Source organism: Notolepis coatsorum, assembly GCF_963971535.1.
Source record: "Notolepis coatsorum genome assembly, chromosome: 8".
Lineage (NCBI taxonomy): Eukaryota > Metazoa > Chordata > Actinopteri > Aulopiformes > Paralepididae > Notolepis > Notolepis coatsorum.
In genome coordinates this window covers 43,304,375-43,376,463 of record NC_140172.1, presented here as the reverse complement: position 1 = coordinate 43,376,463, position 72,089 = coordinate 43,304,375, and the positions used below count along the sequence as shown (strand labels likewise).

Genomic DNA, 72,089 nt, shown 5'->3' with positions numbered 1-72,089 from the left:
TAAAAGTGCATACTAATTCCCATTCATAAATGTGATTGATTTGATTAAGTGCTTGCTCTACACACCATCGCTGTGTAGAAATAAAGACCTATTTCTAATTCGTACATTTGTGTTGGATCCGTTTCATCTACGTGACAGTGTTCATCATAATATATTTATGCCGAGTACTGGGTGGCCGAATATTAAGTACAAAGGTAGTGGTAGTAAGTATCATATCTAGTAATACAGTCAGGGAATTGTACCCCTCAGTTACAATTGGTCCTTCGAACCGGATGGTAATTAGTGTAATATTAATATAGTGTTATTAATATTGAAATGGCCTATGATGAACACTCCACGAAACGATCCTCCTAACCAACGCCCGCAGCGCGAACGACGGCTCCCTCAGTACTTAGAGGCTTACGCTGTCAGTCAACAACCTAGTCTTCTACTAACAGTAAACGCGGTAAAACTAGAAAGTAAAAGTATGTCTAACCCCAACGCCCAGACTACCCCGACCATAGAGGCCCCTACGGGTTCTAATGTAACTGACCAAGTTCACGGTGGGGACCAGTGGGAACCAGACATGACTTCACACCCCGCCAGTACTGAAGAAGTAGTCCCCGATGAGTCCCGGGAGGAATACAACGCTACCGAGAGAGAACTCGGCACGGAAGAAGACGGGGAGAGCACCGTGGAGATAGAGCTCCAAGGCTCCGCAAGGAGTACCCCGAGGGAAGGCTCCCCTATACAACCGCCTTCTCCCAGCGAGGCAGAGAGGACCCTACAGCAGGCCTTCCTCATCAGCCTGAACGCCGCTGCTGAACGCGACCGACTGCAGATCCAGCAGCGGAGCGAAGAAGAGCATATACGTCTAGAAATAAGACGCATTCAGAGGGAAGAGAATGTGGCCCGAGACCGAGCAGACAGCCAGCGAGCAGCTGCTGGTGATCTACGGGACGCAGAGCGCGACAGACAGCAAACGCAACTAATAGAACAGCTGATCAGACGGACAACACCCTCTCCCTCCGCCAGAGGCTCCAGGAACTCGTCTAGACACACCTCCAGGGCGGCATCCCCTAGCCGAGTAAACAACCCTGAACTTGACCAACAGACGAGGTCTATACCCCCCACAGACCACCTCCCCCCACCGGTCCAAGCGAGACCTAGCAACCGGGAAGGAGCAGCATATCCTGTGGAGAGGCTAAACCAGAGACTACAAGCACTGGATGACCTAACTGAAGACGAAGAGGAAGAGGAGGAGAACCACGCCCGACGACAGCACAGTACTCTACCGGACCAGGAGGTCCGGTACAGCCCAGGCTATACTCCCGCGGAGCTGCGCTACAGACCCCCGACTCTATACCCGGGTGAGCACGACGCACGACCCGCACCGAGGAACAGCACCTGGACAAGCGGGCCATGGTACACTGCCGGTACCAGCCCATACCAAGGAGCGGGAGGAGACTCGCCTAGGAGGCCTCTCCCCCAACGCTCGCCGATGTATCCACAGTCAGCGTCATACATTGGCACGCCTATGGTACCCGACTTCACCCAAGAGAACCGGGCCCAGTATACAGAACTCCGCATGTGTCTGGAGACCATGTTGGTGGATGTATTGGATGAACGCCACAAATACGCCATCCTACTGAAGCACTTAAAGGTACCCCGCGCACATAATATAGCGCTCGCCTACGCGACTTCCACCACCCCATACACAGCAGCGCTGGTAGCATTGGACCAGAGGTATGGGCGCATATGGGATTACGTGATCCAGGAGATCCGACACATCGACCGCTTACCCCCAGCAATAGACAATCGAGCACTGGACGACCTGTCCATCAGAGTGCAGTCCCTGGTAGGGATGTTGGGAGCGCAGAGAGAGAAGGGGAGGCATGAACTTTACGCCAACTCAAATGTGGAAAGGATCTTGGAGAAGCTGCCGCCCGCTCGACAGGAGCGTTTTAGGCGGCAGAGAGACCACCGAGACCCGAATGGCCCCGAACCGAACCTCCTCGATCTAGTAGACTTCCTGGCGAGAGAAGTCAGCAGCCTACGGCTAGATACATTCGGACGGAGCACCCCTGGCTCCAGAGAAGGAACCAGACGACTAAATGATGGAAGAAGATCGGTGACTGTGATGCACCAATCGGAGTCAGTACCGAGCAGCAGGAGCCACAGTACCCCCTCCAGAACGGAGAAGTGGAAGATAGTGTGCCCCTACTGTGAGAAAGAACACTGGCTAGCGCAATGTGACTCCTTCCCCAAGCTGAACGCGGAGGAAGCAAGTCAATGGATAAAGTCCAACAAGCGCTGTTTTCGCTGTGCGCGCTCACACATGGCAGCCGAATGCCGCTTAAAGAAAAGGTGCACCAAGTGCGATGGAGCCCATCTGGACATACTTCACGACAGTAACAGACGGCGCCCTTCACCCGCACCATCCAGCAGCAAAGCGAGCGTCATGTACATCGATCCCGCCAGCAGCAGTGGAGCCCGAGTACTCCTAAAAGTAGTGCGTGTGACACTAAGCTACCAGAATAAAGTCCTGGACACTTACGCCGTCCTCGATGACGGGTCAGAGAAGACCCTTCTGCTCGCCTCCGCTGCGGCCCAGCTAGGGCTGCGGGGAAGCGAAACCCAAATGACAATTCGGACAATAAGACGAGATTTGAAGACGATAAAGGGCGAGAATGTCTCATTCTCTATCGCAGCAAGCGGCCAGCCTGAGCGACGGTACCAGATTACAGACGCTTTCACCAGCCAAGAAATAGGACTGTCGCGGTACACATACCCCGTCGCCAAGCTGATGGAGAAATATGCACATCTGCGCAAGTTACCGATCCCGCTCATAGACAATGCTATGCCGACCCTGTTGATAGGCTCCGACCATGCAGACCTCATTGTCCCGATAGACCGGGTTCATACTGGACCCCGAGGCTGTCCTGCAGCAGTCGAGACCCGTTTGGGATGGACTCTCCAAGGCCCGCTCGCCAAATCTCTCAACCGAAGTACAGCCACTAGATGTCTCCACTCCCGAGTCACAGAGGGAGAAACCGCACTCCTGCAACACGTAGAGCGGTTATGGACCTTGGAACAAATGCCCTTTAAGAACGGAAAGAAAGACATTCGCTCTAAAGATGACATTTACGCCATTCACCTCCTCGAGACAGGGACCAAGAGAGTCCCGGTCAACGGCGTGTTGAGATACGCCACGCCACTCCTGCGGCGAGAAGGAATGCCTACTTTCCACGCCAAGACAGACGCCACAGAACGGTACCTGCTGAACACGGAGCGGCGCTTAGCCAAGAACCCCGCCCAAGAGAGTGTATACCGCGCTGAGATTGAGAAGCTCATCACAGCGGGACACGTCACAAAGATGGACATTAAAGAGGCTGACCAGACCACTGAATCGTGGTACGTGCCTCACCACAAGGTCCATCACAACGGTAAAGACCGCATAGTATTTAACTGCAGCTACCAGATCGGATCCCAAAATCTGAATAAAGAGTTACTGCCCGGTCCCACACTCGGCCCCTCCCTACTCGGCGTTCTACTCCGCTTCCGCCAGGAAAAGGTGGCCATCAGCGGGGACATTAAAGGAATGTTCCTGCAGGTGAGATTAGTAGAGGAGGACAAGCCCCTGTTACGGTTCCTATGGAGAGAGAAGCCAGGAGATGAGCACCCAGCCATCTACCAATGGGAAGTCCTCCCCTTCGGAACGACGTGCAGCCCCTGCTGTGCTACATTTGCACTACAGAAACATGTAGCAGAGGACCCAGCAGCGGACGAAGAGGTCCGACACAGCGTAAAGAACAGCTTCTACGTAGACAACTGTCTACAAAGCCTTTCAACCCAGGAAGAAGCCGAGGCTCTCCTGATTAAACTCCGCGCCTCATTGATCAAAGGCGGCTTTGATCTCAGGCAGTGGGCCAGCAGCGATCCGCAAGTACTGCGCAGCCTCTCCTCCGAGGACAAGGCAGCCAGCAGCGAGACCTGGATGGCTACAATCCCGGGAGAAGCCCAGGAGATGACCCTGGGATTGGTGTGGCGATTCAAAACAGATTCGCTTCACTACAGACACAAGCCCCTGACTACGGAGCAGGGAAGGCCGGCGGCGGCGCCGACCACCAGACGGAGTGTGTACACAACACTCGCCCGACAATATGACCCGCTAGGATGTATTCTACCGTACACCACCAGGGCAAAAATGATTGTACGAGCATTGTGGGACAAGGACCAGGGCTGGGACGACCCCATTCCCGCACACCTTGCATCCACCTGGAGAGAGTGGGAGATGGAGCTCCACTCACTCCCAGGCGTTAATATGCGCCGAAGCTACTTCCCACCCACGGTGAGGCCAGAGACATGTAAAATGGACTTACACGTCTTCAGTGACGCCTCAGAGGTCGCATACGGATCAGTAGCCTACTTGCGGGCCCAAGAAAAGGAGGGAGAGATCTACACAGCATTTGTCCTCGCCTGCTCGAGAATAGCCCCACGCAAGCAACAATCTATCCCACGTCTAGAGCTCTGCGCAGCCCTAGCCGGAGCGCACCTAGCCACGCTCATCCAACGTGAGCTCACCATACCGGTGTCTAGAACAATCCTGTGGTCAGATTCCACGACAGTACTCGCCTGGATCAAATCGGACTCATGCAAGTACAAAGTCTTCGTGGGAGTCAGAGTCACCGAGATTCAAGACTTAACCGAAGAGTTAACCGGAGAAACAGAGTGGCGCTACGTTGATACAAAACAGAACCCAGCTGACGTCATCACCCGGGGAATGCCCCTAGATGACCTCACCCGTCACAATGCTTACAGTGACGGCCCCGCATTCCTAAGACTCCCGGAAGGACAGTGGCCCATGCCTATCCCGAGGGAAGCAAGTCCAGAGGAGGTGGAAAATAAGAAGTCTGTGTTCTGTGGATTGAGCACCGTAGCCTCCACCGACCCTAACATAGACGATTGCACGTCCATAGAGAGTGCACAACAAAGGACATTCCTACTGCACTACCTACCGTCTCTACAGACCCGCCAGAAGTGGGTAAAGGAGAGAGACAATTTGACAGAAGGAACAGTCGTCATGATTATTGATCAATCACTGCCCAGAGCTATGTGGCCGGCCGGCCGCGTAAGCAAAGTGATCACCGGTGCCGACGGCAAGGTCCGAGCAGCTGAAGTGCTTGTCCAGGGTCGCACTTACACCCGTCCCGTGGCGAGGCTCATAGAACTGCCCCGACTCCCAGACACAATCGATGATGACCATGACCCTATAACCCTATGACTTTGTGAAGTTGACTGACCCCTACAGCAAACCCTTATGTGTAAATAGACAACGCGATTAATCTGTCTCTGCTTAACTGATTAGGTCTGGGACCAATCAGGGGGTGGCTGTTGTGAAGGGCCAGATTAAACCGAATATATATATTTATTTATATATATTTAATTGTATTTGTATATTCTCTAATATTCCCTGATATCCCTTGTATATTCCTTGTACAATATGCATTGAATATCCATTCTAGCCTACTGAACATCCCATAATAGTCTCCATTCTACTATTGGTCGAGACCTTGGTGCCAGGCTGGCATACCCCCCAGACCCAGTTCAAACGTACCGCTCAACATGTACGAACAAGTCCTAGTTCCGCGTAGGAATCTGGCTACCGCACCACTAATGGGACTATTTGTTCATAGTGCGTATATATACTGCGCTACTAAAGTAGGACTTCCTTTTCAGTCCAGTTTCTTACCCTCCAATAGAGTGACAGACGTAAAGCCTCCCCGCGACGCCACGTGTGGGAGTAAGGCCAAGTTCGGCCTACCATCGGTATTGAGACATCGTGTATATTAATATTTGAATAGTCATATTTGGCACTATATCGTCGAGTTGGACGTAGTCTATTAAGCTAATAATAGTCTGTTAATATATAGTGCTTCGTGCGGTGAGAATACTACCGTAGTCAGCACCCCATCGTTTCGGGCAGAAAACTGGCTGCTTATCCAGGATGATCAACCCCATGTGAGATTGCACCCGAGGAGCCCCAGAGCCGACGAGCGAGTGGACCTGTATACCGGATTATTCTACCGACGACAGCCCGCCTTCCCAGGCACGGATTATGCTTTGTATACGTTGATTATTCCATGGATAAAGACCCCCGACACTGCCGTGTGTTGGAACCCCCCCCCTGGAGAGGACGCAAGGTGAGGAGACGCTCTGCAAGACGAGGTCGCTTCACGTCTCTCCTCCGTGGACCGGAGGACGCCGGCCCACAAAGAGTCCATCTGCTTTCATCTGCGGTCCAAGGATCGCCGGCGCATTGAACGGCACTACAGTGGGTTCACCTGGGATACCCTTGGCCGGATGAGGCTGCCGGACTCTACCCCCCCCCCCCTTCCTACTCCTGTCGGCTTACAAGCGACCGGATTAACCCCCCCTAGTGTATCCAGTCTATAATCATTAAAGTATCATTGCTGTTATTCCTTAACTATTCCAGGTCGTATATGTACCACCTGCGCCTTCAGAGATTGGACATTCTCTATTGATATACCGACGAATACTCTTGCCATAAAAGTGCATACTAATTCCCATTCATAAATGTGATTGATTTGATTAAGTGCTTGCTCTACACACCATCGCTGTGTAGAAATAAAGACCTATTTCTAATTCGTACATTTGTGTTGGATCCGTTTCATCTACGTGACAGTGTTCATCATAATATATTTATGCCGAGTACTGGGTGGCCGAATATTAAGTACAAAGGTAGTGGTAGTAAGTATCATATCTAGTAATACAGTCAGGGAATTGTACCCCTCAGTTACAACACACAATTGTTAAGGGGATGCAGACCAGAGAAAGACTTTCATCTTGTTTACATCAGGGTCCCCCATTTTCAATTCATCATAACATATATGACATACATGACATACAGATAGACAGTACTGTTACATAGACATTTATGACATACCAGATCTACAAATATACAGTACTGCTGACGACACAGTGGTGGTGGGCCTGATCTCTGCCAACGACGAGAGGGCCTACCTGGAAGAGGTCAAGGTCCTGGCGGGATGGTGCCAGGAAAACAGCCTCTCCCTGAACGTCAGCAAAACAAAGGAGATGATTGTGAACTTCAGGAGGTCGGGGGTCAAGGACTACAGCCCCCTCAGCATCGACGGGGCACCGGTTGAGAGAGTCAACAGCTTTAAGTACCTCGGAGCCCACATATCCGAGGACTTGACATGGACCACACACATTGACAGTGTTGTGAAGAAGGCACGACAACGCCTCTACTTCTTCAGGCGCCTAAGGAAGTTCCAAGTCAGTCAGAAGATCCTTAAGAACTTCTACTCATGTACAATAGAGAGCATCCTGACTGGCAACATCACCTCCTGGTTTGGGAATAGCACTGCACAAGACCGAAGCAGACTACAAAGAGTGACACGTTCAGCCGAACGCACAATTGGAGGGGGGCTCCCCACCCTCCAGAACATTTACAACAAGCGTTGCAGGGGCAAGGCTAAGAGAATCATTAAGGACTCCAGTCACCCGAACAACTGCCTCTTTGAACTGCTGCGGTCAGGCAAGCGATACCGGAGTCTCAAGGCGAGCACAGAAAGACTCAGAAGAAGCTTCTATCCCCAGGCCATCAGGCTGCTAAACGAACAATGAACACTACACAACAACAACCATCAAACGCACATAGCACACACATCCACACGCACACACTCACTTTAAACAAACACACTGTAGCACCCACTCCACACACTTTATAGCACACACTCACTTTAAACAAATACACTGTAGCACCCACTCCCCACACTTTATATTTATTGATGAAGGATTGCACTACAACTCGTACACCTTACTGTAAATTGTACCTAAATTGTACCTCATCCCATTTCTGCTTTGCACTATATAGTACTGTACATTAGTACACTGCATAGTATTGTATATTATATGGTAACTCAGTTACGTCTATTCTGCATCGAACATTGTACATATGTCTATACTGAACACTGTGACCTCATTTTCTACTTCTAAATTACATGCTATACTATGTTATTTGATACTATCTTGTCTAGCACAGTCTCTGGAGCGTAACAGTAAGAAGCATTTTGTATGAAAGTATTCTGTATGACAACTATTAAAGAAACTTGAAACTTGAAACTTGAACTTGAACTGTTTATTAGTACAAAAAGAGTCTAAAAAGAGAGTATATACATTTGAGGGGGAAGAAACTGTACATTGGAGGAGGTTGGGTAGGGGGGGGGGGGTTGCGTAGGTGGGGTGGGGGGGGGACTGTACATTGGAGGTGGTTGGGTGGGTGGGGGTGTTGGGTTGGGTAGGCGGGTGGGGACGGGGGGAACTGTACATTGGAGGGGGTTTGGTTTAGACATTTACAGGGGCCAGTTTCGAATTGCAGTCTCCCGTAGGTGCTCTTTGAGAGTGGTTTTGAAGGTGGGTAGTGATTCACATTCCTTTACAGCTGTGGGTAGGGCGTTCCACATTGTGGCATAATTGCGAAACGTGTTTAGTCCCTTGTTTAAGCCGAATCTGGGTTTAACATGATTTGTGGAGCTCCCTCTGGTGTTGTGGTTGTGGTATTCACTGGTATTCATGTTTATTGACACTTGTAAAAACAGAAAGACTCAAATCACCGACTACAAAACATACCCATGCCGTTGACCCTTAAATGGTTGTTTTGTTTATGACCTCAGAAATATGAGACTGCTTAGAGCGCAGTAGCCAACATATCTGTCATTTGGAGAGGTTTGTTTTTTGTGGAGTGTATGAGTTTTCGATTGTAGCCACTGTTCCTGTTGAAATCTTCTCCATGGGTGGGGAGACTGCAGATGCTTTCCAGCAGATTTTTGCAATTCTTAATTAAATGTAACTCTTTATCTCTCTATCTCACCAGAGCAGCAACTGGTTTCTAAAGATATCTCACCAGACCAGCGTATAATTAAGCATTACATCACACGCAGGAGTGGTTTGTGACCAATAAACCATGCCTAGGGGTGGTTGTTAGGCCCGAGGCGCAGCCGAGGGTCGTTAGACCCCCCTAGGCATGGTTTATTGGTCACAAATCACGACTGCACGTGGTGTAAAGCTTTTATACAACTGCCAGATTCATCCAACCTTATTTCTATACAATAAACACACATTAATCGAAGATTTATTGAAAAAACCATCCGCCAGAAAAAGTAGTTCCCACAACTCCATGTGGAAGCAGCTTGAAGTGCATCCAACCAAACTAACACATCCAACTGTGTATTATTGGAATGATTGAGAGAAATTGCCTCATGTGGAAGCAGCTTGAAGTGCATCCAACCAACTAACACATCCAACTGTGTATTATTGGAATGATTGATTGAAAATTTTATTACCAGATGCAGAATGGGTACAATACAGTACGGCTCAATACACACAATTGTTAAGGGAATGCATAGGAAAAAAACGTTTTCTTCGCCCTATTTTTTTATTTATTTCTTTTAGCCTAAACTTAACCAGTTGGAAACCAGGGGTACAGTAATAAAATTAGCAATCAACCAATCAATCAATTCAATAGACCATGCTCACTTAAAACAGCGCTGCTTCTCTCTCAGTCTGACTCCCCCGCTGTTGCAGACAGGAGTGTGTGTGTGTGTGTGTGTGTGTGTGCGTGTGTGTGTGTGTGTGTGTGTGTCACAGTGTGTGTGTGCGTGTGTGTGTGTATGTGTGTGTGTGTGTGTGTGTGTGTGTGTGTGTGTGTATGTGTGTGTGTGTGTTTGTGGGTACGCCAGCGTCGGACAGTGAGAGAGAACGCTGCAGTCAGTAGCAAGAAGGAAGTAGAAATTTAAATCAATCAATTAATCTATCAATCAAACCGCGATTTTTCTTTTGTTCTAGATTGCCTCAAGACCCATCAATTACATCATCCAACATTGTTTAAAGGGCTAACACATTCCCCTTGACAGAATCGCTTCATATTTAGTCGTTTAGTCGCCATTAACATATCCATTTGTAAATATTATTGGCCACCTTCTTGTGATCCGGCGGAGTGATGTGATGTGGGTCGGTTGTGGGCGGGTCCTGGGCGCCTGTACGTTAATGCCAAGCAAGCAGTGCAAAAATGCTTCCGCATTCGTCACCGCACGCTAGTGCGGTAAAGCGCCCTTCTTTTCAGACAAATGCTACCGTGCGTGCACCGGCGGCGGCGTGCTCGCTCAGGTGCGTGCGTGCGCCGGCGTGCTCGCGCGAGGTGCCCGCGCATGCGCATGAGATCCCGCCTTGGTTGGAGCTCAATATATATAAGTCACCGCCTCTTATTCACTATCTGGCACTAGCTCAATTGGCAAGGACACATGGCTGTGGATCCTATGGCTTGTTTGCTGGCGAGTTCGAATCCCATCGAAAATATTTTTTAACGTGATTTTTTTTTAACGTGTATTCTTTCGCCGGTTAAGGTTAGGCATTGTTTCGGAGTTGGTTAAGGTTAGAACGGTTAAGTTTAGGCGCTGTTAAGGAGCTGGTTAAGGTTAGAGTTTGTCAAAGAGAATGGCAATATAATTTCTATGGTTAAGGTTAGGCATTGTTTCGGAGTTGGTTAAGGTTAGAACGGTTAAGTTTAGGCGTTGTTAAGGAGCTGGTTAAGGTTAGAGTTTGTCAAAGAGAATGGCAATAGACAGCCTATTTCCGCGCGACCTGGGCGCTGGGCGGCGGAAAATGAAAGGCGCATTACTGCATGCCACTACGGTAAGTTTTTGCACTGCTTGCTTGGCATAAAGCTACACGCGTCCTGGGCCAGCAGCGTGGATTGTTGCCAATAAAGACGTGTAAAATGACTGTTTCAGCCAATCAGAATCGAGAAATTTGCATGCCGTTGTATAATACACTAATACTGAATGCATGCACTCATACAGTATGAGTGTAGCATGCACACGCACGCACGCACGCACACACACACACACACACACACACACACACACACACACACACACACACACACACACACACACACACACACACACACACACACACAGGGCCGCCTGGGAGAAATGCGAGGCCCTGTGCGAGATTTAACGCGAGGCCCCCCCCCCCCCCCCCCCCAAGGTAAAAAAAAAAAAAAAAAAATATATATATATATATATATATATATATATATATTTTTTTTTTTTTTTTTTTTTTTATACAGTCAACATATTCTTAAATAATAGCGCTGCCCGAGGCGGGGCATGATACAGTCAACATATAGCAAAAGAGAGAGCGAGAGAGAGCTCCCGTTCTACAGTCAATATACAGTGTACAGAGAGAGAGAGAGAGAGAGACACATTGGAAAGAAATTGAAATGCTATTTGGCCCTAAACAGAGAGTACACAGTGGCAGAATACCTGAGCACTGTGACTGAAGATCCTTGAGCACAGCCTAGCCATCGAGAAAGGCCGCCATAGGCAGACTGTGTGTGTTAGAAAGAGAGAGAGAGAGAGAGAGAGAGAACATGTGTGTTTGTCATGTGTGTGTGTGTGTTAGAGAGAGACTATAGCATGTATGAGAGATTCAAAAGGACAAAGATCAACACGTAAATCCAACAAGAAGAGGGTCAACAGAGAAACCAAAGCAGCAAGGAGCCAATGGTTGACATCAGCTAAATAGGCTAGCCAGGTACTGTGACACCAGGCCACGTGACACACAGCTTTGGCCAACGGCCCAACGCTACCCAAGCTACACAAACGACCATTCACACACAGCACATGTCGTATCTCCAAATGTTGTGAAGTAGCATATGTTTTGCCTGGAAAAAAACATCGTTATTAACAAAACATTCGGGAGGGGAAGGAAGGAAGAGTGGGGTAATGTCATCATGACATTTTCATTAATCCAAGTTACCTGCACGATGAACGCAGGGCGAAAGGCCGCGGTCTCCACGTTGACGAAAGGCCTCTCGCTGGCGGGACAAAAAGAAGCTATGGCCAGAGCCTTGTCATGGTGCAGGCCCGACTACATCTTCTGTCAAAGGGCCTGCTATTCTCAAGGCTAACTGATAGCATCAAACGAACGTTCCCAGCTGACGCTAAACAGCTAACTGGCTAACAGTTAGCTCACACAGTTAGCTACTAGTAGTATTAGCTAGACAAGCTAGTCGACCAGTTTGGCTCCAGAGATAGAAAGAGAGATAGGGTCAGGTGACTCAGATCCACGGCGGGTATATAATCATAAGTTGACTCACCATAACGCAGTATCAACGTCGTGGAAGGAGACTTTCTTGGCCCCACGGTGTAATTTCGGCGTATTGCTGCCTAACAGATTTATCTGCTCACAAGTTCTCTTCTCCTTCTTTTGAAAAGACATCCACTCGCCTCGCCAGGTTAGCTAACGCTAGTTAGCATTTAGCTAAGCTAGCTACTAGCCGACATGGCTATACCATGAAAGGCTCCGGCCATTTGTCCCGCTAGCGAGAGGCCTTTCGTCAACGTTCCTTGAATCCTTGGTGACCGACCGACTGATAATGACCGACCTCTTTCTTCGTCTTGGCTATTGGGCATAACTAAGCATAGTCAAAAGCTGCACGCGCGAAAATGTCAAACGCAGCCGACTCACGCTGCCACGCCGGCGTCTACACTGTCTACACATGATGTAAGTAAAACCACTCCCTTCGTTGAAACCAATGCTGCTGCAGAACCCCAGAGGCTGAGCTCCAATAGTGAGTATGTCTGCAGCTGCAGGACTGCAGACCCAGGAACAAGTCAGACACATTCTACAAACGTGTCTAATGTGAAATATATAAGCATATAAGCAAAACTAGATTTTAGGTCTGTGATGAAAAAGGGCCTCGCGGGAAGGGGGACCTCGCAAAAAAAAAAAAAAAAAAAAAATAATAATAATAAAAAAAATTAATAAATTTTTTTTTTTTTTTTTTTTTTTTGCGAGGCCCCCCTTCCCGCGAGGCCCTGTGCGACCGCACTGCTCGCACACCCCCTGAGGCGGCCCTGCACACACACACACACACACACACACACACACACACACACACACACATATCTATATCTGGGACTCTGGTTATGTAATTCACCATAATGCATGATGCCACATTACACTTAATCATTTCGGTTACCATCTCATCTCATCTCATCCTGTGTGAGATTAGCATCTTGGGAACTACATATTCTAATGATGATGTCAAAGCGAATCTGAAGAAGCCATGAGCGAAAGACACTGTTCGCAATATATATATTTTTACTTGCATTGATGAAATAAATTGAAGAAACAAGTCAGCCTTCTTGTGTTGAATCACTCATCTGATGTCTCCTGCATCACCTGCACCAAGAAACAAGGGCTGAGAGCGTTGTACACAGGGGATCTACCTGCTGATATATCCCAATATAAATATTGTACATTGCTGCACTATTCTAAAGGATTTGTGATGGAAATTGAACGATAATGGACAATCTTGAATGAAAGCAGCACCATAAATGTTTGATTAATATCAAAAGACACAAAGCTTCAATGCCACAGTTCAATTTGTATCCGAAAAGCCGAATAGAAATGCTTTATATACCATATAAATACCATTATACCATCAAAAACAAGAAATGTATGGTGGTATGACATGTTGATCATATCACTCAGGCCTATCGGAGACCCCATGCAAAAACACAGCCATTATCAAAATGGGACAAACTGCAGAACAAACTTCAATTCTCTCAACATTATGGACATATTTCAGATGGTACTAGTGTCATTTTGCAGTGAGAACTAACTAGCTTATAATAACATAGCATGTTGTGGGAAATGTTGAGCTCCCACTATCACTGAAGAGTTGAAGGATGGGAGGCGGCTGGGTGGCGCAGCGGACATTGCGCTCGTCACCAACGCACGAGATACCGGGTTCGAATCCGGCTGTCGGTGTTGCCTCCGGCTTGGGCCGGCCGTCATACTAACTCAATTGGCAGAGTTAGCAGGTGGGAAATTGATGGGTGGTAATCTGGACGTTGTAAACAGCGACTCCTACAGGTCGGTTGGGGCGCCTGCACAGCAGAGACAGGAAAATGGCGGGGGCAGTGTGAGCCTCCTACACGTTACTCCTCGCCAAATGAGAGTCCACGCTGGCAGGTGAAAAGATGCGACTGGCTGCCTACACATGTATCGGAGGGGACATGCGATGGGCTTCTATCCTCCCTACAACCGGCCAGTGGGGGGCACATGCGAGCAACGTTCAAGACAGGGGAGGGGAGAATTGGCACGGCTAAATTGGGATGGGAGAAAAATAGAAAAAGGAGGAGAAAAAGTGGATACAAAAAAAGAGTTGTTCACCGTTCTCTTTTTTTTCTTCTTTTTTTTATTATTATAATTTTTTTTAATGTAGGCCTTATTTAAACATTGTCTGTTTAATTTAACTGATGTTGACCAGTATGGGGCGGGCCATAATATCACTGATCTTTATAGTATTGAGAAAGGTAGTACTGTGCTGTGCCCTGCCACCAGATCAAATCCAATACAATGGGTCAAATGTTTTATCCAAAACAGAATAACCAAAATGTGTTTTCATATGTTCTGCTGAGCAAATGGTTGCAAATTGTAAACATTAAAATTAGTTTCATAAGCCTTGTGCTATTTACATAACTGTAACTGGACTATGAAAGTCATTATAACTTTTGATACGATGTACGGTTTGTTATTTTCCAACTTGTTTCTGTAAAGATGAGACTTGTGGATCCAAAGAAGCCAATTGATTATCAGCTGTGATTATCCAGGTCATTGTATACAGTGAGGTTACGGTTGGTGTTTTTTTAAATGTTGTCAAAACATTCAAAGGGCTACTATGACTACTACATCATCCCACATGGATGCAATTGGGCTTTTCGGACCCACAAGAGTCTCAGCTTTACAGCCACACCCAATGTATGCAACTCCACATCTGTATAAGGATGACAGTATGCAGAAATAGGTACAGTTATCATTTTAAAAATCACAATGTTTGTAGACGTTAGACTGAGCCTGCTGCAGCCTCCAAAATACATGAACGTGATCCTGCCAATTCTATAGGGATAAGGCTGAAAACACAAGATGCAATTAATAGACATTATGGCCACTTTTGCTGAAAAGGTCCATACAGCGATCTATTCATAAAAACAATTTAGCACCCCAACGATTTTGTCAGTGGTACAGGTATCTGGTTTGCATCCTCTTAGCAGTTGTTTGTATTGAGACGTACTCTATTGTACCCATTCTGCAATCTGTTAATAAAGTTTTCAATCAATCAATCAGTGTAAATACACCGGATTTAGCAAGGATGCTAGTTTCTTTTTTTTTCATTTTTGATTTACAAACATACAAACAACATCATCAGTGAATATCAACATCAGATCAGTTGGTCTTCCAGGTACAAAATACAAAGACAGAATTTACAATACCATTAAACAGACACAATAAAGAAAAAATTATAATATCAAAAAGAAAACTGTGTCAAAATCCCAGTGTCAGAAATATTGAAGTTCAAGTTTCAAGTTTCTTTATTAGTTGTCATACAGAAGTACAGAATACTTTTATACAAAATGCTTCTTTCTGTTACGCTCCAGAGACTGTGCTAGGCAAAAATAGATAAGTATAAAATAAGTATAGCAAGTATAAAATAGAAGTCAAGTACGTAGACAAAAATGTTCAGTATATACATAATTATATACAATGCTCAATGTAGAGTAGAAGTAACTGAGTTACCATACAATATACTATACAGTGCAAAGGATGAGGTACAATTTAGGTACAATTTACAGTAATAGTCTATTTGCCAACACAATGAACCCGGACATTTTGGAACCACCAATATTTTTATTTTCATTTGCATAAGCACCTAAATGGACAAATCTCGGAAACTACTTGATCAATTTCAACAATGTTGGAGTGGGGGGGGCAGGTGGCGCACGGAGATTACGTTCGTCACCAACACCGGGAGACACTGGATTTGCCTGTTCGAATCCAGCTCCCGGCGTTGCTATCAGCTTGGCTGGCCTCTCACACTGATACAATTGGCTGTATCAGGGGGTGGGAAAGCTGAAGGGTGGGTCCTGGGCGTTGTGGACAGCGACCCCTACAGTTCGGTCGGGGCGCCTGCTCAGCAAGGGTTGGAACTAAGGAGAGATAGTGTGGCCTCCCACACGCTACACTCTCCCCGGTGAGAACCTGCGCGGCCAGGTTGGCCTGCCCCAGGCTGCACATGCGTCGGAGGAAAGCATGTGACAGTCTCCGGTCTCCCGGACCAACAGTAGGGGAAAGTACGCAACAACCAGGAAGGGTGGGATGGGAGACAAATCGGGAAAAAGGAGGGGAAGAAAGATATAAAGAAAAAGAAAAAAACAATGTTGGAGTGGTTTTGGGGGTTATTCGGGATGCTGAATCCATTTATGATACTCAAGAGTTTCGGAATTGCAATATTTACTGGAATTTACCAAATTTCAATTTTAAGAGAAATTCTGCTGAATAATATTATGGGGAAACTTACTCCTTGCTTACAAGTCTTGGTTATCATAGACTCAGGTCTACTGTAAGCTTTAAGTCCCACATTAACAAGGTGACAAAAACATAATTCTTCCACCTTAGAAACAAAGCTAAAGTACAACCATTTATAAATCAAAAGGATGCTGAAAAACGGATCCATGCCTTTATTCCAAGCCGACTGAAGAAAATACTTCAGCTTATTCAACTCTCAGCTAGGCTATTACACTGGCTTCCGGTAACATTTAGAATTGATTTGAAGGTCCTCCTCCTTATGTACAAAGCCCTAAATGGAACCAGACCAATCTATATTGGCAATTTTCTTGTCAACTACATGCCCCCAAGAACACTACGATCATCTACTTCTATCATCTTGTATTTTTATTTTCTGTATTGCATTTATTCTGTCTATTTTATGCTCATTTGATGTATTCTAGTGTATTTTCTGCTGTGAAGCACGGCTGCAATTCATGTATGGAATTTGTACAAGTAACGTGTATTATTATTATTGCCATCCTTAGAGTTATTTGCTACCTCTATCTAGCAGGGCTAAAATTATTTGAAATGGTTTTGTTAACCCTCCTGTTATCCTCAAATTGACTTTACACTCTTTATCCTTGGGGACATTTTGACCCCAGCAGTTTAAACCTCCAGAAAATGATCACAATAAAAAGTGTTACCCAAATGTATGTTTCAGGTGCTTCATGTTACTTTGTTGATTACCTAAATAACCATTTAAATAAAACATTACCCCTACCCCCCCCCCCCCCCCCCCCCCCCACCCAATTATACATACATAATATATATTATGTTGTTCAAGTGGGGAGTGGGACCATGATAACTTTCCGTTTTTGGAAAGTAACGTGTCTGCTTGTGGTTGAGACAACAGGAGCATCTGCACTAAGGGTCTCATTCTCATCAGAGGAGGACGCCTCATAATCAGGGTCTCAGACACATTCTCTCCTATGTCACTTTCACCGTCAAATATCTGTGACAAAACTTCACTGGCAGAAAACCTTTTCTTCAAGGTAATTTTCAAATTAGAGTTTAGAAGGCTGCTATGCAAGCTATGTTTGCTCCTCCCCTATGTTGCGTAAAGTTTAGGTAGTCAAAAATAACAATAAAAATACAGTCCGGGATATACATTCTAAAATATACAGCCAAAAATATACAGTAAAATGTACAGTAATAAATGTAGAATTTTTTTAATAAAAATGTTTAAGTGTATATGTAAAAATAAGAAGTAAAAAGTCCAGGAAGATTACCAGAGTTTGTACTGTCACTCTGTGGTGAGGCAGTGAGGCACAGTGATGCGTTGTATACTCTGATGGTTGTTGGAATTAAGGACTTCCTGTGCCGTTCAGTGTTGCATCTAGGGAGTCTTAGTCTAACACTGAACATGCTCCTTCTATCAGCCAAGTCTGTGTATAGCGTGTGGGAGGGGTTGTCCATGATGGCGTGGAGCTTAGCAAGGCTCTTCCTCTCTGACAGAGGAAGAGTCTAGCTCCACTCCCACCATGTTACTGGCCTTCCTGACCAGCTTATTTGTCACATATAAGGTACATATACATTACAGTGAAATGCTTGGTTCTGTATGAGCCCCCTGAGATTGTGCTTCAGACAGTAAAAAAGTAAAAAAAATAAAGACCAAACACTATACAAAATATACAAACTAGTACAAGTACACAATGCAAACAAATGCAAAGATGAGTTAGAGAGGTAGTGCAAATCTTTTACTAATAAATAGATACAATATGGTGTAGTGTTAAAAAGTGTTTAAAGTGAATGTTAAAGGTGAGTGTTATTCCATACACATGGAATATGTATCTCGATACAATAGAGAGCACACATTGTGAAAACAAAGAACAATTTACCGCCTAATAGAGGCCTTGCACAGAGTGTTGCACAGAATGCCCATTTCTCCTTGTTAGGGACCAAGCAGTGAGACAATGAGGAAACAGGAGTTGTAGATGAAAACTGAGTTTTTATTTACCCACAAGGTGCAAAACCATTGCAAACCAAGAATTTGATAACTAGGCCTAGATGGGTTTCTCGTCCACGTCAGCAAGGAGGCCAAAAGGAACGTAATAATTCTGGTCAGAACAATGGGGCAGACTGTATAGAGGCTACTTTGTAGGACATGACCTTGAGAACATTTGAAACTGTTTGTGGAGAGATTTCACACAGAACAACCAGGAATGAGGAAGATACCAGTTTACCATTGTATCTCTTTGTTCCTGGATTGTAGCCAGCTCTTCATAACAACTCATCAACAATAGTCTTCCGGGAGTCTAAAATAGGGGAGGAGATAGCGGGGGAAGCAAATGAATGAATGTGGATGAGAGCCGTGATGTAAGTGATTGCAGCTACGGCTGTGGGGGTGCTGGAGACATGATCGAATAGACTTGTATGCGCAGGGCCGCCTGGGAGAAATGCGAGGCCCTGTGCGAGATTTAAACGCGAGACTGCAATTCAAAACTGGCCCCTACAAATGTCCTAACCCAGTTGTACAATAAAGACCAAGCATGGCTTTGTCAGTATTCCAATGTACAGCCCCACCCAACCCCACCCCACCTACCCAACCTCCTCCAATGTACAGTTTCCATGTCAAATGTATGTCAGTATTCCAATGTACAGTGTGTCCCCCCCCTCCCCTACCAACCCCCCCCCCCCCCCCCCCCCCCCCACCTCCAATGTACAGCCCCACCCCACCTACCCAACCTCCCCCAATGCACAGTTTCTATGTCAAATGTATATACTCTTCTTCTGGATTTTTTTAGTATCACAAACAGTACTTTATTTGAAAATCTGGTATGTCATAAATGTATAGATGTAGCAGTACTGTCTATCTGTATGTCATGTGTGTCATATGATGAATTGAAAATGCGGGACCCTGATGGAAACAAGACGAAAGTCTTTCTCAGGTCTGCATCCTCTTAACAATTGTATGTATTGAGCTGTACTGTACTGTACCCATTCTGCAATCTGTTAATAAACTTTTCAATCAATCAATCAATCAGAGAGAGAAGAGAGCATGTGTGTTAGAGAGAGCATGTATGAGAGAGATAAGCAAAGATGACCCCCTAAAGGATATTCAACTTTTAATGAAAGAACAAAACAGAAGGAAAAGATAACTTCACAAAGGCAACATGAATATACATAGATCCAAAAGGACAAAGATCAACACTTAAATCCAAAGAGAAGAGGGTCTATACCAGAGAAAACAAAGCAGCAAGGAGCCAATGGCCGACAGCTAAAGGCTAGCCAGGTAGGCTACTGACACCAGGCCACACACAGCTTTGGCCAACGGCCCAACGCTACCCAAGCTACACAAACGACCAAGACAATGAATTCACACACAGCACATGTCGTATCTCCAAATGTTGTAAAGTAACATATGTTTTGCCTGGAAAAAAACATCGTTATTAACAAAACATTCGGGAGGGGAAGGAAGGAAGAGTGGGGTAATGTCATGACATTTTCATTAATCTTACCTGCACCAAGGAACGCAGGGCGAAAGGCCGCAACACAGGTCTCCACGTTGACGAAAGGCCTCTCGCTGTCGGGACAAAAATAAGCTATGGCCAGAGCCTTGTCATGGTGCAGGCCCGACTACATCTACGGCTAATGTCAATGGTCGTAGCACAAGCTAACAGCTAACTCAAGGCTAACTGATAGCATCAAACGAACGTTCCCAGCCGAGCGCAGCCGGCAGCTAACGTCGTAGCTAAACAGCTAACTGGCTAACAGTTAGCTCAACCAGGCTATCGCTAACCATTAGCTAACGCAGAAGCAAGCTATGCGGCTACATACAGGTGCTGACACCAGGCCACACACCGTTAGCTACTAGTAGTACTACAACAGCTAGTCGGCCAGTTTAGCTCCAGAGAGAGAGAGAGAGAGAGAGAGAGATGTCCACGGCGGGAATAGAGTTAATAGAATAGGTTAAAAACTCACCAAACGTCCAAGAGGATGGAGACAACCGCGTGGAGTTGACGAAGTTCATCTGCCAAACGACCATCCTCTTCATCTTGGCTGCATGCGTTGTCTCTAGGTTAGCTAACGCTAGTTAGCCTTTAGCTAAGCTAGCTACTAGCCGACATCATCATGGCTATATCCCGACTGCATCATGACAAGGCTCCGGCCATTTGTCCCGCCAGCGAGAGGCCTTTCGTCAACGTTCCTTGGTGACCGACCGACTGATAATGACCGACCTCTTCGTCTTGGCTGGCATAACTAAGCATAATAGTCAAAAGCTGCACGCGCAAAATAGTCAAACGCAGCTGACTCACGCCGGCGTACTACACATGATGTAAGTAACCACTCCCTTCGTTGAAACCAATAGTATGTCTGCTGCAGAGCCCCAGAGCTCCAATAGTGAGTATGTCACTGCAGACCCAGGAACAAGTCAGACACATTCTACAAACATGTCTAATGTGAAATATATAAGCATATAAGCAAAACTAGATTTTAGGTCTGTGATGAAAAAGGGCCTCGCGGGAAGGGGGGCCTCGCAAAAAAAAAAAAAAAAAAATAATAAAAAAAATAATAAATAATAAAAAAAAAATATTTTTTTATTTTATTTTATTTTTGCGAGGCCCCCCTTCCCGCGAGGCTTTGTGCGACCGCACTGCTCGCACACCCCCTGAGGCGGCCCTGTGTATGCGCCTGAATCTCCTGAACACGGCGCAACCCATTCCTAATCGATCAGAACTAAATCGGCAGAGAAAAAGCCCATTTTTAAGCACCTATTCCCCATGCACATGCGCAGATTGCCCACGGATTGTGACGCCACGCACACCCGCCCTGGACTGTTCCATCAGAGGGGGGAGCTTCGGTGGTAGTGTGAGTGGCTACAGACCACTGCACTTAAATATAAACATTAGTCTACCTGGAGACTCAATGAGGTAATTGTAGATGTCGCCATAAGACGCGTCTGGCCATTTAGTGGGATCATTGTTTCATTATCCTGTTCGGCTGAAAGGACACTGGCCACCGAAGCTCGCCCCTCTGATGGAACAGTCCAGGGCGGGTGTGCGTGGTGTCACAATCCGTGGGCAATCTGCGCATGTGCATGGGGAATAGGTGCTTAAAAATGGGCTTTTTATCTGCCGATTTAGTTCTGATCGATTAGGAATGCAACCACTTACATCACGGCTCTCATCCACATTCATTAATTTGCTCCCCCCGCAATCTCCTCCCCGATTTCAATGTAACGCGGAAGTGTAGTGGTCTATTAGGCGCTCTACAAATTAAAGTTATTATTATTATCATTCTGTTTACAATTGAACATTCCATGAAAATTATCTATAAATTCTGCATCTTCTGAAACATTTATAAACAGAAAACTCATAAAAAATGGCACCAAAATTTGGTAAATTCCAGTAAATATTGCAATTTTGAAACTTTTTTCTTCTCTTAAGTATCATAACTGGATTCAGCATCCCGAATAACCCCCAAAACAACTCCAACATTGTTGAAATTGATCAAGTAGTTTCTGAGATTTGGCCATTTAGGCGATTATGCAAATGTATGCTAATTTAGCAAATAAAAAAATTGCCCAGCATTTACAACTTAGCATCCGGCAGTTTCTGAGTGCTGGGGATCGGTACTATCCATATCCATCATAAAACTTTGGTGGTTCCGAAATTTCCGGGTTCACAATGGGGCTCTATGGGGTGGCAAATAGACTATAAGGTGTAATGAGGTATGGGTTGTAGTGCAAATTCTTTACCAATAAATATAAAGTGTGCTTAGGTGTTCTAAAGTGGTTAAAGTGGGTGCTGTAGTGAGTTGTATGTTTAAAGTGCGTATGGATGTGTGTGCTGTGAGCTGTGAGTGCATTTGATGGTTGTTACAAATTGTTATTGTTCGTTGAGCATCCTGATGGCCTGGGGATAGAAGCTTCTTCTGAGTCTCTCTGTGCTTGCCATGAGACTCTGGTATCGCTTGCCTGACCGCAGCAGTTCAAAGAGGCAGTTGTTTGGGTGGCTCGAGTCTTTGATAATTCTCTTAGCCTTGCCCATGCACCGCTTGTTGTAAATGCCCTGGAGAGTGGGAAGCCCCCCTCTCTGACTCAGCTCGGAGGAGCGCGCCCTGGCCACTCTCATCCAGCGCCACCTTTGGCTGGAGCAGGCGGGGGTTCCGGACCAGAGGAGGATTCCACTGCTCACGGTCCCCCTCTCCGATGCTGGACTTTTCGGGTCGGCTATGCAGCAGATGACGGCAGCCTGCAGAGAGATGGAGGAGGAGCGCTCCGTGCTCCAACCCCACTTTCCCCGACCCGCTACCACCGGTGACGTGAGGAGGAGGCAACGCCGGCAGAGGTCTGCGGCCATCGCCACCGTCACCACCGCCGCTGCTGGGCCTTCTAGGAAGAAGGCCAGGAGTGGAGGAAGTGCCGCTACCGCTGCAGCCAGTCGTCCTGCGCCCGGGGGGAACGGTAGGGATCGACGTGACCAGGAGGCTCCTAAGCACCGTCCCTCCGGGCCGGCTTCCCGTGGGGGCAAACGGTGTTCTGCACGCGGCAGGCGACGCTAGTGACTTCCCCTGTTTGCCCCCCCCCCCCTCAAATATGATTTTTGTTATTAAATAAAGGGTCCCGGCTGACTAACAAACGTTGGGAACCACTATACACCATTTTCCTCTGTTCACTATCAACAGCTTGGAAATGGCTGTCCTTCAGGTTGCGGGTGAAAGTTTCTGTTTCAGTTTCAGTTTAAACTTTATTTGAACAGGGAGGGACAGCACACATTAATGAACATGAATGTAAATGTGTGAGACAGTGTTAGCCAAAGCAAATGTTCAACTCTTGTCCCTGGGCCTGGTGTTAAAAAGCCGCAAAAAAAGAAAGCATAACATATATGGCATACAGGTCATTAAGAACAGGTTAAAAACACATCATGCAAAATATTTACATCAGACATGTACAGACAATGTACAAACAAACAATAATTCTACATATTAGGTACAGGCAAGCATATGGGGTTAGAGTTCTGCAGGGCTGTTATGTTCACATGTGTAGTTATTTCTTAACCATGTTTTGAAAGTGTGTTTGGATGATCTGTGTGTTTCTATATTGCGGATGTAACTTGGAATGGAGTTCCAGGTCTTGGCAGCTCTCACATCAGCGGCCCCTGGCTGAGATGTATGTCTGACTGCACTCAGCATGTTTGCAGCATCAAGAAGAAGAGAGCGTTAGAGATAGGACCCGATTGCTGTGAGGCGAGAATGCCAACAGCTGCACCATAGTTCTTATTTTTTTTTTTTTTTTTTGCATGGCATCGTCACTGTGCGCTCAGGAGTACAAGGACCCCACTGTTGTTCAAACCCAGGCATGGGAGTTTGCACCTTGCCTTTAGACTGGCTGTGTGAGGAGGAGTCCTACAATGTAGCATATAGTCATCTTGGTAACCCGTCATCTGTCACTCTGTCAAGGGAAGCCTCAGTAAAGCTCCTTCATATAGGAGCAACCTATAATGTCTAGAGACTTATACTTAAAACACTCTTGTCAAATTGACACAGAGCCCCACATGTTTTTGTTCTGACACCAAACTTTAAGAGGGTTATTTTACATAATTTGACGTGAGGGTGATTTTTCTTTAAACCTAGTATATTACATAGTATTATAATATTAAACCTTGTCTATTAAATAGTATTACATTAAACATAGTCTATTACATATCTATCAATCAATCAGATTTATTTATATAGAACATTTAACATGACACGTGTCAACCAAAGTGCTGTACAGAGGGTAGATACATATAGACAACAATCACAACTCCGTTTTACGGGCGGGCACACAGGCAAGGACACAGGAAAACAGGGCATGAGTCAGTGAATGGGAAAGGCTAGTAGGTAGAAGTGGGTTTTGAGCCTAGATTTGAAGGCATCTATCGAGGGGGCAAGCCTAATGGAGGTGGGGATGCTGTTCCACAGTTCAGGGGCTGCAACAGCAAAGGCACAGCCCCCCCTGAGCTTAAGGTTAGACCTCCGGACTGTCAGTATTACATTAAACCTAGTCTATTACATAGTATTACATTAACCCTAGTCTATTACATAGTGTTATTTGTTTCTGTATTTAAGTTGGAAATAATATCCTGCCATAGAGCAACCTTTACTGCAAAACACATGCTATTGTTTAGTTTCATGCTCTTCTTAACAATTTTATGTAGACTAATCAATTAAACAGAAATAAATACATCCACAGAGCTTTTAGGAAGGTGCAGAATAAAAGTATTGCTTCCTCCCCCCCCCCCAAACAAATATATTTAGGATTTAGAATTTATCATTTAAAAAATGTTGGCGGGTTCGATATTTATGTTATTTATGTATCCCCTCCCTACTTCCCATTTCCCCACATGGAATGCACCTGATTGGATAAACATACTAGTTTATTACTAGTTGAGAGGCCACTGTTTCTCTGCTCCTGTTTAAAAAAAATGGTGGCTTGCTCACTCGTCAATTTTCTCTTTTTCAACCTAAAGCTGAACCTAAAATATGTTCCTGACAACTAGTATAACTAGTTTTTATAAATTAGTTTGACAGTTTGATCTGAACTTAGATCGATGGTACAGCGTACGATAAATACAATAATTATCGCACTCCTATGTAAGCACACTATTGTTTTGCTCTGACATACTGGAGCTCTAGTGCGACATCTAGTGGGACAAATGTTGTCTATTAATGGGAAAGAAAACAAATGATCCAATATTGTACGGAAGATTGTTAGCTTTATTGTAATAACATGTATGTTTTAAATTTACACTACAAGCATTCTTATACTTATTTGTATATGTATGTCAGCAGCACAATGTTGATAACAATGAGCATCACATTTAAATATACACAGAGTATGTTCCAGGTAAACACCCCCTCCATTCAGCTTAGGCATTGTAATACAATAGTCCTTCTGGGACTGTGGTGGCTCTACTGGGAGTGTTATGGTCATATGGTCCTCCCTTGTTTGATCCGTGAGGATTCTTCTGAGTCACAACACTGGATCTCACGGTAGCCGTGTGTGACGGCGTGCGGTTAGACCGGGAGTCGTAGCTGTAGGTGTACGGGGTGTAGACATGGTAGGATGAAGAGGAGCTCGGTTTACGTCGCGTGCAGACGAAGCAGATCAGTGCCCCGCCGAGGAGGAGAAGGACGGAGGAGGCCCATCCTATGTAGATGGAGGAGCCCACCTCTCGTTTCAGGGCCTGCACCACTAGAGGGTCATTATAGACTAAGATGGTGCACGCTGCAGACCAGCTGACTGAGACCAAGCACAGGACGCCAGACACGACGCACAGAACTCCACCCAGAAGAGCCACCTGGAACAAACAGATGGTTTTTCAGTGTGATGCTATATACTTGTAATTCTTCATTTGTTTATCAGGATATCCAATAAGTCACAATATTGGGTAAATAGTCTTCCTGTATGGAGTCCAAAAAGAGCATAGATCTGCATCAAATATATGTAAAAAAATATCTAAATATAGAGGGCGGTAAAACAGAGGATAGCTCTGTGGTCACATCTGATATAGCATCATTAGCGATGCTAGGGCAGATTTTCATATACATGTAGATGTTACATTGGGGACTTGGTATACCGGTAGAACAATCTTCTAGATTAAAACCACAAGGCTCTGTTTCATTGACAATCGAACCATCTTGGTTCTGCTGTTTTTATTTAAAAAAAATTATAATAATTTGAATGGGAGTCTAGGAGAATCATACTGAATGTAATGTTGTCTTCTTCAGCTCTGAGTGGTCACATGATCATTTGTATGCCTTAAATCAGCATTGCCACCATTGTGGGGTGTAGTCCAAAATTATTTATATTTGGTCTTTGCTGAATGCAGTAAAGCAGCAGGAGTTATTTAACATCAGCTAATATCTTTGTGGAATTTGAATCCTTAGTAGATTTATTTTAAAAGTAGCATAAGGCCTCAAAATGTCAGAAAGTTGATATTAACTCTTTAATTGCCAAACCCGAGATAAGTCGGGTTAACTCGCCATGCGTTGGACGTCATGCGTTTGTTGTTTATTCTTCTATTCAATGTTTTTATTCATTATTCATCCAGGGACCTTGGTGTTACCATAGGGAATGAGTCTGAGATCGCCAAAGTGCAATACCGGCCGCATCCAGCTAGACGGTGGTATCGAGCACCCTTTGAAACCTTATATCTTGGCCTGTGCAATGGTCAAATGTCTCCGGGTGCAGTTTTCTGGGTCGGCGAGGCGAGCGGTTCTCCCGATTGCATTGAAGCATGTCACATACCCCCGATCCATATGTTGTGGTGGGTTATGTCGTGGACCAAATGGACATCGGATGGACCAGATGGCGATCAAACAATTGGAATATTATTTTTGGAATACTCCCAATCACAGGTAAGGATTATATGACGTCAATTCTAGCTTGATCGTGCAATGCTTTTATACCGATCGAGCTGATCAACGTTTTTTGGTGTTCAATACGAATGCCGTTACTGGCAATCAAATAATCAGAAACGACCCCCCCCCCCCTTTCATGCATTCATTATGAAACATAATACCTATTGTATACATTTGATTTGGGAATAGTAGCGTGTCCAGGCAAGAAACGGCAACGCTTATAGTAGGATTCACGTATAAGGCTATAGCCTTTCGGGAATTACCCCAGACCACTCTAAAACTATACTTATATTCACCACGTTATAACACGGGAACGTATGGATGAAAAAATGTATTCTTTTTCACATATGGAACGATAGATAGTTGATGTCAAATGGGCCATAGTATTGTATCCATAGCTATAATATAGAATAGTTATAGCTCTACAAACAAGGTGACGCACTCCTATCTTTTAAAGCGTGGCATTGCTACAACGGGACCCGTCTAATGGCTGGCGCTGAATGAGTTAACTAATGTTACTTATAGAAGAAAATATAGTAGCCTATTGGGTTTGATCCTTTTTTCACCACAGACCTTATTGACCATTCACACGGCCACCTATGAGTATGCTCAATAGCGTAAAAAGAAATACAAACAAAATGGCGGGAATGTCAATTACCCATACAAAATGACATCAGACTTTGCCACTCTATTCACTAGCTGCAGTGGTTCTCAACCTTTTTGGTTTGTGACCTTCCAATAGTATCTATATACCAAAATGTTGAACATGATGATGTATTTGTGGTGCTGAACCCAAAACACTGGGAAGGCACATCCTCTTAAGTATCTAACTACATGATGATGTATTTGCTTTTCTTTTTGCGACTCCCTAAAATCACCTTGCGAACCACTTGAGAACCACTGCACTAACACACACAGGAGTGTGCAAGGACAGTATAGATCCTGTATAATTTACCATGTTCACACAGCGGCCATTTTTCTCTTATGGCATGCTCAGGTTGGGATTCCTTTCCACCTTTCCATTCCAATCCCAACCTTGGCATGACAAGAGAAAAATGGCCGCTGTGAGAATTATGATCAATGGCAACCAACACCTTGGTCTTGGAAGAGGAGAGGGGCTGAGGTAGAGAGTTGTCTAGCGGGGTGCTGCTACAGTTGGCAACCCCTCCCAGGATGGTAACGATGGCGATGCCCAGGAAGCCCGTCAGGATGGAGAAGAGGGTGAGGCCGCGTCCCGCCTGGATGTCAATAGTCGAGGTGAGGGGCGACATCTGCCTCTTACACTGCATCTGACCCGTTGCCTGAACAACACAATGCAGCCACAGCCCGTCCCATACCTAGAGGAGAGTACGGACAATCACATAGAACAAAGTTATATGAGTACCGGCTGAGTGTCCTGCTCTTCCCATTGAGATATACCTCATCTCCAGTACCTAGTGTACTCCATCAACGAATAAAAACAAATACACCCAGCACCTGCCAGGCCCCGCCCTAGTGACGTACTATATAGCACTAGGCGTGGTCACCACTTGCTCTTCCTCGAAAAAAAACGTTTCCAAAGAAAGGTTTCCCCAAGGGACCTCAGGGCAAGCTAAGAGCAGGACGCTCAGCCAGTACTCATATAACTAGGTTATATACATAACCTATCGTTATATTAGTCGTACTGGCGAATCGCGTCCTGCTCTTCACCATCGAGATATGGGGACAGAGCAGACGCGAGGACCGACAAATGCACCCCATGAGGACCCGAAAGCCCACATCAGGGGGGAGGGGAGTCCCGTCACCCCATCCTTCCTAATGAAGAGGGGGCGGCAGTCAACTCCACCCGAGTGCGAACAAGAGGGAACTAGAACCTCTTGAACGCACAGCACAGGCGGAACCACATGTGACACAACACATTGTGGCCCACACCCACACACCCCTGCTACCCCACCAAAGGACAGGAATCAGGAGAGGTTCCAGACCTCAGAACCGCCTGGGAGACAGAACCCCCGGTCATGTCCATGAGGTAAAACCTTACGAAGGGACCCGGTGAGGACCACGAAGCCGCAGCACAGATGTCCTCCACCGAAGCCCCACCCAGCAGGGCGGCAGAGGCCGCCACCCCACGGGTGGAGTGCGCCCTGACGCCCCCAGGGGGAGCCAGCCCGGCCAACGTGTAGCAAAGGGCAATGCCCTCGCACAACCAATAAGACAGGCGCTGTTTCGACAGTGCCTTACTAGCACGAGAGCCACCGTAACAGACAAAGAGCTGATCGGTAGCCCTGAGGCTCTGAGTACGGCTGAGGTAAATCCCCAAAGCCCGGACCGGACATGACAGGTGAAGGCCCGCCTCCAACTCACTAGCGTGAGGAGGCGGATGAAACGCCTGAACCATAATATCCCTGGAGCGGAAGGAACTCCGGATATTTTTCGGCACGAAGGCTGGATTAGGCCGCAGAGTGGCACCGCTATCGGAACGAATAGACAGGCACTCTGGCCGCACCGAGAGAGCACAAAGCTCACCCACACGCTTAGCGGAGGTGATGGCCAGCAAGAACGCAGTCTTGAACGACAGCTGTTCCAACGGCGCTTGCTCAAGAGGCTCAAACGGGGCCATGGACAACCGACCGAGGACCAATTGAAGATCCCAGCTCGGAGCCAGAGAGCGTTTCACCGGCTTAAGGCGTCGAACACCAAGCAGGAAACGCTTCACAAGAGGGTGGCTGAACAATACAACACCCTCAAACCCCTCATGATAAGAGGATATAGCCGCAGCATATACCCTCACCGTCGAAGCCGACAGTCTATCAAGGAGAGACTGAAGGAAAATAAGGACAGCATCCAGGGGGCAGGACACCGGGTCCCTGCCCCCTGCCTTACACCACTCTTGGAACATACGCCACCTACCCGCGTAAAGCGCGATAGTGGAGGGAGCACGCGCATTCCGGATGGTGTCAACCACAGAAGGGTCCATCCTCTCCAGACTCACCCTCTCACCAGCCAAACCATCAGAGGCTGGCCCAGCACCGGGGGCTGATACAGCGACCCGTACGCTTGAGAGAGGGCCCTCGCCGACCAAGGAACAGGCCACGGCGGGGCTACCAGTAGCTGGATCAGGACCGGGAACCACACAGCTGTGCCCCGGTCCGGCGCAACCAGGATCACGGTCCTGTGCTCCCACCGTACCCGCTCCAACAACTGACTCACCAGTTGTGTGGGGGGAAAGGCGTACAGAAGCCCGGGCGGCCATGGATACATCGAGAAGGCATCCACCCCCAAGGGAGGATTGTCTTCCCGGCTGACCGAGAACCACAAGGGGCACTTGTGAGATTGTCTGCTCGCAAACAGATCCACTGAAGCTTCCCCGAAGCGATCCCAGATCTGCCTGACTATGGCTGGGCACAGTTCCCACTCGTCGTGACGAGGACCGCCCTGTGACATCATATCCGCGCCCACATTCTCCTTGCCAGGGATGTGGAGCGCCCTCAGACTGCGCAGCTTGCGAGATGCCCATAGCCAGAGTTCGACCTCCGCCCGGTGCAGACGGGTGGAGCGTACTCCACCCTGCCTGTTGATATACGCCGCTGCCGTCATACTGTCCGTTCTGACCAAAACGTGCTTGCCTACCACCAAGTGGGCGAGCCGTCTGAGGACCAGGAGGACCGCCTTCAATTCCAACACATTGATGTGCAGGGTAGACCGGGCAGCATGGATCGTCCAGCTGCCCCCCACTGCGTCGGTCCGACACGTCCCTCCCCAACCCGTGAGGGAAGCGTCGGTGAAGACCGTGACGTGTGAACGCCTGCTGCCCATCGGGACCCCATTGGTGAGGATACCAGGCCTCCTCCAATGGGCGAGATTCCCCCATATCGACAAAGGAACCGTCAACCGTTTCCATTTGTCCCTCACCGGGTCTATTCTCATACTGGAGAACCACCTCTGTATCCTCCTCATGAAGAGGAGGCCAAGAGGGACCACAGCGTGAGCAGATGCCATCATACCGAGCAGGCGCATCACCTGCAGCGCCGTGACCGTCTTTCCAAGACGGAAACCCCCGAGCGCGTGGAGGATAGACACCCTCCGTTGCTCCGAGAGGGTTACAATCATGGTTCTTGACCTCAGAGTCAAGCCCAAGTACTCCACCTGTTGACTGGGAAGAGGCGTACTCTTCTTCCAGTTCACAGCAAAACCCAGCCTGGTGAGGAATTCCACCACCAGCCTGGTATGAGACCTGGCGACCTCCTCCGACCGGCTGAGGAGCAACATGTCGTCGAGATAGAATAGAATTCGTATCCCCTGACGACGTAGAGGCTCCAGCGCAGTGAATGTGAATGTGCGGGGAGCCAGAGAGTAGCCGAACGGAAACCTCTGGTATTCGTACGCTACGCCCTGAAACAGGAACCGTAGGAACTTCCTGTGAAGAGGGAAAATCGGGATGTGAAAATACGCATCCTTCAGGTCTATGGAGGTGAACCAGTCTCCCACCCTGACAGCAAGTAGCAGGTGTTTGACGGTCAACATCCTGAATAGTCTCGCCACAATCATACGATTGAACGCGGACAGATCCAGTATAGGTCTGACCCCTCCCGTTTTTTTGGGCACCAGAAAATAACGGGAGTAGATGCCTGACATCGCGTCCTCTCTCGGGACCATGACTACGGCCTGCTTCGCCAACAGAGATTGGATCTCGTCGGCCAGAGCTGTCACTGCTGCTGACCCTGACAAACCTGAAAACGGAGGGTGGGGTTGTGCGAACTGCAAAACAAGCCCCCGCCTCAACGTTCTCTCTACCCATCCCAACAAATGGCATTCTTGTTGCCATATGTGATAATAATCCCAGAGCGCACCCGCCGTCAACTGACGCTGGGTAGCAAGGAACAGCAGATAGGTGGCCCTCCCGCTGTGCGTAGCCTCTGAACCCGCCAAAGCAGGGGGACCCCGACAGAAAGGGCCGGTTTGATACGGGAGAAGCTGCCATCAAACTAGTTGACACACGCTCCCCCACTGAACACCCCTCCAGAGCATGCTGAGGAGTTGTTCTGCAGCCAGACATGCAAGGCGTGAGGACCCCATGGGTTCCTACACACCGTAGCCCTGCAGTGATATTGCTACCACCCAAATCACGCCCGCCTCTTCTTTGCAGACCACTGCCGATCTTGCGGGAGTGGGAGGCATCAACGTGATACCCCGCCTGGCGAAGGCGAGGTCGGGGTAACCCGTGCTGAGCATTCTTACGAAGAGGCCTCGAGTCTCCCTGCTGACCACTGTCAATAGTGGCAGCCGTAACACCAGGCTCACCAATCGCACAACGTGTGGTGCGGGAGCCACGTGACAGCACAACATTCTCACGGACAGACCCAGGCTCAGCCATCAACTGGGTGTCAGCCCCTGTCCCCATGAGAAGCGAAACATGGGGCTGCATGCGCTTCAATGAAGGTTCGCGGCCCGCAGCCAAAGGAAAACGATCAGAGCCCCTTTTCCGCTGGTGACGGGGAAAGGAGTGATCGGGGAGCGGGCTGCTCGCGGCAGAATGGCGACGGCTTGTATATTCCAAGCCGAGCACATCCAACATGGCCGATCCCTCGGCCGCCAAGGCTGTCGGCCTTGTGGACCCCTGTTGACTCTCTGCCCAGGGTACCACTGGCGGGGGAAACATGGCCGCCTGTCGAGGGCCTCGCCACAGTCGCTGACGAGGCCGTGCTCCAACCTCTGGCTGCATAGCGTGAGGCGGTGTGGGACCTAGGTCAACAACCGCCTGCGTCTCCGCAGAACGACCAAAGAGTCCTTCTGTGGAAAAAGGAGCCGTGAGGAGAAGAAACCTTTCTTCCTCCCCAAGAGGAGATTGCTCCAACCAGAAATGCCTATTAACAAGCGTTGATAGCATCCTAATCCTCCCCGCAGTTACAGCTTGCGACTGAGTCAAGATCTCTATAACACCAAAAACATGCAAAATGTTTTCAGCATCGGCTGGTCCTGTAGCCCCACTACCCGACGCTAATGTGGACAGAAAAACAGTCAGCTGAGCCACAACACTGGCCGCCGCTAAATTCCATCCTGTAGCAGTATAACTCTCATCAGTCCATACTGCCACCCGCCGGGCCGACTCGCTCTCAAGCGTCGGCTTCCGGATGGGACACCGTTCAACCCCGCCGGGGCACAGGATCGATGCTACCTGGCTATCTAGCCACGGCACACCCGCCCTGCACCCTGTTGTCAACCCATTCACCCGTAAAAAGGGTAAATAAGACTCAGCAAAACCCCCCACATTAGCTACCGACTGACCTTCATCAATGAACCGGTTAAGAGGAGGGAAAAGCGGTGACATCCCACGGCGGGGAACATTAGAACAGTGACCCAGCATTATAGCATTAGTGTTAGCAGCGCGCTCCAGGATCGCCTGGAAAACGTCCACTTCAGAGGAACGTTCACCAAAACATCCCGCCCCTGGCACCGACACACATCTCGGTTGTGTAACAAAACAACTAGCATTACTAACACTAGCATTAATGCCTGATGACACAGGGCCTACCTGTGTACGAGCCGGCTCGATAGCCAAACCTCGCACGCTGTCCCTCGATCTGCTGCCACAAGACGAGGAAACATCAGGATAGACCCAACGTGTCGTTGGAACATGCCGTGAAGATTCCAGGGGTAGGCAAATCTCCGGTAAGCACTCAATATTGCGTAATTTCTCTAAACTTTTCATAACAACTAGTTGCAAAGGGTGCAAGCATCCGCTATGATGGAAACGAAAATAGAGGAAGAGCGAGTGGTGACCACGCCTAGTGCTATATAGTACGTCACTAGGGCGGGGCCTGGCAGGTGCTGGGTGTATTTGTTTTTATTCGTTGATGGAGTACACTAGGTACTGGAGATGAGGTATATCTCGATGGCGAAGAGCAGGACGCGATTCGCCAGTACGACTAATATAACCATGTTCACGTTAAAGACCACAGCCCGTCCCATACCAAGAGGAGACCACGGACAATCACATAGAACCATGTTCACGTTAAAGACCACAGCCCGTCCCATACCTAGAGGAGACCACGGACAATCACATAGAACCATGTTCACGTTAAAGACCAGTGGTTCTTGAAGGAACATGTCAGCATTATGGGAAACCAATTTCCTCTCTGTGCGTTCAGTAGAAAGCCACCCGGCTGCAAGCTAGCCTAGCTTAGCACAAATAAATGGAAGCGGATACGGACAATTATTGCCAAAAACACCTTTCCCTGAGTTTTAAATTAGGCTAGTGGTCCATAGTGGTCCAGCTTGCAGTTGGATAGCTTTCTACTGAATGCACAGAGAGGAAATTGGCATTTCCTATATTGTTGGCGTGTGCCTTTAAAGGGGAACTTCACCAATAAAACAATGCTGATTTATTATAGACCCTTTCAGAAGTGTTCTGTTGCCAGGGGAACAGTTTTGCCCCCTGTTTATTTCCTGTCAGCAACTGTATTAACAAACATTGCAACAGAAAATACAAACGGTTCCTATTTAGAATGTTTAGTCAATAGTACACATAATCTCACACATATCCCCAAAACGGCACACATTTAATTTAGTTGTGTTTAATGATGGTTATTATGAGTTCATGAGTTTGAATGTCTTCCAGTCATGTCACTGAATCCTTGTTTTGTGTTAATTACAGCTCAATGAATTGATGTATGAAAAAATAAATAGGGATTGCTGTTTATTTTTTCTGGTGTGTGGTCTTTGAAAGTTTGTATGCGTAATTTTATGTACAAGGTTTGGCAGTTGTCACTTTGTGACCATAACAACAAAGATAGTATCAGTTATAGGAGATTAAGTCCAAACTGTAAATTGGAAATCTCATTGTACTCAAAGTACTCAAGTAAAATAAATAATACAAGTTCTGTTACTTCTCCTAAAAATCTTGCTCAAGCTTCTGTGCAGTTTACATGAAAATTATCAGATGGAATTGAATAATCAGGTAAGTATCATTGCAACTTACCAACTGTGCAGTCACAATGTTTGCTCCCGTGAACGATGTCTCACGCCACATTGGAAGTCCACATGCCACACACACACCTATAACCCCCATCAAGCACAGTGCCAGACCCCAAATCTGCCTGCCCTGCCCTTCCATGGATAAAGTCTGTTATTGTTGTTGTTGTTGCTGTTGTTGTCCGAAGATCAGTTTAATTAAGTAAAATATAAACAAAAGTATATAATATTTATCAAATATATTTTATATGTACTGTGGATTCTTCTCCTTTCGAGGTTTTCTTAAATCTTGTGATCCTTGAATAAGAAAAACTGCCCTTTTTTCTTGTTTTACAAAGAGCAGGTTAGTCACATCTGCTTTCATGTTATACTCCGTCTTAAGCAGTTGGAGGACACAAGAGACAGTTCAACTGAAAAATGCAAACATGTTTTGGAAGGGAGGTGGTTTGTATGCGTCTCTGCTCTGTAAATATACAGAGGGTAATTTCAACCACCTACAGCCTAGATCCAAATCTTGTTCTTCTGCCTTTTATCCACAATGTAAAGTTGTTATTATTATTAATCCCCATGGGGAAATTATTCTCTGCATTTGACGCAGGGGGCACTCCCAACCTATAGGACCTTTTTGCTGTCCTATAATATGTGCAACTGTGCAGTGGCTCATACAGACAGATAAATGATAAGAAATAAGACACCAATTGACCTATCTTAAACCTCGCCCTCTTTTCTTGACCCTCCAATTACAACTGTTGCTTTCCTCAGACAAACTATGGAAGCAACCATTGTGATTGGAGGATCAAGAAAAGGGGATGGTGTTTCAGATAGGTCAATTGCGTTTCAGGTGATTTCGGGGCTCAATGTCCCCAGGGAATCATCAGCACAGTCTTCTTACTAGGCAAAGTAGAATTCCAACATTATGGGAAATGCATTTACCGTCTTTTCCAGAGTCAGGAAGATAGGTACCAATTTCCTCTCTGTGTTCAGTAGAAACCTATCCGGCTGCAAGCTAGCCTAGTTTAGCACAAATTAATGGAATCGGAATACGGACCACTAGCCTAGTTTAAAATGTATAAAACTGACAAATTAAGAGTGACATGGACCAGGAATGCAAATTGCGAGCCAATGTGCAAATGTAAAATAAACTGTTTATTGATCATATATAACACATTATAAAAAAGTATCTTGAATACAGTACTATCAGCACAACTTTGCAGATGTTTCTCTAAGTCCTAAAAAAGAGGATGAGTTCACCTTTTATTTATAAATGTTTAACCCAGGCCCTATACAAACATTGTCTGGAATGGTGTTGACTATTATGCCATCATTTCACAGATTGCTTTTGTATTGAGAAATTTAGCACTGTGCTGAATCCTCAGTCACCAGGCTCAAATATACCATGGGGCAAGTGTTTTAACCTTCAAAAACCATGATACATATCTCTTTCCAAACCAGGAAGCTCACAATACTGTCATATGTGTTCTACAGAGGAAAAGGTTGCACATTGTAACAAATGTTTCAACCAGCACAAAGCCTAAAGTAGTCAACATCATGCCAGACAATGTTTGAATAGAATGTTTGAAAAGGTGAACCCGTCCTTTAGGAAAGTTACTATACACTAACTATACACTATTACTCTACACTATTAATATACACACTATTACACTGTTACTACCCATCATACTGTCATAAACCTCATAGTTTCACACACTGGGCACAGTGTCTTCCCTTCATCCCTTTGAAACTAAAAGGCCCCCCATACTGTACAATGCAAGTACTGTGCATGTGTAATCCTACACCTCAAAATGTTCTACAAGAAAAGCATATTGTACAATCTCATATAAGCATTTTTACATATGTACAATGATTTTTTTTATAAAGTATTAGTTTAGTGTGATGCACGCCTGAACGAGTCACATTGAAAAGTATCTCTAAGAAACAAACAAAACAAAAAAACAAGACCTCTTTAGTGCTGAGAGATATAGACATTCCACTAGCTGTGACAGTTCATCATTCATTGAGGGTTTGACACTTGACACTATATGCATCCTCTCCTTCTCTCTCTTCCTCTCCTCCATCTCAGCATCTGTAGGTGCTGGTCAGCATCCCTCCGCCCAGGACGAGCAGAAATCCAGACGCCCAGCCCACATAGATGGACGCCCCCAGCTCGCCTCTCCTCTCACTTGTAGCCAGGGGGTTGTAGAAACCTGTGATGATGTTGTGAGCTGACCAGCTGACAGGAATAATACACAGGACCCCCGCCACCATGAACACCGCTCCTCCGGCGATCCCTATGTTGGATTTCCTCAGCCAGTCGTCCCGAAAGAAGTTGGTGCAACGTGCCCCGACCACGGTGAGTCCTATGGCCACCGCACTGACGGCAATGGACAGACTGATGAGGCCCCTGGCAGCCTGTAGAGGCTGGTTCAAAGCCAGGAGGGAGTCGTAGGCCTTACACTGTAAGTGGCCCGTGCTCTGGATCACACAGTTCATCCACAGACCTTCCCAGAAGACCTGGGAAGTGATAATGTTGGCTCCGACAAAAGCTGTCACCTTCCACATGGGCAGGGCGCAGATAACGATGGTGCCCAGGAAGCCGATGAACGCCAGAGTGAAAGCGATGAGATACAGCTGGCTCATTTTCTCAATAACAACACGTACAAGTCGACACACTCTGTCAGATCATGAAGTCTTCTTCAGAATCCCCTCTCAGTCGAGCCGTGTATCTCCAGATCTCCATTGCCTTTCTCGCTGAGCTACAGATAAACAAACCAAACAGTTGCCGCTGAGTAAACGAAAAGAGTCGCTGGAGGAGGATTCAGTGAGCAGCCGTGTGTGTGGTGTTTGTGCGTACTGTTGCATGGCAGGTATTGTGAGAAGGAGGGAGAACAGGGAGGGGACTCTGCTAGTTTGTGGCTCGGATTTCCTGCTTGTCCTGATTCCTATACAGGATAAAGAGTGAATGGGCAGGTGGTGAGTGGTTACTGAGTAGGTCAGATGGGGAGCACTGAAATGCACGGTTGAATGGTTGAAAGGCACTTCACTATTGCACACAAGACCACACATTAGACACACATGTCTAAAATGGCAAAAAGTAGACTTAAAGAGTGCACACCCAATTAAACATATTCATGGTCAATGAGGTGCTGACTATTGGTGATTAAACTGATAGGAGTCAGTCTCCTCGCCACTTTTTCCTTTTTAAAAGGGAAATAGCGACCATAGTGAAATGTGAGGCTTCATTTACTGACAATCATTTACTACATTACACTTATTTTCCTATTTTACTGGTTTATATGTGTGACTCTTAGGCTGCGGTGACATTAGGGCCAAAACTATTCGTTTCAGTTTCGTTTTTCAGAACGCTACGTAATGGCAGGCAAGTTAGACGTCGTTTTGTCTCCTGAGCACCGAGTGATGTATATACATGTAGTACAATGCCAAAGCAGTAGGTGGCGATGTAGTTCAAACATGAAGGCCATTTTCAACCAATCAGAAAGGTTGAACGCGCCACTACACTTCCTGCTAAAAAACAACAGTCCACCCTTTAAATACCTCGCATGAGCCATTTAGCAACGTAGCATTTTTTTTTCAGCAAGAAACAAAGTGCAATAAAAGTGCAATAAACAAAAACGGATACATTCACTGTGTGTTCTGCCTCTCATTTGTTGATGAAACAAAACCAACATCAACACAATTTACCACCAAGAGCGGATAGTTTAGTCTCACAAAAAGATCTCCGATGTTGTTAGCTACATGCTAATGTGAATGGCATTCTCCATGTATAGTTAGCATCGAGGCTATTAACGTAGTAACGTTAACGCTAGTGGAAATGGATGAAAACTTTATTCAACAGATTCCAGAATGGGTACAATACAATACGGCTCAATACACACAATTGTTAAGGGTATGCAGACTGGAGTTTGGACTGGACTCCTTATAACAATAAGGTGACTCCCAGAAATAGTTCTGATGTTTGGACTAATGGACGGAGTCGAGGTCCAGCCAGGGGAGAATTTGGCGTCGGTCTCTACTGCGCATGGGCATTGGGCATGAACGGCTCCATATCTGATCTGCTCAAATTAACTGTTGTCGGCGAGTTTTCAAAACGAAAACACCCTTTCAGCGTTGCCGCTAGGAAAACGCGTTTTCCTGCCAAAACGGCGTTTCCTTTTAACTTGGATATGCAAACGTAATCATTCGAAAATACAACGTTGCTGTTTTCTCCCAGTGTAACCATGGCCTTAAAGGAGCACTTTGCAGATTTTCATGTGAATGTCCAATCAGTGTTGATGGTAAATTTTGTCCATTGAAGCACAAAATTCCTCAGTGCATGCCATATTGACTGAGAAATCTCCAATCGCCCGCTTGCAGATCTGTGTAGCGCTGTGCCGGCAGAGACTACATGTCCCAGGATGCATTATGCATGAGCTCATTGCAAACCTTGCCTAGCTCGCTGGTGGGGGAGGGTGTTGTATTTGGCTGTGTAAGCATTCTGTACCAAGCAGCTAGAGTTAATATCCTACTGGCTGCTGAAGGAGTGAGTAAAACTGTTTTTAAACTGCTTTAAAGAAGAACTATCTTATAAATGGCCTTTTCCAGTGTTTAGCATTGTTTTCTAGCAATGTGGGGTTGTATCAACACTATCTATGTCGCAAATACAAAATGTTGCGCATTTCTCTAGTTCAGATGAGACAAGGTCCTCCCCCACTGAACCAAGCCATTCTGATTTGACTGGTTCGCTGACGTGAATTATAGGCACTGATCTGCATATCTCAGCCCCTGGTTGTAGCCACCGCCCACAATCAACAATTTGCTCAACAACGGAGCTAGTGGAAATAATGTGAAAGCGGTTTTAGACAGACAGACACTTGCACTTCCCAAAAAGAGAGAAAAAAAGAGAGAGAGAGAGAGAGAGAGAGAGAGAGAGAGAGAGAGAGAGAGAGAGAGAGAGAGAGAGAGAGAGAGAGAGAGAGAGAGAGAGAGAGAGAGAGAGAGAGAGAGAGAGAGAGAGAGACTCATACAGAGCTATCTAGTGAAAGAAATAGTAAGATAGTTCCCCTTTAAATCTCATTGTTTGTTTGAATTGGCTGAAAGTGGGGCGTTTTCTAACTGGTTTCAGCTACTGCCATTTGTCATTGTTTTGCTAATTTGGTGATTACTGTAACTGTTAAAGACCCAGGCCACAAGGCCTCTCTGTCCTGATTCTACTGAACCGGTCAGCAGCCTTCAACACAGTCAACCATCAGATCCTCATATTGCTCACAGGAATGGGAGTTGTAGGTTTTGCGCTGACATGGCTGTCATCCTACCTTGACGACCGCTCCTACCAAGTATCATGGAGAGGTCTCCTACCGAGACCCCTACGCTCTGCTTCTTCTGGCTGCCTAAGATAAGATAAGATAATATATTCCTTTATTGATCCCCTTGGGGAAATTCAGGCATCATAGCAGCATGGGGGAGGAGAGGGGGAGGTACAGGTAGTATAAGACATGGTACAGGTGACATAATTATAGTACAGTGGATAAGTAAAAAATAAAATAGAATAAAAAAGCAGTGTAAACAATATAACAAATCAATATAATTAACTCTGGACATGTGCATATGGGCAAAAAGGTGCGAGATGAGGGTATGTATGCCCTCTCAGTTATATTAGCCCTACAATGAATAGTTACAGTATATAATCTAATAATCAAATAATCTAAATAGAATCTAATATATAATCTTAAAATGCTAAATGCTAAATATATGATCTGATGAAGTATACAGTATTCACATAAGGTGCGGTATGCATAAGGTAGTATATTGTCCTTTTAGGTTCCTAGTAGTTGGATGTCTGGCAGCAGTCCCTGCCCACTGTTGTGGAGTGTGATGGCCACTGGTATGAAGGACGCGTCTAGTTTTTTACCAATCCAGTTTCGCGTTCTGCGATCTGATTGGCCACTGACGTTTCTGGTCATGTGACATGTGCGCCCAATCGCGTGACGCCTGTTTCTGCGCCCATTTCCGCCTCGAACAGCCTGCAAACTACCTAACGCCTAGTTTATCAATGGTTAAGCTTAGGCGACTCTTTCGAAGTTGGTTAAGGTTAGAGTTTGGAATCAGGGCTGGTGTTCTAGACAAACTCTAACCTTAACCAACTTCAAAAGAGTGCCTAAGCTTAACCGGTGATAGAAACAGGCATCACACGATTGGGCGCACATGTCACATGACCAGAAACGTCAGTGGCCAATCAGATCGCAGAACGCAAACGCGGAACTGGAAATGGGTTGGTAAAAAACTAGACGCATGAAGGACTGGCCGAGGCAGTTAGTTAAGTGTCGGGGACTCGGGGGGGTATGAGTCTGTGACTGAACATGCTTCTCATCTTGACTAGCTCGTCGTAGAGGGTGTGGAAGGGATTCTCCAGGATAGCAGCCAGCTTCCTTCTCATCCCCCTCTCTGCCACCACCTCTAGTCTGACCAGCTCGACTCCCACCACAGAGCTAGCCTTCCTCACCAGCGTGTTCAGTTGGTTGGTATCACTCAAGTTGATGTAGCCCCCCCAGCATGCCACAGCATAGAAGAGGACGCTGGCCACTACAGACTGGTAGAATGACTGCAGCAGTCTGTTGCAAACATTGAAGGACCTGAGTCTCCTCAGGAAGAACAGCCTGCTCTGTCCCTTCCTGTAGAGGGCCTCTGTGTTGTCCGACCAGTCCAGTTTATTGTTCAGATCCACTCCTATTCAGGTTCCTGGGGGGTCATCAAAGAAGCAGGCTATTCTCAGTTCCTGCTCCACGGTGGTGGAATGAGCTTCCCGCCACAGTCAGGACAGCCGAAAACCCGCCTAATTTAACGTTACGAGAAAAGCTGAGGAGAAGAAGCCAGACCGAATAAAGGTAAGTTGTTTTACGTTATAGAATATACAGCTAATACATCTAAATCGTGTCTGCTAATAGACCCTGTTCACAGCAAAAGCCCAACCTTAGTGAAAACAAAAACAAATCATGTTTGCCTATAATGCTTGCCATTAGTCTAAAGTTACTCGGCTGGGAGAGCTTATCTCACGACTGCAGCTGAATATCTGATTCCAACATTACATCATAAAAATAGTTTTTGTCAAAATGCTCTCATATATCAAAAGCAGCCACAATCTACAGTATATTCATATTAGTTTCTTTCTACAGCTAAATGTCTCTCTGTCCTGCTGGTATCGGTTGCACACACGGCAGCAAAGACACCACTGGTCACTGTTTGCTCGTATCATAAAATGTAAACTCATACAGAACACAGCGGCCCGCCTGATCTCCAACCTACCAAAGTCAGCCCATGCTACCCCACTTCTTAAAGAGCTGCACTGGCTTCCCATTGCTGCACAAATCCGCTTCAAGGTCCTTGACCTGGCATACTGTGCAGCGAAGGGAACGGCTCTCTCCTACCTCCGGTCAATGATCTCTAGTAGCTACACACCCTCAAGAGCCCTACACTCTGCATATTCTGGCTGCCTCAGACCCACTCCTATCTGAGCTCCAGGGGGGTCATCAAAGAGAAGCAGGCTATTCTCGGTCCTTGCTCCACAATGGTGGAACGAACTTCCCACCACAGTTAGGACAGCCGAAACACGCCCAATCTTCTGCCATCAACTAAAAACACACTTATTCGATCAATATCTGAAAAGAAGATTTTTTTTAAAATTACATTTCAAAAATAAAATATTAACCTTCATACTGTCTTTTAATATCATGCACTTTGCTAACTAAGGAATCTACCCTACTATATTACTACCAGTACCTATGTTAAATTATGTATTATGTCTATACTACTATGTACTCAAGACTGTAGCACCCAAATTGTTTGATGAACAATGTTACTTACCCTTAGCTACCAGAGTTGTACCCTTCCTGCTGACTTGTTGTACAGAACTTGTATAAAAGCGTCAGCTAAATGTAAATGTAAAATCCTCTGCACTCATATTTTGGAATGCCATTTTTGCTGGGCATTTCATCAGGCAGCACCAGGACCACGCGTCCACGCCCCCTGTCTACCCTCAGGACCACGCGTCCACGCCCCCTGTCTTCCCTCAGGACCACGCGTCCACGCCCCCTGTCTTCCCTCAGGACCACGCGTCCACGCCCCCTGTCTTCCCTCAGGACCACGCGTCCACGCCCCCTGTCTACCCTCAGGACCACGCGTCCACGCCCCCTGTCTTCCCTCAGGACCACGCGTCCACGCCCCCTGTCTTCCCTCAGGACCACGCGTCCACACCCCCTGTCTACCCTCAGGACCACGCGTCCACGTCCCCTGTCTTCCCTCAGGACCACGCGTCCACACCCCCTGTCTACCCTCAGGACCACGCGTCCACGCCCCCTGTCTACCCTCAGGACCACGCGTCCACGCCCCCTGTCTTCCCTCAGGACCACGCGTCCACGCCCCCTGTCTTCCCTCAGGACCACGCGTCCACACCCCCTGTCTACCCTCAGGACCACGCGTCCACACCCCCTGTCTACCCTCAGGACCACGCGTCCACGCCCCCTGTCTTCCCTCAGGACCACGCGTTCACGCCCCCTGTCTTCCCTCAGGACCACGCGTTCACGCCCCCTGTCTTCCCTCAGGCAAGGACTACAAATCCAAGCTGAACTAGGTTGTAGTTTTTCCAGCACCAGGCGTGTCGTCTTTACGCATCAAATGACGCGCCAGGTGCCGGAAGAACAACAACATTTTTCAACTGCGCCCTAAAGACACAGAGAACATTGGCAACAACTGCAGGCGTTTTTCACACTATATAACTACTTTGGATAGATAGAGATAAGATTGGAAATTGGCAACATGGTGGCTTTAATTACTAAACACTGCACAGCCTCTGGCGTAGTATGTTACTTCTTCTTCTTTCGTGTAACGTCAGAGGTCCAACTCCGTATCTTGTAGCCATGCCCTTAACTCTGGTCCCACATCAAAGAGGCTGGCTTTCGAGGGTGGTCTGTATAGGGGGCAGATGGTCAGGATGTGGTCAACAGTCTGCTCAGGGTCTCCACACTCACATGCAGCGCTGTCTGCCAGGCCTCACTTCTTTAATGATGCTTTAAAGCGACCGACCCCAGATCTTAAACGGTTTAGCAGAACCCATTGCTACGACACCTGCATTTCCCAAAATGATTGGGAGTTATTGTGGTTTGTTTGCCCATCACATGCAATTACTCAGACATCACTGGCTTCATTTTAATAAAGGTTGGAGGGAGAGCACCTGTGTTGCTGGATTTACTACTTTACTATTGGTCCAAGACCACAACAATTACAGGTCAAAACTAGAAAATGTAATAAGCCATATCTCATATATCATCATCATCATCATCATCATCATCATCATCATCATCATCATCATCATCATCATCATCATCATAAGAAATGTTGTACAGTAACATATTTTTATGTTTACATATATTTGTGTCCAGTGTTAACAGGATACAAACCAGCGTTTGACTGAAACACAATATTCCAAACCGTCTTCTTTCTCAGATTTTACACACAGCGTTTGCATGGCAAGTTCAAGTTCAAGTTTTGTTTTATTTGTCACACATAAGGTGCATACATGTACATTATAGTGACATGCTTGGCACCAAGAGGGGAACTATGTGGGGGTCTATGTGGGGGTCTGTGTGGGGCTCTGTGTGGGGGTCTGGGGAACTATGTTTGAACCCGTAGGCAACGTGATGCATGTCTGTATCTAAGGAGCCAAAGCCCACCCTGAAGATGGAGGGGGGCCTCAGGGGGACGGACGGGGGCTGTATATAAAAGTTCTCTGCTGTATCAGCCTCTTTCAACTTTGTTAAGACTTCAGGGGGGAAAACATAGTGCGAAGGAGAAGATAAACAGTGTACCGGCAGCCATGGCATCTCTAGGACTGCAGATTCTGGGCGTCGGGCTGGCAGTGCTCGGGTGGATAGGGAACATCACCATCTGCATCCTGCCTATGTGGAAGGTGTCTGCATTCATCGGGAACAACATCGTGGTGGCGCAGACCATCTGGGAAGGGCTGTGGATGACATGCGTGGTGCAGAGCACGGGGCAGATGCAGTGCAAGGTCTACGACTCCCTACTGGCCCTGCCGCCCGACCTCCAGGCGGCCCGTGCCATGGTGGTCATCGCCATCCTGTTGTCTCTGTTCGGCGTCCTGCTCTCGGTGGTCGGGGGCAAATGCACCACCTGCGTGGGGGACAAGTCGGCGAAAGCCAGAGTGGCCATCTCTGCGGGTGTTTTCTTTGTGCTGAGCGGTGTGCTGTGCCTGGTTACCGTGTGTCTACCCGCTAACGCCATCATAAAGGACTTCTACAACCCATTGGTTCCTGACTCACAACGGAGGGAGCTGGGCGCGTCGCTGTACGTCGGATGGGGCGCGTCGGGACTGCTGCTGATCGGGGGCGCGCTCCTCTGCTGTCAGTGCCCGTCGAGGGGAGACCATTATAATGGAGCGAAATATTCTGCACCTAAGTCCACCACACCGGGGAAGGAATTTGTTTGAGTTTGTTTGATTGCGTTTTTATTTGTTTAATGTAACAGGAGAGAGAGACGGTGTTGTACGATTATAGGCATAAACCTTTTATAGAATTGTGTATGAGCAGTGATATGCAGAATGACTAATGTTTACTAACTCAGTGTAGAGTTGTGTTTTTAAAGAGACAATAGAGTCGGAGGTGTATGTCATTGAATGATGACATCATCACCTTTTTGGCTGCATGCATCAAGGTTTGGGATAATGTTAACTCAGTCTGCGTGGTATTGTGTTACTTTGATATCATTTGTTGTAAATAATGCGGTTCAGTGTCTGGCCTGATGTTTCAGTGGATATTGTGCAACAAAAACACACCAGAAAAATTAAATGGCACTTATTTGTTCAGTGTTGTGAGATTCAATTTGATGTACTCGTGAACATAATTTACTACACACACACACCCCCACACACGCATATATATATATATATAATATATATATATATATATATATATATATATATATATATATATATATATATATATATATATATATATATATATATATATATATATATATATATATATATATATATATATATATATATATATATATTGTTGGTTGCAGGAGGAAAACACTGTGTAGCCAAGATGCAACACACCACATTAATTCAAAGTAGCCCGGTAGCCTATTAATTTGCCTGTCAAAGAGATTTGTAAGAAAAATGTTGAGAAACAAAAAGAAACCATTACACTACATCAAGCTGACACGTCTTGGCAGATGTGCTGGAACTAGCCAGCATGCAACAATCCATGCTTTAGAGATAAAAAAGTGTTCCTGGGCAACACGTATCCAAGCAGCACAGTGTGCTATTGTCCCGGCCCGTGACATCTGTCTGACTCGAGAGTAAGAAACAGTAAATTACTGTCTTAATACAAGGGGAGCCGATTACACTGGGCCAAGCATCCCAAACTCACTTAGATACATTCCCACGAGTCTACTCCCCCGGATTCCAGAATACATTATCAGGAGTGCAGTAAAGAATCTTGGGTTGATTTATGATTGTTGATTTATTACAGTTTCTCTGTACATGAAGTGAACCAGCCAACAAGAAAAGTAAGATATTTTTTCTGCTATAGGACAGCATTTACAAAAACAGTTTCATGTTATTTCTTAACACAATTGAAAAATAATTATTACTGTAGTTCTTGTAAGAGCACTACAATGTGTATCTTAGAAGTGTGATTAGGAGGGGGGAAATACACAACTTATTTCAGTTGTGTTATAGTGCCAAAGCATAATATGCCTTGTTCAAATCATTCTGTTCACTTGATTGTAATCAGGTTACTCTTCACAAAAGGTTTAATATACAGCAATTGGGTAAAAGAAAAACTCATAGACATACAACATAGAGAATCATATACTACAACATTATTTGTCTTTACACACACCTCTGAACACACTGCTCTCTCAAAATGCCATAGGTTGTATGGATAAGTATCTTATGTAAAACATTTTCTCAAGTGGTTAAAATCTTCTTAAATCAAGATTATGACGTTTTTAAACCTTAAAATTATATATAAGAATAGGAATGAAATGGAATAAGACATTGAATGAGATTCGTTTCTCTGGGATAAAATAAAAACACACACTAACTAGCTTATTTGGATAAAAAATATATATAGCCTACTGTTCTGTTTTAAGATACTTTGCAAATGTTGCACAACATTTTTCAATTAAAAGATTCCTGAAGTGTCAGTAATTAAGTAGCCTATGTTCTTACCAAATATTGTCTTCCCCAGCAACAAGGAAACAGTTAAATCCACACATTCTTGAATACAGTTTGTTCTGAGCACCACCTACATGAATAGATTGTTACGTAGATGAGAGTTTTTAACAGTAAAAACAAGGCTTCATTTACACGGCCCCCTGATGATTTTCCCACAGACTCGCTCACACATAGTTCATAGATGAAGTCGTGGTCCTGACCGGGGCGAACTTAGCAGCTATGTAGGGTGCATTCTCATTCGGGGGACAGTTGTTGCAGAGCATGCCTCCTCCTAGTAGCAGCAGCCCTGAGGAGCCCCAGCCAATATAGAGCGCTGCTCCCAGCTCCCTCCGCTGAGCAGCAATCACCATGGGGTTATAGAAGTCCCTTATCAGAGTATTGGCCGACCACGAGACCGGGATGAGGATGAGGGCAGCAGCTATTATGAAGATGACCCCGGACACTATACAGGCTTTGGCCTTGGCCACCTCGTCCTCCATGCAGTTCGTGCACTTCCCTCCGACCACCGCCATCAGGATCCCAAACAGCCCCACAATCACTGAGATGATGACCATGGCCCTGGCGGCCTGGAGGTCCTGAGGTAAGGCCAGCATGGAGTCGTAGATCTTACACTGCATCTGGCCCGTGCTCTGGACCACGCAGTTCATCCATAACCCTTCCCAGATCACCTGGGCTGTGACGATGTTGGCCCCGACGAAAGCGGTGACCCTCCACATGGGCATGGCACAGGTGATGACGGTGCCAAGCCAGCCGATGAAGGACAGTAGCACACCCATGATCTGGAGGCCCTGGGAAGCCATGGTGACTCAACTGGTCTCTCCTGACACAGCTTTATACTTCTGCACAGAAGGAAATAGTGAGAGGAAAGGAAGAACTCCTACCACACGTTCACCTGTGGGTTACTATTAGATGGTGAGTCCGTCAAATACGCCTCTGTCAAAGTCAGTGCCCAGAGTCTCTTCTCTCTCTCTCTCTCTCTCTCTCTCTCTCTCTCTCTCTCTCGTATTCTTACACGCTGCTCGTTGTGATTAGTTGTGGCTGGTGTGGTTGTGAGGTCTCTCCCTCTGATCTATTGGTGAGATGCTTGCTTTGCCCTGATACTCGGAGGTCTGGAGAGGATAACCGAGAGGATCCTGTGGTTTAGTTCAAACCTTCAGGGTGGGGTTTCTGTGCTGCTCTCCAACAAAAGGTGAAAGCTGACACTGGATATCCCTGAGTCTTGTTTGCTTCCTTTGTGTTCATTGTTACTGGTCTTATAAGGTTTGGTACCTCAAGCTATACTCCCACACTGGGAACAATGGCCCCAGCTCCCACCTGTGCACCCCCCACCCCACCTCCACAATACACACACACACACACACACACACACACACACACACACACACACACACACACACACACACACACACACACACACACACACACACACACACACACACACACACACACACACACACACACACACACACACACACACACACACACACACACACACACACACACACACACACACACACACACACACACACACTGTCTTCTACTGTATGTTATGCTGGTAGACTTGAACAGTACTACAATAGTACAGTAGGTGGAGCCACATGTGGCCACCACGGAAGCACACCTGTCGGCTTCTGCAGGTGCCATTGTTCATTGTGAAAATCAAGAGTAGGACATCAAAAGACCACTTTACAAAAACAGTGCAATAATAATAATTAATAATAATAATTCATTTATTTTGTATAGCGCTTTTCAAAGACCCAAAGTCGCTGACAATAGGCAAAAAAGAAACAAAGAAAACAAAGAAACATAGAACCACAGGGAAGCGGAGAACAATAAGAAATACACAGGAACATAAAACCAGAGTAACGGATAACAAATACGGGAGTCAGTGGGGGAGACAGTCGGGAAGTGAGTAAGGGAAAACCAAGGGGGGTGGGGGCAGGAAAGGAGAGAACGTAGGGTAGGGGAAAAATGGTGGTGGGTTTGAGGAGGGTGGTTATGGGTAAGGAAGGTTGAATGCTAGGGAGAACAGGTAGGTTTTAAGTCTGGATTTGAAGGTGGAGAGTGAGGGAGAGTCTCTGATGGTCTGAGGGAGGGAGTTCCAGAGTCGGGGTGCAGCTCGTGAAAATGCCCGGTCACCAAAACATTTGAGTTTGGATGACGGGACAGTGAGGGAAAGAGTGGAAGAGGACCGGAGGGAACGGGTGGGGCGGTAGGGGAGAAGGAGGTCAGTCAGGTAGGGGGGGGGCAGGCTATGGAGGGCTTTGAAGGTGAGGAGTAGTGTTTTGAAGTTGATGCGTTCCTTGATCGGGAGCCAGTGGAGGGAGTGGAGGACAGGTGTGATGTGTTCTCAATTAATTCAAGAGATAAAAGTAGAAATAATTGGGAGTCAAAATGCATGACGATGGTAATATTGAAGTATAAAATCAGGTGCTCTTCAAGGATGGGGAGTTTACTATGTAGATACAGAGGGTGTCCAGCTAACTTAATGGAAGTCCTTAGTGGAAGTTGACAGTCTGTAAGAAATCCGAGGCACTCTGAAAGTGCATAAAGGATTTTTGGTAACGCTTTATATTAGGGTCCTTGTAATAATAAGTGTTAGTTCATAGGTAATAAGGCCCTTGTAAGTTGCTTACATTATTATGTGTTAATAACACTAAAAGTGTTAATAATAACATCATAAACATGTTTATTGTTAGATCATAAGACATTTATAGTTAACAATATACAGTAAGTATTGCGAATCAATATTTAAAATGTTTGCATTTTTGTTTACTTATTTTAACACTGGACCATGTTAAATTATAACCTACTTCCAGAGACAAAGTATATTATGAGTCAGATTGACTTTTCCTAATGCTTCAATATCTTTCAGTTGATATTGAAGCCTTTGGATAGGCTTAGGTTAACTGTTATGGATAGACAGGGTACTGTAGTCAGTGTGTGATAACTAGTGCTAGCAGCTATAACTTAACGATTATCTTTGATTAGCTTGTTATGTTGAATTTATGTACAAAACATAGCTGATCATCTAGATGTAACCAACATTGTACATTCCTGATTATAATGGAAGCCCATGATGAAGCCAATGTGTTGCAGGAAACCAAAATACCTTGGTAACTAGGACCAAATATGGCCTTTTCGGCTTTTCCCTTGTGTGATCTAACCCTATCTCAAGATTCAAGATTCAAGATTGTTTATTGTCATATGCACAGTTAAAACGACAGTTTGCCATACAATGAAAATCTTACTTTGCTAGTCCACCCTTCACAAAAAATCACACAGTACTTAACTTAAACATATTTAAATACAAGCGAGTGCTAGAAAATAAGGTAAAATAGATAAAAATATATATACAAGGCACAGTGAGTTACATTGCACGTTCCGATCATGTGAATGGAGGTGACAGTGGGTCACAGCAGCTGTAACAATAATTTGAATGGATAGAAAATGCAGACAACAGAGAGCAATATTTTCTTGATGGTGATGGCACAAATATTTTGTTCTGCCTGGAAATCTGGTGAGGTTAAATATTCAGGAGGCAGCATGGTGATGTCAAAATCATCACAATACTTAGGTGAATTTATCTTTTGTCCCACCCATAATTATTAGTACAACTACAACTACAACTAGTACAACTACAAGATATTCTGAAACACAGAAATCACAATAGAAAAACTGTGCACCTATATAAGAAAATGTCTAATTTATGTGCAGTGCTAGAGTATAGGTAAAACACTGGAAACACATATTACTGTTCCACACCTACCTCAATTTTTATGTTACAATTGTAATTTGTTTTTGTTGTTGATGTGATTAGTGATGTTTTATATCACATTTTCAGAATGTCTTTTACAATAATATACAATACAATTTACCTCAATGCTGAAAGATACTGTTATTGTATTAATAATTATACTATTTATTTTCCCTGTTTGAGGCTATGTTTTATAGAACATTCTCTTTGTGGCCATATGTGGCTGCCAAGTGCTTATAAATGTATTATGAATATAATCTAACAATAAATAATGTGTTTATGATGCTATTAACACTTATATGGTCGACTCTAATACATAATAATGTTAATAAGCATGAACTGCTAATCTCCATTAAGGACTTCCATTAAATAAGCTGGACAGCCTTTATATTCATTATTTTCAAATTAAAGTAATGGACATATTACCGGGCATTTAAGTATTCACTCTAAACTCCCTGGAAGAAGAGATCTTGTATCTCAATGGGACATTCCTGGATAAATAAAGGATAAAAAAAAAAAAAAAAAAAAAACCAATAACACGACTGACTATAGGTCAACCATTTGAGTAGCCTACTTATTCAAATACTTCCTTCTATTTGTCATTTGAGCTCACAGTTTGAACAAAGACCGGTTTCAAACCATCAGTCTCCTTTGCTCTGCCACACCTAGACCTGATCTACAAGAAGTAGAAAAAAAGAATAGACCTTTCTCAGATGGTTTCAATGGTTAACAGCTTTGTTCAACTTGGCCATGCACTTCTTCGAATTTGACTACAGGGAAATGACAAATGGTGGTTTGATATCCATGCAAAGTAACTGTTTGAAAACTTTTATATTACTATGAGATAAAAGGTAGAAAAAGGTCAAATTAAAATCCATAGGGTGTCTTTTGACCCAATTGTGTGTAATAAGAGAATAAAAAAAAACACAAGGACAAATCATTTTGTGTTGAATGTATAAACAAAATGCAATGACGGCACTCAGATTTGTAAACAAAATATTTATTAATAGTCTTACTGGCACTTAAAACATATAAATGGTTAATAAAAATAGCATATATGAACATGCTAAAAAGTTGACATATTTTCAAAATGAGAATGAAAAGCTTACACTACTAAAATAAAGAAAAGTTTAGTAGAACATACAATCATACAACAGGCATACATAAACACTCAAGTGCCACGAGTTCAAATCCTTCTTCAGGTGTGCATGGTTCTTCCCTCCTGCATTTCTTCTTTCATAACCTCCCATGAGCAGTAAAACCCAGGGTGTCTCATCGCTCAGCAGTCAAAAGTCCTAAAACATCAACATACAACCCAGTAGCACCAGTACACATCTGTCCCGATAAAAGCTGCTGTACTTTAGCTATGTACAAGACAGATAATCAATATCTAATCCCTTCTCATCTCAAACATAGTCTTTTCCAGATACTGCAGAGGCATCAGACCTGGCAGCCTTGTATCTAGCCGTGTAGGAGCCTTCATTTTTAGGACAGTTGCTGCAAAGCAGGCCTCCTCCGATCAGCAAGAGGGCGGCAGCCCCCCAGCCAATGTAGAGAGCAGCCCCCAGCTCTCTTTTCTGGGCGCCGACTAAAAGCGGATTATAGAAGTCCCGGATGATGCTATGGGCCGTCCAGCAGACCGGGACCAGGCACAGAATCCCTGTTGCGATGAACATCACGCCAGATGCAACACCCACCTTGGACTTAGACGTCTCGTCCTCCACACAGTTGGTGCATTTCCCCCCAGCCACGGCAAGCAAGATAGCAAAGATGCCCACCACGATAGAGATGACGGTGAGGGCGCGGGCGGCCTGGAGGTCAGAGCTGAGGGCCAGCATGGAATCGTAGACCTTACACTGCATCTGGCCCGTGCTCTGCACCACACAGTTCATCCAGATGCCTTCCCAGGTGATCTGCGAGGTGACAATGTTGCTGCCAATGAAGGCAGTCACCCTCCACATGGGGACAGCGCAGACTATAATGGCACCAATCCATCCTAGAATACCCAGGGCTATGCCCAGCATTTGCAACCCAGCAGACACCATTTTGGATCAGTTGTTGACGGTGATCGGGTTGAGCTGCTTGTTTGAAACTCGTTCTCTCGTATCTGTCAGGCTTGGGAAGGCTCGCTGAACACTGTCTTGGATCTCCTTGTGTTGTCTCTCAGAGTGACGTAGACCTGTGTTTTTTGTTTAGATCTTTCCTGTTCTTCTCCCTCTGGTTAGTAATATGAATGTAGTAAGTATGTCTGTGTGTCTGAGCCAGTCATCCAAATGTGAGAGAGATAACAGGAGAGCAGGTACATAATATGTTCTCCTCTTCAAAAGGGGAGGAAACACCAGGATACCATCCCTACCTGCTCTTCAGGTCCTCCCCCATCCACCCACCTCTCTACCCCCATCTCTCTCTCTCTCTCTCTCTCTCTCTCTCTCTCTCTCTCTCTCTCTCTCTCTCTCTCTCTCTCTCTCTCCTCCCCCAGCCTACCTGGTCGTTGTTTAACAATGGGAAATGGGATATTTCTTTGTCCATTGCAGCATTATACAAAATGGTTGAGTAAAACGTTGTTGTATATTCATTTTCTTTGTTGTTAATGTTCAGGAATGTGGCTTCAATGAAAGATGACTGATGACGTTTTTGTTTATTCCCCCCCCCCCCCCCCCCCCCCCCCACCCTCGCTCTCCAGTTTCACATCAAGTGGTAAGGTGGGGTGGCTCTCTGAGTGACGGTGTGACTCACTCTCTTTCAAATGGCAGTCCTGACAAAAAACCTGGACTCACCAAATATGGTCACACTGGCTTTATATAATATGTCCTTTGTTGTGAACGCCACTTACTATAACTTGTGAGGAATTTTGGTAATGGGTGTCAGGATTGTGTAATACAGTGTTTTTTTCCCTCTACATTTATTCAGCCATTGTTAGCCACCACAACAAGAACATTAGTCACCACTGCTACAAAATAATTACAGAGGAAACCATGTCACACACACTCTCTCTTTCTCTCTCTCTCTCTCTCTCTCTCTCTCTCCACCGCTCTCAAAGAGCACCTACGGGAGGCTGCAATTCGAAACTGGCCCCGATAAATGTCCAATCCCCCACCCAACCCCCTCCAATGTACAGTTTCTTCCCCCTCGAATGTATATATTTTCTTTTAGGATCTCTGTCTCTAAAACAGTACTGTATATTTGTATATCTTGTATGTCATAAATGTCTGGATGTAACAGTACTGTATATCTGTATGTCGTGTATGTCATAAATGTCATGATGAATTGAAAATGGGGGACCCTGATGTAAACAAGACGAAAGTCTTTCTTTGGTCTGCATCCCTTTAACAATTGTGCGTATTGAGCCGTACTGTATTGCACCCATTCTGCAATCTGTTAATAAAGTTTTCAATCAACCAATCAATCAATAAATCAATCAATCAATCATTGCCAAAATGCCTCAACTTTACACAGCCTTGCAATGCTTTTCATTGCTAAAAGCGACAACTGTCTATACTTTTTGCTGTGATGTGATGGCTTAAACCTAATGTTAGAGCCATTTCTAGAAAGCTCTTATAATTTTCTATTGTTGAAATTATTTCAATGTAAATAGTTTGGCAGCACCCAGTGTTTTAGTTTTTTTGGTGCTGAACCAAGTGCACAGCATCACTTGACCTCGTGTCTCAGAAAGCTCTTAAGCAGGTGTGCTGAGGGGACTGTAGAAGACGCCACGAGGACACAGTCTTCAACCATATTGCGTATTTGGTTACTTTGTTAGGTTCTTTTGTTAGGTTATTTTGTTTACCCTTACCCTTAGCCGCCAGAGGTGTACCCTTCCTGCTGACTTGTAGTACACAATTTGTAAGTCGCGTTGGATAAAAGCATCAGCTAAATGACTAAATGTAAAATGTAAATGTATATGTAGGCCTACTATCAGTACTGCCCGGCAAAGGCTAGGGCAAACCACAATAACTAAGTTACTGCTATTGGCCTTGGTAGAGAAACATTGCCATTTGCAATACTATGCACAATCATGTTTGTTTTGTGGTTTTTGTACTATGTGAATACAGTCACAGGAAACGTTGTGAAACCCACTGAGCAAAAACATTTATGTAATAAATATCAAAACATATAGGGGTGTTTATTGTTACAGTTAAAAAAAATGCTGAGTGCTTATTCTCATTGAATAGGAAACCGTGCAACAACGGTGCCTTGGGGCTATGTTCCCTTAGAAACCATTCCCTCGGCATATGTGTGTGTGTGTCTGTATTGTCAACACTGTTCAAAGAGGCCATTCGGTTTTGTGTGTGTAGATCTAAATGTATATGTTCAAATTCCATGTATGTATTTTTTGTGTACATTTTAAGAGTAATGTCTGTAAAATATGTACGTCCCATTGTTTCAGCACCTATAGGAAGGAACCTCACCTTGTGATGCAGAAATTAAATGATGAACGCTAAAGCAAAAGAACATGATGAGACATGATCTCAAGTAAGTATGTGAAGCTCTATGTTGAAGAGGAGGGAAACGCTGAAGAGAGAAAAGGCAGAAAATTTAATGAAAAGAAAATGAAAGAACGAGGGAATGGGTCAGAACCTTGAGAAGAGACACCTCCGTGCTAAACTGTAGACTGATTGTGAGCAGAGAACAGACTCTGGTTTGTTGTTCAGGGTTAGTTCTCACAAGAAGAAGGACTTGCACAGGGTCATTACTGAGATATTTGTGTGGGGAGGAGGAAAGAGAGGTCAGTGGAAGTAAAAGCGATATGATATATCTGATAGGTCTGAGTTTAGCAATTTCTAAAGATGAACCTCCCACCCTTGTAACCCTGACATGAAACGTTCAAGTCACTGAAGTTCAGCTCCACTGTCTGCGATTCTCAAATATGCCCTGAGGGAGGCAGTAAAGTGTCTTCCTCCATGTGTGTGTGTGTGTGTGTGTGAGTGTGTGTGTGTGTGTGAGTGTGTGTGTGTGTGTGTGTGTGTGTGTGTGTGTGTGTGTGTGTGTGTGTGTGTGTGTGTGTGTGTGTGTGTGTGTGTGTGTGTGTGTGTGTGTGTGTGTGTGTGTGTGTGTGTGTGTGTGTGTGTGTGTATGTGTGTGTGCGTGTGTGCGTGCGTGCGTGCGTCTGCTGTCCGCTGTGTCTGCTGACCTCCCAACGAAGTGTGAATTAATTTAGTTTCACTGCACTAAACAGAAGTGTGGTTTTAAGGAAGTATGTTGGCTAATTTATACTTACAGGCACCCAGGGATTGAGGTGCTACCAAAATTAGAGCTCTGTCTCTCATTCCATCCATTTAAAGACCGAATCGGCAATCTAAACATTGGGTAGCCCCACTACCAAGAGCGCAGGCATGCGTTCATTCAGCGTTCATTCAGCGTTTTCATTCAGCGTTTTTTTTTTTTTTTTATAAAAAAGCTGTAGATGTGTTGATTCAGTTTGGCACCACATACTTATGTGAATCTGGCTTTTCTACTCTAGCATACCTGAAAAACAAATACAGAAACAGACTAAATGCTCAGCATGACCTCAGAATAGAACTTTCAAAAACCAAGCCCAGAATAGAATAAACTTCAACCAGCCACATACCTCTCATTAGATTTCATTGTGTGTGATGACCCTCCCCCGACCAAGGTACCCATGTACATGTCAAAATACTTCCCAAAGGTCAGTGAATACCACGATCAGAACACCAGAGGGAGCTCAACAAATCATGTCAAACCCAGATTCGGCTCAAACAAAGGACTAAACACGTTTTGCAATTATGCCACATCAATGTGGAACGCCCTACCCAAAGCTGTAAAGGAATGTGAATCACTACCCACTTTAAAAACCACTCTCAAAGAACACCTACAGGAGACTGCAATTCGAAACTGGCCCCTGTAAATGTCCTAACCCAACCCCCTCCAATGTACAGTAATTTACCTAGTATGGTTGTCAATATTCCAATGTACAGTTTTGCTTGTTTGTACAGTGTCCCCCCCCCAACCCCCTCCAATGTACAGTAAATTATCTAGTATGGTTGTCAATATTCCAATGTACAGTTTTGCTTGTACAGTTGTACAGTGTTTCCCCCCCCAACCCCTCCTACCCAACCCCCCCCCCCCCCCACCCACCCAACCTCCTCCAATGTACAGTTTTTACGTCAAATGTATATACTCCCTTTTCTGGACTCTTTTTGTATCACAAACAGTACTGTATTTGCAAATCTGGTCTGTCATAAATGTATAGATGTAGCAGTACTGTCTATCTGTATGTCATATATGTCCTGATGAATTGAAAATGGGGGACCCTGATGTAAACAAGACGAAAGTCTTTCTCTGGTCTACATCCCCTTAACAATTGTGTGTATTGAGCTGTACTGTATTGTACCCATTCTGCAATCTGTTAATAAAGTTTTCAATCAATCAATCAATCAATCAATCAAACTGTGTTGTCTTCCTCTGCTCAGGCTGGCAGAGCAGAGCTGGGGAAGGCTTGTCAGCTACCGTACTTTTCGCACTATAAGCCGCACCTGACTATAAGCCGCAGCAGCTAAATTGAATGATGTGTACATATATAAGCCGCACTGGACTATAAGCCGCAGGTGTTTTAATGTTTAATTACCATATGTTATTGGTAATATGTTATACGCTATTCTTGTGTGTTAACACCTCGCTAAGTGCACCCGCACAGACCACACCCAGCTTCTCGTTTGTAGTCTTTCCACCAGCATTGGGACACAATACTGTCGGACAAATAACAAGAATTAACTCATTTACAAGTTGTATTAAGTTGAGCAAATAAGGGAACAGATAAATAACATTTCAATGCATTAAAAAAAGCAAGATTTTTACATTTTCGGGTTTGGTCCACATATAAGCCGCACCGTTATATAAGCCGCAGGGTCGAAAAATGGGGAAAAAAGCCGCGGCTTATAGTCCGAAAAGTACGGTAATTGGGGCACACCTGGGCCGGGGTGTCCCAGGCAGGATATCAGAGAGAGGCTGCCTCTGGTTCTCTGGCGAACTCCCCATTTTGTTTTTGGTTCTTTGTTTGTCTGGTTGTTGTTGGTTATTTGGTTCTTTGGTTGTTAAATTTTGGTTATTTGTTTTGGTTGCTTTTCTTTGCTTTTACACCTACACATTCATGCTACACATACACTCATCCACACACTGCTGAAACACTGGTACTCATATATATTGGCTGCTCTTTTAGTTAATTAAATAAATCTTTTGTTATTTCTTAAATTGTGCCTGTGTCTCCCTCTTCTTGTTGCAAGCTTGAGCCAGTTCGTAACAGTGCCATAGATGAAATATTGTCCCTTCTAGCATGATGTTAGGTCAGTAGAATTTTTAAATAAGTCGGTAAAAATTAATCAGAATGTTGCTCAATGTTGGGGTTTAAGGTTGAGGGACTGAGGGAGGGGGTAAGAAATGGAGAGTTGAAAAAGGGGTGAGAAATAGAAAGGAGAGTAGAACATGTTTGTTAATTTAAAAGTGTTACAAAATTGTATGTACATATGTTATGAGGTGGTGAGCAACTTAACATTACACTCTGATTATTGCTGTGATGTACTTTTATAATTGAATAAATACATTTGAAATTCATGGTTTGTTGTGTTCTTTATCAGTAGTTTATAAATGTATCTTATGGTAATTCATGATGTATTTTTGTAAGTTTGGGTCCCGGGGAAACACCAAATTTCTCTTTTGGGTCTCGAGCTGAAAAAGTTTGGGAACCCCTGCTCTAGTTGATTGACTGAGATTGGTTTAGGTTGGTAATGTTTGTTAAACACAGTAAAACAGATCTATATTCAGATTTACAATGGGTTTAGAAAGTTACAAATTACATATTTTCCATCTGCAGATCAAACTCTTCATGAATGTACGGTATGTGAATATACCCCACATTGATATGAAAAAAAAAATATATATATTATAGACATAAGATATGGTAAATGGACTGCATTTATATAGAGCTTTATCCAAAACGCTTTACAATTTGTTCCTCACATTTGACCAATTCACTCACACATTCACACACCGACGGCGGAGGCAACCATGCAAGGTGCCAACCTGCTCATCGGGAGCAGTTAGGGGTTAAGTGTCTTGCTCAAGGACACTGACCGGGAACAGCGGGAATCGAACCGGGAACCTCCACATTACCAGACGACCACTCTTCCTCCACTGTCGCCCCTCATGATAGATAATGTGTGTGTACTGCACTCACAATAGCCATGCAGTTCATATGTATGCACAACCACGCATTACAACACACAACGTAGACACCCAGGGGAGTCAGTGGTGGTGGCCGGGGGGGGTGGAGGGAGGGGTCTTAGTGGTGGAGGAGGATCCCCTGGGTGGGTGGTTCTGAAAGTGTGTCATCGGTCAGTGTTCAAAGAGCTTTTAACTGCAGTTTTAATGTCCCCATAAATCTCTTGGAACCATTAAATTCATGGGGCCTCAGCCTATTTGAACGGGCCTCCATCACTGAGTTTCTCTGGAATCCTCTTACAGCACAACAGCGTCACCAGCTCTACTGACCCACTACTGGTTGCTCATAACAACAATGGGTGTCCTTTGAAATGAGCTTGTCAAATCAGATGTAGTGTGTGATTGGTTAAAAAAAGAAAAGAAAAAAAAGAGTAAAGGATTGGTTCCATTTTGTCAACCAAGCTCACAGATAATGGTAACGTCTGTGCTGCTCCCAATACTATCTCAAGCAGTTCTCTGTGAGGGTAATAATTGAACCCTTGCACTGAAGAAAAGGCATTGTATACACATGTATTGTGTGAAGTTCCAGGAGGAAGAGGTGAGGACCACCTTCAAGAGGCTAAAGAAAAATAAAGCAGCAGGCCCAGATAACATCAGCCCATCTGTCCTCCATCACTGTGCTGCAGAACTGGCTCCCGTCTTCACCAACATTTTTAACACCTCCCTCCATAATTGTTCAGTCCCCCAGTGTTTCAAACAGTCCACCATCATCCTGTGCCAAAATCCAACAATACCAATTGCCCTCACATCCGTAGCAATGAAATCATTTGAACGCATCATTCTCACCCACCTCAAAACCATGCAGCACCACCCCCCTCATGGACCCAAATCAATTTGCCTACAGAACCAACAGGTCTGTGGAAGACACAGCCAACACAGCCACCCCATCACCTGCTGCAACACCTGGAAACCCACAACTCCTACGCCCGCATTCTGGTCATGGACTTCAGTTCCGCATTCAACACAATCATCCCAGCCAAACTCATCAATAAACTACTGGACATGAACATTGACCCCTGCATCTGTCACTGGATCCACAGCTTCCTCTCTAACAGACAACAGAAGGTCAAAATAAACAACATCACATCCCACCCTCTATATCTCAGCACAGGAGCTCCCCAAGGCTGCGTCCTTTCACCCTGGCTTTTTTCCCTATACACCAACCTGCTCATATCCCTCCACAACTCCGTCAAAATCTACAAATATGCAGACGACACAACCATTATAGGCCTCATCACAGACAACAATGAAACAGAATACCGTACACAGATCAACCATACAGTCACCTGGTGCACAGACAATAACCTCCTCCTCAACTCATCAAAAACCCAAGAACTCATCATCGACTTCAGACGCCAGCCAAACCCCAAAACCCCCATATCCATCTCCGGCAAACACATTATCACCACAGACTCCTTCAAATTTCTTGGCACCCACATAAGCAACAACCTCAAATGGAAAACCAACACAGACCACATCCACAAAAAAGCCAATCAAAGACTCTTCCTCCGCCAGCTCAAAAAATACAGAATCAGAAAACATCTCCTGCTCCGTTTTTACCAGGTCATCATTCAAAGCATCCTCACCTTCTCCATAACAGTTTGGTACAGCAGTCTGGACATTCACTCCAAAAACAAACTGCAAAAAATAATCAATAAATCCTCCAAAATAATCCGCACCCCCCCTCCCATCACTCGAATCACTCCACCACCAAAGCACAATAAGAAGAGCAAGAAAAATTATCTCTGACCCCACTCACCCAGCAGTGCACACCATATCTTCCAGCTGCTGCCCTCCGGGAGACGCTACAGATCCCTGACCACCAAAACATCCCGCTTTAAAAACAGCTTCTTCCCCACTGCCATACGGACACTGAACTCCCTGTAGCAACCCCCCCTACCTCTGTTGCTATGGACATGGACATAAACTGTGATATTGTGGTATTTGTAATTATGTATTTATGTATTTAACTGCATGTAGTATGTATGTATTGTAAGTGATGTTATATGTTCTATGTTGGAACAATGCTGTAACTGCACTGAACAAATTCCACCAGCCTGGCTGGGTGGTCATTAAAGAATCTAATCTAATCTAAGTTCATCTAAATCGATTGGTGTGTGAATGTGATATATCACAAAAAACTACTCAACCTTGACCGTCTTTAACTATGAGTGAACATAACACTCTAAGTTAGATAATAAAGTTTGAAAACATTGTTCCTCTGAAAACTTAAAACGGACTTATATGGTTCTTTGTCTGAGGTACTCAATTGACCATATTCACAAGGTGGCAATTCTGCTCTTACTGTATGCCATGCTCAGGTTGGGTTCCTTTCCACTCTGTTCCCACCTTGGTGCAAAATGACCACCATGTATGGTCAACTGATTGCAATTGATTGGTCTTTGTATTCAACCAACAGTCACACAGCCAAGGATCAGTGATTTGGGCAACACACCAATAAGCAGAACTACTAACTTCCTCAGGAAGTGTTGTCATGCTACGTTTGCCTTTATATTCCTGGAAGAATGCAGAGCACTGCGTTCACCACATTGTCATGCAGTTTGATTAAAAAGAATGCAGAAGGACTGTACCTCATACTAATACAGTCAGGAATGTGTAAGCAGTAGCACAGTGGAATAACTGGTTGGAACCAGTTTGCGTCATTATAAATCCCCTATACAGTGTACAGAAGAGGTGGTCCTGTGTAACACACGTGACCTTTGGAATACTATCCCCACACACATCATGTTTGATTCGATAATAGGTAATTAATTTGTGTGTGTGGTCTCTCTCCCTCGCTGCAAAGGATGTGCTTTGCACTCTCACACATCCAGGAAAGCACACAAGCAAACAATTGGAGCACAGACAGCCAAGATAATCCCTCTGCCAACTGAAACTCGTTAATCAACTCCTGTGAGAGATAGGCCTGTCTGGTGTTCAGTGAAACTCCCTACGCTAGCATCTAGACTGTATTTCATGCAGTGCTATAGTGATGTTAAAGTCTCCCTACAGACAAAAGGCTGTGTTCGTATTAGGCTACCATAGCGTGGACCTCAACGTCCTAGATAGATTATTTTAAATCACTTATGGGAAGTGTGTTCTCTCTTTCTCTGTTTATGGTTTAGGTACATGTTGAGAAATCAGAATGAAGGGGTTTGGGCTTCTGTGGTTCAGTTTGATCATGTGTGGGCTTTTTTTTATACCCTAAACCTCTTGCTGAAAATGCCCAGTGACAATATGATTAGAGACTGTGGAATACTCCAAATCAAGTCAATCCTTTATTTATTTATTAAAGGAACACAGCAACATTATGGGAAATGTGCTTAGGCCTACTGTAAAGTTTTGGAATAAAGGATCCAACACATTGATTCCAGTTTGACTGTTTACTGAACGTTTCCAAGCGTACAGATACATTCCTGCTGTTATGGCTAGAACTAGCACAATACGACCTCGCCCGCTGCTTCTCTGTATCACCTAACAAGATAACCAGAGTGTCTTGCTCTTGAGGAGTAAAACATAGAGCGCCCTCTGTAGGTCAGAACTAAACATGACCAACTCACTGAACATTATGAACATAATGTCGACTCTGTGAACCATGGACACTTACCATCATAAGATACATACCAATCCCCTCCATGTGTGTTCAGTAGAAAGCTAGTCTACTTGAGCACAATGGAAGTGGATACGGATCAGCCAGCCTATCTTAAAACTCCGGGACAGGTGTTTTTGGCCAACAGTTATAGACTAGCTATGTCCGCTTCCATTAATTTGTGCTAAGCTAGGCTAGCTTGCAGCCGGATATACTGAACGCACAGGAAAGGAAATTCGTACTGCATGTAAAATGTTCATTACATTTTCTTTTAGCTTTTTTACCACTCGAAAACACAGAGTTGGGCCGAACAAGAGACAACAGCGATGAATCAAACACAGTAAAATAGCTCATAAGAGCTATTCTGGTCGGGCATGACCAGTACAATGAGATCTTAATTTAAAAGGATACAGTATCATCTCATTTCTAGAGCATAAATTGAATGACACACATGTAAAACAATGCCCAAAGTTACCTTTACTTGAAGAAATGTTTTTGTTTGTTGCTGTTTTCTTTTGTCCCCCATGTTTAAACACAGTGCAGCACTCAATGCCACAAGGTACCTTCCTTCCATAGTGCAGCTCTGAACTACATAAACATTGTATTTGATCATGTTGGCTATCAGATAAGAGTTTCAGATAAGAGAGATAAGTTTCCTTCCTCAAACCCAAAGCATTCTAGAAGTATGATCATTTATTCAAGTGTTATCTTATTGTGGTTATATCATTATATCAGTGGTTTAGACATTGTCGAGTAGATGTGTGAGACTAATATTGAAGTGTGATAATACTATGATAAAGTGATCACTGGGCCAAAATTTATTAATACACACACACACACACACACACACACACACACACACACACACACACACACACACACACACACACACACACACACACACACACACACACACAGTTGATGCACAAATACATACAGACACGCAAACACTGTTTGAATAAGAAACGACATTGGCTAATTTACCAGGTCAGTCCATCTCAAGTCAAGTCCCAATTTACAGTGATCAGGTGATTCAGGTCAAGTCACAAGTCTGAAACTTTGGGTTTAGAGTCCTAAACAAGTCTCTGTGTTCTTTACCAAATTTAATGGCATTACATTTCTGTATGTTCACGTTTATTTATCTAAAGAAATTTAAGATTATTACTTTAATGGGATTTCATTTCTGTACGTTCACATTTAGCTTAGTGGCGCAGTGGGCAAGGCGCTCACCACTAACGCAGGAGATGCTGGGTTCGAGCCCAGCTCTCTGCATTGCTTCCGGCTTGGCTGGTCGTTCATACTAATACAATTGGCAGTATTAGGGGGTGGGAAAGCCGGTGGGTGGGGATCGGACGTTGTGGACAGCGACTCCTACAGGTCGGTTGGTGCGCCTGTACAGCAGAATCAGGAAGCAACGGGGGCGGCGTGAGCCTCCCACGCGTTACTCCTCGCCGCTGAGAGATTGCGCTGTACAGGTGAAAAGATGCGACGGCTGCCTCCTCGTGTACCGGAGGGGACACGTGATGCAAGGCTTCGTCCACATTGCAGCCGGCCTGTGGGAGGCATGGTCTAACAACGTTCGAGACAGGGGAGGGTAGAATTGGATAATATGAAATTGGGATGGGAGAAAAATAGAAAATGGGGAGAAAAAGTAGATAAAAAAAAATGAAAATGTATAAGATTATTACTTTAATGGCATAACAAATTAAAATCAACCAGCATAGAGGTGGGAGTAAGTCACATTTGCAAGTCTCAAGTGTTACATTATACGTTTAGAGTTGAGTCCTAAATTACTGTGTTTAGAATAAAGCAAGTCAAGGCGAGTCCCTGCTAAAAGTCCAGCAAGTCAATCAAATCATTGATCAGAGCAAGAAATGTACAAGTCAAGTTATCTAACATAGCTTAAACGTACTGTTAGCTTACTAACGTTTAGCCAACCATGAGTAAATTAGCTAAAATTAAACATTAGCATACCTGTCTTTGTGGGTTTTGTAGTGACAGATTAAGTTGGAGGGCTGTGGTGGTTGCGTCACTAGTTTTTGAGCCTACTGCTGTTCTCCTCTTGCTACCGACCACAACATAAGTAAATCTAAACTTTATTCGTTTCTGGACTCCCTCCATGATAGCTGTCTCTTGCATTGGCCACTGGCCAGTCTGCTGTTAAACCGGTAGCTAGGCTAGGTTGCCAGGTTTACTGACTCGATTCCCCCACCTCTGAATAGAGCAATAGTAGTAGTACATTAAACATAAATAATGAATTCTTTATAAAAAAATTAATTGTATTACTTTTCCAAATTAACTTTAGAACTCCAATATATATAAAATATAAATAAAAATAATCATGAAATGAGATGCCTTGTCACTAACGCAACTCTTATAATAACTTGAATTCAGTTCAGTTCATGAAACACACACCTGTGTCAAAGTCCAGTTGCAAGGAGTTTTCCTTCATATTGTCAAGAGTCTGAAATGTCTGACTTCAGTCATGTCACTTAGTCCACACCTCTGATAAACAGGGCTGTTCCCTCTCTACTGGGCATCTGTCTGACACATTTATCTGTAGTTATTGCCCATGTATCAGCATGAAGTTATAAGTATTTATCATTGATAAACAGTAATAGACACCACTTCTGGAACAAATCATCTGTAAGTGAATAGAGAGAGTGACTAGCTTATAGAGCTTTGACTAAACCTATAAACACCACTACATCACTCAGTATGTGTCATGACCCAGCCAGCTACACATCTTCCCAGCTTTAGTGGTTGTGTAATCATGTTTATTGACACTTGTAAAAACAGAAAGCCTCAAATCACTCACTACAAAACATACCCATGCCGTTGACCCTTAAATGGTTGTTTATGACCTCAGAAATATGAGACTGCTTAGAGCGCAGTAGCCAACATATCTGTCATTTGGAGAGGTTTGTTTTTTGTGGAGTGTATGAGTTTTCGATTGTAGCCACTGTTCCTGTTGAAATCTTCTCCATGGGTGGGGAGACTGCAGATGCTTTCCAGCAGATTTGTGCAATTCTTAATAGAATTTTACCTTTCTTCACCTCTCTCTCTCTCAATCAATCAAATCCTTTATTTAACCAGATAAGCATAATTGACATTCAAATCTCTCTCTCTCTCTCTCTCTCTATCTCTCTCTCTCTCTCTCTCTCTCTCTCTCTCTCTCTCTCTCTCTCTCTCTACAGTACGTCAGTGTACCAACTCCTTGTTGAGCTGGTTATCTATCATCCACGTTTCAAGCCCTGCCTTGGCCACTTATTACCTATCAACGGCCATAAAAGGGACATACCTAACACTATACGGGCAAAAGGCTAAGCCATAAAAACTCCTCTTTATTGAAAAACACACACCTGTACATGCACACTCCCCCCGTGGTAAACACTGCAGATGCCCAGAACATAACTGATTGGCTTGGTTTGGTGAGTGATGTCATCCCTCAGGCAGGCCTGATCGTTTAGTGATGATGAACGATACAGGGATCAGAGTCAGTGGCTTCTTTAACGGCAGCAGAAGAGCTGGCTATCTGCACGTCAGCGGACACAGTACGCACCAGAGAGATACCGTATCTGTAGTAGAGAAAACACACCAGTCTCGTCACCTCTGGGTTCAGCAACAGGTGTGCTATAGCTACCGGTCTGCAGTGCAGAGGAGGAGGAGAAATTGGGGGGAAATAAGTTAATTGAGGGCAGGGGTGAAAGGACAACGTATCGCCAAGAAGGTCAGAGAGGTGACAGAGGAAAACGTTGAAACACAACGTCTATAGAATCGACAAGATATTTCTGGAATACGAGGGAAGGTAAAAGGACTACAACGGAACAACAGGAGGAAGGAACACACAAGAAAGGAGGAAAACCTTGATAAAGGAATTACATCTACAGAGGAGGTGTGTTGTGTTGTGTGTGCTTGTGCCATGGCAACTTTGGCCCTGGAATTGGTCGGCATGATTTTGTCCATTCTGGGCTGGCTGCTGAGCGTGGTCAGCTGTGCCCTACCCATGTGGAGGGTCTCCGCCTTCATCGGAGCCAACATCGTCACGGCCCAGGTCTATTGGGAAGGGTTATGGATGAACTGCGTGGTCCAGAGCACGGGCCAGATGCAGTGTAAGGTCTACGACTCCATGCTGGCCCTGCCTCAGGACCTCCAGGCCGCCAGGGCGCTCTCCATTGTGGCCATCATTGTAGGCATCGTGGCTCTCCTGATATCCCTGGTGGGAGCCAAGTGCACCACCTGTATCGAAGAGGAAGGGGTTAAAGCCAGAATCGTGGCCTCCTCGGGCGGAGGGTTCATCGCGGCGGCTCTGGCCCAGCTGGTCCCTGTGTCCTGGTCGGCACACACTATTGTCGTCGAGTTCTACAGCCCCATCATCCCCTCCGGCCAGAAGATGGAGATTGGGGCGTCACTGTATCTGGGCTGGGCTGCGGCAGTCTTGCTCTTGGTAGGGGGATCCATCCTTTGCTGCAGCTGCCCTCCCCAGGAAGACAAAACCATGATGAGATACACCTTACCTCCCCAAAGTCGCATGGCGTACTCCGCAGCGCAGAGGTCGACAGCCCACAGCTCTTACAACAGGAAAGACTACGTGTGAGAAAAGGAGCTTGATTTTAGGGCGAATGTGAGACAACCATTCTCCCGCCTACCATTCCCTTTGTTAAAGGCCCATGCCTTTAAACAAATGGGTACCCCCACCACCAAACAAAGACATGTTTTCATTCTCTAGTTGATTGACTGAACTCATACAAGGACTAACACTAGACAATAGGTAAATATGCAGTGTTTCTATTGTATTTTCTAAATGTTGTGGTTTACTTACATTGGTAAGGTTTGTAAAAACAATAAGACAGACCCATATTCTGATTTATGATGGGTTAAGACAGCTCCAATGGTTATTTTCAGCCTTAAAGAATGAGGTTGAACATAACATTTTATATGGTCAAAACATTCTGCATTTGGGACTTTAAATATGTGAAAATGGCCAACTAGGGGAGAAGAGAATGCAAAGTGAAGGTTCTGTATTCTGTATGATTGCGTGGGATCAAACATGTGTACAAATATAGCAGTGCTCTACATTTAAACCACCAGGGGCATGGGGCTCTATATTCAAAACCCTAGTCAACAAAAAACAATGTTCCAGAATACACCAGGATATTCAGATTTACACTATTTTGTTAATAATGGATTACAGAAAAACAAAAAGGAGCGAACAACATGTTAAAAAACTACTTTTAACACCCTGTTGAATAGGCTTAACAACAGATTTGATTCTGGTGTTGTGTGCCCTGAATCATGTTTACTGTCATGTATTTCAGTCTGACAGAAAGCCCTTGCATGTGGATTGTAGCTACCACCAAATGTACCATTTATCTTACTGTTTACAAGTTTTCAAGTCCCATCAAATGTTTGCTCCAGGGCCATCGGCCGTATTGCTGTGACTGGGGTCAGAGTTCACCAATGAGATTTTGTAACAGTTCATATGATATTTATTAAGAGTTTTTTTCCCCCTTTGCTTCCATCACCATTTGTAACATTTTGTATATTCGACATTCCATCTTTGTATCAAGCACCTCTTTGAGAGTTTATAATACAGTGCTGAAGAAAAAAAAAGTGCCAGAGAGAGAGAGAGAGAGAGAGAGAGAGAGAGAGAGAGAGAGAGAGAGAGAGAGAGAGAGAGAGAGAGAGAGAGAGAGAGAGAGAGAGAGAGAGAGAGAGAGAGAGAGAGAGAGAGAGAGAGAGAGATTTGAATGTCAATTATGCTTATCTGGTTAAATAAAGGATTTGATTGATTGAGAGAGAGAGAGGGGTGAAGAAAGGTAACATTTTATTAAGAATTGCACAAATCTGCTGGAAAGCATCTGCAGTCTCCCCACCCATGGAGAAGAGCAGCAGCAGCAGCAGCAGCAGTTAGCAGTTTACACCTAACCAGCAAATACACACAACCTCACAACCTTAGTGAGTCCTATTACAAGGCTTACAGATGGGCATTTTTTATTTTTTATTTACAGACACATTGCCAGGAAAGATTGTTTCTGTAGGTTTTGCAGAACCCATTAGCCATTCATTTAGCATGCTGAAGGAATATAAACCATGTTAGTCCAAGGCAACACTATTCTTATTTCAATCTGTCAAAATTAGACAAACTCCAGGGAGGCTTAAAAACTCCACATGAAACTTGATGGCTCTCAGTTCAGCCACTAAAATTGGAGGTCTTGTTCCACCAAAGTGAGCATTGTAAATACACCACATATAAACATAATACTGCCTTACTGGCATAATCTTGTTGTAACTAAGAGTACACTTTGCTTTTTTTCATACAACTGTCTCTTGGGCATACTTTTTAAATGCATAGGTTATATATATATATAAAAAATAGGTGGAGCTTAAGTACAGTCAACTAAGACAATAAATGATGAAATAACAACAGACTGGCTGCTGGTAGTGCATGGTTGATTGAGTAGGACACCATAACTCAATGAGGCCGTCTGATAGCAGGGTTGATTGAGTAGGACACCATGGCTCAACGAGGCATTCTGATAGCATTCTGAATCCCTACCCTCCTTCAAAACCGCTCTCAAAGAGCACCTACGGGTGGCTGCAATTAGAAACTGGCCCCGGTAAATGTCCAAACCCCCCACCCCACACCCACCCACCCACCCAACCCCATCCAATGTACAGTTTCTTCCCCTTCGAATGTATATATTTTTTGTATGATCTCTTTCTCTTAAACAGTACTGTATATTTGTATATCTTGTATGTCATAAATGTCTTGATGAATTGAAAATGGGGGACCCTGATGTAAACCAGACAAAAGTCTTTTTCTGGTCTGCATCCCCTTAACAATTGTTTGTATTGAGCCGTACTGTATCTTACCCATTCTGCAATTTGTTAATAACGTTTTCAATCAATCAATCAATAGCAGGGTTGATTGAGTAGGACACCATAACTCAACAAGGCCTTCTGATAGCAGAGTTGATTGAGTAGGACACCATGGCTCAACGAGGCATTCTGATAGCAGGGTTGATTCAAGTTTCAAGTTTCTTTAATAGTTGTCATACAGAAGTACAGAATACTTTTGTACAAAATGCTTCTTACTGTTGCGCTCCAGAGACTGTGCAAGACAAGATAAGTATGAAATAAAAACATAGTAAAATTAGAAGTAAAAAAAAGAGGTCACAGTGTTCAGTTTAGACATATGTACAATGTTCGATGCAGAATAGACGTAGTTACCATACAATATACAATACTGTGCAGTGTACTAATATACAATACTATATAGTGCAAGGCAGAAATGGAGAAATGGGACGAGGTGCAATTTAGGTACAATTCACAGTAGGTGTACGAGTTGTAGTGCAAATCCTTTATCAATAAATATAAAGTGTAAGTGTGTTTGTGTGATCTAAAGTGTGGAGAGTGGGTGCTGCAGTGTGTTGTTTGTTTGAGTGAGTGTGTGCGTGTGGGTGTGTGTGCTGTGTGCATTTGATGGTTGTTGCATAGTGATTATTGTTCGTTTAGCGATTATTGTTCGTTGATTGAGTAGGACACCATGGCTCAACAAGGCCTTCTGATAGCAGAGTTGATTGAGTAGGACACCATGGCTCAACGAGGCATTCTGATAGCAGGGTTGATTGAGTAGGACACCATAACTCAACAAGGCCTTCTGATAGCAGAGTTGATTGAGTAGGACACCATGGCTCAACGAGGCCTTCTGATAGCAGGGTTGATTGAGTAGGACACCATGGCTCAACAAGGCCTTCTGATAGCAGGTGGTCATAAAGAAAATGTAACAAATAAAGGGATGTCAAATTGTCAATATTAATGCGTTTGATTAATTGGATAACCTCAACCGCATAATTTTTTTTTTTTATTATTGCATTACCCTATTTACCACCTTCTCAACATTGAAATGTCAGTTTGCAAGATGGAGCCCAGTGACAAGATGGCAGATAAAGCCACATGACCTATGTGACCCAGCCTTGACCCACATTTTGTATGCCTTACCTGTGTATGATCAACGCTGAGAGGGGGGGTCTGGGTTATTGGCAGGGGGAGGGGTTTATAGGCCCCTTATACAGCCCAGGGTACAATTTACAAGTTGTATTTCCATTGTTCAGAGAGGGGGGGGGGGCATCAAGTGTGATGGAGAGGAGATAAGATCAAATACTGACCCTGGCTGGAATAGGTCAGGTGGCAAAATCATCATTGTAAAGTTTTAAAGATTGTCCTTGAGTAATTCTCAGAAATGAGGACACATACCTTTGTTTAGAAGGATGAAATGAATGAATGAATGAATGGATGAATGAATGAAAACTTTATTTAACAGATTGCAGAATGGAATACAGTACAGCTCAATACACACAATTGTTAAGGGGATGCAGACCAGAGAAAGTCGTTTGTCTTGTTTACATCAGGGTCCCCCATTTTCAATTCATAGTGACATTTATGACATACGCAACATACATGACATCATGACATTTATGGCATAGGGACATACATGACATACAGGTATATAGTACTGTTACATTTGTGACATATACGATATGCAAATATACAGTATATTTGCATAAATATATAATATAAAACAATTATATTGTTTTAAAAATGGGAAGAGCAATTGGTATTTCCAGGAAATGTGCTTCTTTTGTTGCCCGTCCCCTTTTATGTCAGATAGTGCAAAGTTTAGTTTTATGTCATCTTGACTATTGCTCTGCGATGTGGTCATCTGCTGCCAGTGGTGACCTCAGGAAGCTCCAGGTGGTCCAGAACAGGGCAGCACGGTTGGTACTGGGCTGCTCACTAAGGTCTAATGTGAGCCGTATGCATGCCCGCCTCTCTTGGCTTAACGTTGAAAATAGATTGTCTTTTAATATACTTGTGCTGTTCAAGTTGGTCATGAGCAGTAAGACTCCTGTTTTTATACATAATCAGATTGTTTTTAGTAATACTGTGCACGAGCATTACACTAGAGGTTCCAGTAGTGGGCAGCTTGAATTGCCAGGTCCTAGAACCAGCGCTCTGGGAAGATCTTTTATTTTTAGAGCATTAAATCTGTGGAATGGCCTGCCTCGGAACCTCTGCTGCATTTACAGTAGATTCACTTTTAAAAAGAATCTTAAATTGTTTTTAAATAGTTTTTAACACTGTAAAGTGGTTTTTTGTTTTTGTTTTACACTAATGTAATTTTAGCTATATTAATTGTTACAGTAGGTTCATTATGCATTGTGTGTACTGACTTTTAATAATTTAGTTTTTTTGCAATGGTGATTGTTTTTGTGTTTTTTTGTGTGTGGACCCCAGGAAGACTAGCTGGTTGCTATCGCACCAGCTAATGGGGATCCCTAATAAAATAAAATAAAATCAGTAATGTTACCCAGAGATCCTAACAGAGAATATATATACATATGATGGGGATTGGGGAGGAGACTGTACATTAGGAGGGGGTGGGTGGGTGGGAGAAAAAATATACATAC

At 44.8% G+C, this 72,089-nt stretch overlaps 6 protein-coding genes across 6 annotated transcripts; 2 read left to right on the top strand and 4 right to left on the bottom strand.

Moving 5' to 3' along the window:
- Positions 1 to 25,337: 25,337 nt before the first annotated feature.
- LOC311233434 (claudin-4-like) lies at positions 25,338 to 34,924 on the bottom strand (the record flags this gene model as incomplete). Its single annotated transcript, XM_084320402.1, has 3 exons — positions 25,338 to 25,769; positions 27,927 to 28,169; positions 34,790 to 34,924. 3 exons carry the CDS (start codon positions 34,922 to 34,924, stop codon positions 25,338 to 25,340), a joined length of 810 nt encoding a protein of 269 aa, XP_084176528.1.
- A 983-nt stretch (positions 34,925 to 35,907) lies between these two features.
- On the bottom strand, positions 35,908 to 37,640 carry cldn28 (claudin 28). Its single transcript, XM_084320246.1, has one exon. It carries the CDS (start codon positions 37,417 to 37,419, stop codon positions 36,859 to 36,861), a length of 561 nt encoding a protein of 186 aa, XP_084176372.1. The 5' UTR covers positions 37,420 to 37,640; the 3' UTR covers positions 35,908 to 36,858.
- A 6,987-nt stretch (positions 37,641 to 44,627) lies between these two features.
- On the top strand, positions 44,628 to 45,277 carry cldn29 (claudin 29; the record flags this gene model as incomplete). Its single annotated transcript, XM_084320244.1, has 1 exon — positions 44,628 to 45,277. Exon 1 carries the CDS (start codon positions 44,645 to 44,647, stop codon positions 45,275 to 45,277), a length of 633 nt encoding a protein of 210 aa, XP_084176370.1. The 5' UTR covers positions 44,628 to 44,644.
- A 1,922-nt stretch (positions 45,278 to 47,199) lies between these two features.
- Positions 47,200 to 47,835, bottom strand: LOC311233298 (claudin-4-like; the record flags this gene model as incomplete). Its single annotated transcript, XM_084320243.1, has 1 exon — positions 47,200 to 47,835. The coding sequence occupies one exon, from the start codon at positions 47,833 to 47,835 to the stop codon at positions 47,200 to 47,202; it is 636 nt and encodes a 211-aa protein (XP_084176369.1).
- A 3,936-nt stretch (positions 47,836 to 51,771) lies between these two features.
- Positions 51,772 to 53,079, bottom strand: LOC311233297 (claudin-4-like). The gene has a single exon (XM_084320242.1). It carries the CDS (start codon positions 52,835 to 52,837, stop codon positions 52,199 to 52,201), a length of 639 nt encoding a protein of 212 aa, XP_084176368.1. The 5' UTR covers positions 52,838 to 53,079; the 3' UTR covers positions 51,772 to 52,198.
- Positions 53,080 to 66,538: 13,459 nt separating this feature from the next.
- Positions 66,539 to 67,213, top strand: LOC311233294 (claudin-4-like; the record flags this gene model as incomplete). Its single annotated transcript, XM_084320239.1, has 1 exon — positions 66,539 to 67,213. One exon carries the CDS (start codon positions 66,539 to 66,541, stop codon positions 67,211 to 67,213), a length of 675 nt encoding a protein of 224 aa, XP_084176365.1.
- Positions 67,214 to 72,089: the final 4,876 nt, after the last annotated feature.

Excerpts from the sequence above, each read along its gene's own strand:
- cldn28 (XM_084320246.1), bottom strand. The coding sequence starts at position 37,419 with ATGAGCCAGCTGTATCTCATCGCTTTCACTCTGGCGTTCATCGGCTTC.
- LOC311233297 (XM_084320242.1), bottom strand. The coding sequence starts at position 52,837 with ATGGTGTCTGCTGGGTTGCAAATGCTGGGCATAGCCCTGGGTATTCTA.